General features: G+C 45.1%; 4 protein-coding genes across 7 annotated transcripts in view; 2 read left to right on the top strand and 2 right to left on the bottom strand.

Moving 5' to 3' along the window:
• Positions 1-21015, bottom strand: part of LOC121541165 (mitochondrial fission process protein 1-like) — a 37019-nt gene extending 16004 nt beyond the window's left edge. The window contains exon 1 of the mRNA XM_041850146.1: positions 20864-21015. Coding sequence (XP_041706080.1) covers positions 20864-20933 — 70 coding nt within the window. The 5' untranslated portion in view covers positions 20934-21015. The remainder of the gene's footprint in view (positions 1-20863) is intronic.
• A 5674-nt stretch (positions 21016-26689) lies between these two features.
• On the top strand, positions 26690-35858 carry LOC121541662 (VIP36-like protein). Of its 2 annotated transcripts, XM_041850857.1 has the most exons (9): positions 26690-26914; positions 27169-27287; positions 27604-27721; positions 27812-27894; positions 28289-28321; positions 28639-28800; positions 31686-31800; positions 32150-32272; positions 32790-35858. In XM_041850857.1, exons 1-9 carry the CDS (start codon positions 26716-26718, stop codon positions 32930-32932), a joined length of 1095 nt encoding a protein of 364 aa, XP_041706791.1. In that variant the 5' UTR covers positions 26690-26715; the 3' UTR covers positions 32933-35858. The 2 variants fall into 2 exon arrangements, with proteins under 2 accessions (XP_041706791.1, XP_041706792.1); XM_041850858.1 differs by lacking the exon at positions 28289-28321.
• A 2893-nt stretch (positions 35859-38751) lies between these two features.
• LOC121541663 (WW domain-binding protein 1-like) lies at positions 38752-47944 on the bottom strand. Its single transcript, XM_041850859.2, has 4 exons — positions 47656-47944; positions 43793-43895; positions 43397-43564; positions 38752-41735 (listed from the first exon to the last, which is right to left on the bottom strand). Exons 1-4 carry the CDS (start codon positions 47716-47718, stop codon positions 41242-41244), a joined length of 828 nt encoding a protein of 275 aa, XP_041706793.1. The 5' UTR covers positions 47719-47944; the 3' UTR covers positions 38752-41241.
• A 4351-nt stretch (positions 47945-52295) lies between these two features.
• On the top strand, positions 52296-57884 carry LOC121541164 (ADP-ribosylation factor-like protein 3). 3 transcript variants are annotated; one of them, XM_041850145.1, is made up of 6 exons: positions 52296-52829; positions 53997-54140; positions 54596-54712; positions 54830-54880; positions 55060-55176; positions 56967-57884. In XM_041850145.1, exons 1-6 carry the CDS (start codon positions 52827-52829, stop codon positions 57012-57014), a joined length of 480 nt encoding a protein of 159 aa, XP_041706079.1. In that variant the 5' UTR covers positions 52296-52826; the 3' UTR covers positions 57015-57884. The 3 variants fall into 3 exon arrangements, with proteins under 3 accessions (XP_041706079.1, XP_041706078.1, XP_041706077.1); XM_041850144.2 differs by having other exon boundaries at positions 54988-55176; XM_041850143.1 differs by lacking the exon at positions 52296-52829 and having other exon boundaries at positions 53964-54140; positions 54991-55176.
• Positions 57885-71585: the final 13701 nt, after the last annotated feature.

Here is a 71585-nt window from a genome sequence, read left to right as displayed (position 1 = left end):
ACACAGTAATATGTGTAAGATATGATAGAAAATCATATTCGCAACCTTTCCTCTGCCTGTCAAACGCCTCGTCAGCTCTGGGCGATACAGAAAGTGCCCCGAGGAGGCGGGTCTACGTAGCAGTTAAGCCAATTGCTAATTTAAGATAAGAATGTATGACATAAAATGTAGCTAATCAGCGATTTTAATTCGAATCCAAGGAGGGCGATTATTTTATCGCCCCAAGCTCGCCCCTGATAAAATAAGGACCGGGCTCCAGTGGCGCCATTTTTACTAGACGACAATGGCGAGCGCAAACGTTACTCCTCCAAGACCCAACCCTAACTCGGTGAAATCTCTCCTCCAAGATCCGTTTGAGAGGAGAACTTTGTCAGAGAAAGTTCGGGTGAAAGAGCTGGGCCCAGATCAACCTGACCTCTCAATCAGACAGCAGGCTAGCGAGAAAGGGAAGCAGTATATGCGCGGCTTCTCCCGTAGCTGGTACACCAGGAAGGCTTGGCTAGCTGGGTGCACTGATGCTAATGCTTTATTTTGCTTTCCGTGCTTGCTTTTTTAAAACGACGGGGTCAGATTCAGCATGGACAGGTACCGGAGTGAGGGATATGAAGCACCTGTCAGAGAAGGTAAAGAAACATGAGAACACCAGGGCACACATGGACAACTCTGTAAAGCTAGCTGTATTAGGAAGGGTGAACATTGCTACGCAGCTGGATGACGGCCACAGGATTGCGGTGAGGAAACACAATGAGGAGGTGGATAAAAACAGGCACATTCTATCCAAAATTATCGATTGTGTGAAGTTCTGTGGGGCTTTTGAGTTGGCCTTGCGTGGGCACGAGGAGACTGACTCCTCGGACAACCCCCGGCATTTTCCGGGGCTTAGTGGATTTTGTTGCCTCCCTCGACAGTGTGCTGGAGGAGCACCTGAAGACAGCTACCGTTTTTAAGGGCACGTCAAAGACGATACAGAACGAGCTGTTGGACTGTATGCTGTCAGTGCTTAAGGATTACATCCTGGAGGAAGTAAAGAGTGCTGATTTTATCGCCATTCAAGCTGACGAGACGACTGACGCTTTCCACCCACTGCCAGTTGGTGCTTGTGATACGCTACATCGATGCTAAAAGTAACGTCCAAGAGCGTTTTTCGAGTTCATTTTGATCGAGAACGCAACCGCCGACACCATCGCTACAGCGCTGCTGGAGAGGCTCAGCACCATACTCTCACATGGACAAAAGGCCAAACTTATTGCCCAGGCTTACGACGGAGCAAGTGTGATGAGGGGAGCCACCGGCGGAGTGCAGCGTAAAATAGTGGATGTGTACGAAAATGCGCACTACGTCCACTGCTATGCACATCAGCTGAACCTCATCATGCAGCAGGCTACTTCACGCATCCCCAGGATCGGCACTTTCTTTTCCGACCTTGCAGGATTTTCTGCTTTCTTCTCCAGGTCTCCCAAGCGAACCACCGTGCTTGACGAAGTGGTTGCGCATAGACTCCCAGAGCCTCTACAACACGGTGGAACTTCCACAGTCGCGCTGTAAACACTGTGTACGAGTACAGGGATGACCTCCTAACGTGTTTCCAGACCATCAGAGACTCTGGGAACTTTGATGCCCCGACTGTCAGAGAGGCGGGGGGCTTTGTGAGGATGCTCGAAGACGAGGCTTTCTGTTTTTTCCTGGCACTGTTCCACAAGATCATGCCAAATGTGGACATGCTTTTCAGCCAGCTGCAGAAGAGGAACATCGACCCTGTCTTCATTAAAGCACTTGTCCAGAGGTTCACAGACAGCATGCTAACAATCAGGTAAATAACTATATTTACTATTGGCTGATAAAGATGTTGTTAGAAAGATGAATAGTTCACTTACAACAGTTTAAAAGCCTAAATGTGTCTGGTCATCAAAGTGAGTGATTATCATAGAGCCGTCACAATTATATTTGTTTTAGTATTTTAAAAGGAAAGAGAAGACACAATCAGACGTTGATAATAATGCAGGAAAGTACTACACAGTTTGTAATAATTATTCAGGTGTCCACCAGGTCAATTTCTAGAAGAGGCCTAGTTGTTATTGAAGATTAACTTTATTGCTAAGTGCACAGCAGAACAAAATGATGTTGCATCCCTCTCACAAATGTAATAGAAAAAGGCTTTAAAACGTAATAACATCAGTTAATTATGTACATCACAGGTTAAAAGCAGTTACTAGACATAGTTTGTGTGTATATACACACTGTCTGTCTGTCTGTCTGTCTGTCTGTCATATATATATATATATATATATATATATATATATATATATATATATATATATATATAAAAGTCACTGGTTGTGTGTTGAGGGGGGAATTACAGTGAGTTAAGAAGTCTGATTGCAAGTTATCAAATTAAACTTTATTTTTTGGACCCAGGGCCTCAATTCCCTCTTTGTGTGGGGACAGCGCATCTGACGAGCAGCAACAGCCCATCAAGCGACGGAGGATGCTGGGACCAGGAGAACAACAGAGGTTGGCTATAGAGGTAAGTTGTGATGTAATTGTCAGTGTTTTCCCCCTAGAACTTTTTTCAGGCCTGGTAGTATGTAGCCAAAACCCTGAACAATCAGCACCTTGGTAATCATATACTTGAGTTGGACATAGGCATGTGTCAGTCAGGATCACTTGCATCAAAATAGCTTAATTGCAAATTAAAGCTGATGATGTATCTTTTACAGGTATGTGATACCATCCTGAGTCATGCCAAAGAGAGGTTCTCCTTCACCCAGCACCTCATCAGCGCAACACTATTGCACGGAGAGTTGTTCCCACAACACAGTGTGAAGTTCCCCGATACAGCGCTTGAAACAACCGTGGAGGCGTACCCCATGTTGAACAAGGCCAAGCTCAAAACCGAACTGTCCCTCATCTATGAGAACAGTGAGTTCAAGGCTTGTAGTGGTGCAGTGCCCCTGTACCAGTTCTTCATGGAGAACAACCTTCAGAGCACTTTCACAGAGACTGCCAGCCTCCTCAAGATCCTCATCACCACACCCATGACAACTGCTGAGTCAGAAAGGTGCTTCTCTACACTGAAAAGGATCAAGACCTTCCTGAGAAACAGCATGACACAGGATCGCCTGAACGCTCTGGCCATGCTCTCCATGGAGAAGAAACTTGTCAGGGACATTCCTGACTTTAATCAAAGGGTCATTGAGAGGTTTGCCACTCAGAAGGACAGACGGGCAAAATTCCTGTACAAATAAGATGACAGACACACACACACAGAGCAGCTCTGGCCGCATGTTTCTTTGTATATAGTTGACCTTAGCATAAAAAATCCAGTTATATATGGTACTCTAGAAAGTCTTAATAGTGTCTTTGCTAATATTACTGTATATATGTTGTTTTGTATCAATTAATTGTTGCAGTTCTGGAGCACATTAACAATTAGTCACATTTAGTATGATCATAAAATACTGTATGCTATTCTTCCAGTCAAAGGTTTGAGTTCATCCACTTGATATCCATTTCTATATTATACATCCTTTTATACAGTGTAAGATTTCCTATAAACTTTATAATAATTTCATGTTATTGTCCACTTTCCACTCTGTTCTGACAGCATGCCTGTTGCGTTGCCTGTTTACTACCAATGGTGAAAAGTTCACTTTAAATGCAAATGAAAGGCTTGGGTTTGTGTAATATGTTTTTGTGTAAGAATGCCTCAACTTTTTAATATTGGCATTAAATAATTACTGAATGTTTCACTGAGCACTGCTGTCCTGCAGTTTGTGTTAAAATATATCGCGATGGTTACAGGAAAAAAAAAGTATGGCACAGCCCCACCGAGAATATTTTTCACCAGCCGCCACTGCATTTAAACTCAGTTTTTCACAATTCCTGACATTTAATCCTAGGAAAAATTCCCTGTCTTAGGTCAGTTAGGATCACCACTTCATTTTAAGAATGTGAAATGTCAGAGTAATAGTAGAGAGAATGATTTCTTTCAGCTTTTATTTCTTTCATCACATTCCCAGTGGGTCAGAAGTTTACATACACTCAATTAGTATTTGGTAGCATTGCCTTTAAAATGTTTAACTTGGGTCAAACGTTTAGGGTAGCCTTCCACAAGCTTCCCACAATAAGTTGGGTGAATTTTGGCCCATTCCTCCTGACAGAGCTGGTGTAACGGAGTCAGGTTTGTAGGCCTCCTTGCTCGCACATGCTTTTTCAGTTCTGCCCACAAATTTCCTATAGGATTGGGGTCAGGGCTTTGTGATGGCCACTCCAATACCTTGACTTTGTTGTCCTTAAGCCATTTTGCCACAACTTTGGAAGTATGCTTGGTGTCATTGTCCATTTGGAAGAACCATTTGCGACCAAGCTTTAACTTCCTGACTGATGTCTTGAGATGTTGCTTCAATATATCCACATCATTTTCCTTACTCATGATGCCATCTATTTTGTGAAGTGCACAAGTCCCTCCTGCAGCAAAGCACCCCCACAGCATGATGCTGCCACTCCCGTGCTTCACGGTTGGGATGGTGTTCTTCGGCTTGCAAGCCCCCCCCTTTCCTCCAAACATAACAATGGTCATTATGGGCAAACAGTTATATTTTTGTTTCATCAGACCAGAGGACATTTCTCCAAAAAGTACAATCTTTGTCCCCATGTGCAGTTGCAAAATGTAGTCTGGCTTTTTTATGGTGGTTTTGGAGCAGTGGCTTCTTCCTTGCTGAGCGGCCTTTCAGGTTATGTCGATATAGGACTTGTTTTACTGTGGATATAAATACTTTTGTACCTGTTTCCTCCAGCATCTTCACAAGGTCCTTTGCTGTTGTTCCGGGAATTATTTGCACTTTTCGCACCAAAGTACGTTCATCTCTAGGAGACAGAACGCCTCTCCTTCCTGAGCGGTATGACGGCTGCGTGGTCCCATGGTGTTTATACTTGCGTACTATTGTTTGTACAGATGAACGTGGTACCTTCAGGCGTTTGGAAATTGCTCCCAAGGATGAACCAGACTTGTGGAGGTCTACAATTTTTTTTCTGAGGTCTTGGCTGATTTCTTTTGATTTTCCCATGATGTCAAGTAAAGAGGCCCTGAGTTTGAAGGTAGGCCTTGAAATACATCCACAGGTACACCTCCAATTGACTCAAATGATGTCAATTAGCCTATCAGAAGCTTCTAAAGCCATGACATCATTTTCTGGAATTTCCCAAGCTGTTTAAAGGCACAGTCAACTTAGTAAACTTCTGACCCACTGGAATTGTGATACAGTGAATTATAAGTGAAATAATCTGTCTGTAAGCAATTGTTGGACAAATTACTTGTGTCATGCACAAAGTAGATGTCCTAACCGACTTGCCAAAACTATAGTTTGTTAACAAGACATTTGTGGAGTGGTTGAAAATCTAGTTTTAATGAAGCTGACCTAAATGTATGTAAACTTCCGACTTCAACTGTATCTATTTGCAAAATCATATATGGGGGATAGGAAGTGACGCAGACAATTACATTGATGGAAGCTACAATCTATCTGCAATTTTAAAGGTTATCTACCCCCTTTAAAAAAAAATACAGTTACAAACGAGAGTTTCTATTGGACACATTCAGGTATGTTTATCCCCATTTCGTTCCGTTTGCTTCTGTTTAAGAAACGTTTTTCAACAGAATACACCCCTGGTCACGCGTAAACACAGTTCACATTCATAGCAGCCACGTTGTATTCCTTCTCGCATCTATGTGCTCTCTACCTCTCAACTTTTCCCTTCGTTTGTGGACTTCAATGCATAACAGCTGTATGTGACCAGGCAAAAAAAACTTTCCAAGCCAAACCAAATATCATAACTGCTACACACAGCCTACATCTTTATCACCATATTAGCTAAAGTACATCATAGTCAACATAGTTAATGAAACTAAGGTGTTAGTAAACCTGCTACAATTATGCAGTTACTTTAGTGTATAGTCATTTAGCAGTTTAGCAGTTACACCGGCGGCAATAAATTAGTAAAATCAAAAGCTTACCTTGACTTGGAAGAGTTCCAGTATTGTGTTGGATAGTCATAGCCAGCTAGCTAACATCCCTCTCTTTGAGCAGGGTGTTTGAGTAGGCTAAACTAGCTAGCTGCATTTGCTAGCTAAGTAAGTGAAACTGAAAGTAAAAAACAAATAATGGATTGCTTCTCCTTAATTTTTTAAAACTAATTTGTTAACTTTCTCTCTCTTTAAGTCAACTACTCACCAGATGTAATGCACTGCAGTGCTAGCTAGCTGTAGCTTATGCTTTCAGTACTAGATTCCTTCTCTGATCCTTTAATTGGGTGGACAACATGTCAGTTCATGCTGTAAGAGCTCTGACAGGTTGAGGACGTCCTCCGGAAGTTGTCATAATTACTGTGTATGTCTATGGAAGGGGGTGAGAACCATGAGCCTCCTAGGTTTTGTATTGAAGTCAATGTACCCAGAGGAGGACGGAAGCTAGCTGTCCTCCGGCTACACCATGGTGCTACCCTACAGAGTGCTGTCGAGGCTACTTCATTGCAAAACAGTGTGTTTTAATAAATTATTTTGTGACGTGAATATATTTAGTATAGTTTTTTCTAAAAAGGATAACTTTTTAAATGTTTGAATTGTATTTTTATGAAATTATCTGAGGAGGATGGTCCTCCCCTTCCTCCTCTGAGGAGCCTCCACTGCGTGGGCCGTTTTAAACTAGCCTCCTCGTGGGCCGCTAACTATTTGTTTACCTGGTACCTTGTCCAGTCATGTTACTTAGCTGGCTAACAACCTGGTAACGTGACCAATGGCCAATAGGCTATGGTTTAAGATGGTATTGGAAGAAAGGAAAGGGGCTGAATAGCTACTCCAGGAGATGTGCTTCAAAGTTTGGATAGGCCTAATCTCCCTCTGGTGCTCCTATACTGTTTGGTGCTGGGAGCTCCAGTGCTAGGCTGTAAATTGGGAGCACCAGTGCTAGAAGTTGGGAGCACCATCGCTATAGCCTGGGTACCCCAGTCTGTTTTTTCTAACATTATATTCCTTGTTGGTATCAAAAGGAGTTGGAATGATAGTGTAACAGAGTTAAGAATCTCACTAGTTTTAAATATCGCCAATGGAGCTAGCAAACTGGTTTGTACGTTGTCAAGGAGAGCGGTCACGTGTGTTTGCTATCAGAGGACCACTGGTTCGAGCCCGTTAAGGGGACAGGGACCGCTGGGACCGCTGGGACCAGGCTACCAGTGCTACGAAAGAAAATGTGCATTTAGAGCCTTGCTTGTAGCCTACTTCTACTAACACACTGGCAGCACTGAACAAAAAACATTAAATCCACACAGCAGCCCTTCGTTATCTCTCTTATCAGGTGAACAGTCCAATTCTGCCACTTCAGTTCATCAGTATCTGGAACAGGTTATGGTACTCATATGCCAGAACAGTATATTCTGAGCACAAATGACATCACATTCTGTAACACTCTGTATATGTAATTTCTCTTTTTCAACTACCACACAGGCTACTGAATGTGCTTTACAATACACTGATCGACAATTACAGTGAGGGAAAAAAGTATTTAGTCAGCCACCAATTGTGCAAGTTCTCCCACTTAAAAAGATGAGAGAGGCCTGTAATTTTCATCATAGGTCAACTATGACAGACAAATGGAGAAAAAAAATCCAGAAAATCACATTGTAGGATTTTTAATGAATTTATTTGCAAATTATGGTGGAAAATAAGTATTTGGTCACCTACAAACAAGCAAGATTTCTGGCTCTCACAGACCTGTAACTTCTTCTTTAAGAGGCTCCTCTGTCCTCCACTCGTTACCTGTATTTATGGCACCTGTTTGAACTTGTTATCTGTATAAAAGACACCTGTCCACAACCTCAAACAGTCACACTCCAAACTCCACTATGGCCAAGACCAAAGAGCTGTCAAAGGACACCAGAAACAAAATTGTAGACCTGCACCAGGCTGGGAAGACTGAATCTGCAAAAGGTAAGCAGCTTGGTTTGAAGAAATCAACTGTGGGAGCAATTATTAGGAAATGGAAGACATACAAGACCACTGATAATCTCCCTCGATCTGGGGCTCCACGCAAGATCTCACCCCGTGGGGTCAAAATGATCACAAGAACGGTGAGAAAAAATCCCAGAACCACAGTGAATGACCTGCAGAGAGCTGGGACCAAAGTAACAAAGCCTACCATCAGTAACACACTACGCCGCCAGGGACTCAAATCCTGCAGTGCCAGACGTGTCCCCCTGCTTAAGCCAGTACATGTCCAGGCCCGTCTGAAGTTTGCTAGAGTGCATTTGGATGATCCAGAAGAGGATTGGGAGAATGTCATATGGTCAGATGAAACCAAAATATAACTTTTTGGTAAAAACTCAACTCGTCGTGTTTAGAGGACAAAGAATGCTGAGTTGCATCCAAAGAACACCATACCTACTGTGAAGCATGGGGGTGGAACCATCATGCTTTGGGGCTGTTTTTCTGCAAAGGGACCAGGACGACTGATCCGTGTAAAGGAAATGTCACGGTTTCGGCCGAGGCTGCCTCTCTTCCTTGCTCGGGCAGGCTTCGGCGTTCGTCGTCTCCGGAATACTAGCTGCCACCGTTGCATGTTTCTATGTTCGTTTGCTTTTGTCTGATTGTTGTTACACCTGTTATCGTTTAGTGTAATTAGTGTCCTATAAGTTCTCGTTGTGTTTGTCTAGTGTTGTGTGTGATTGTTTTACTGTCGTGCCGGTAGGCTGGATTTCTACTGTTTGCTCGGTTGAGCTATATCTCCATTGTTTGGAGTGTTTTTGTCGCACCTGTTAGTGCGCCCGTTATTTTCGCCTACGTGCGGAGTTTCGCCTCAGGGCGTTTGTTTGTGATTGTTTTTCGTGTGCATCAACTAAAGTCTGTTGGACTAACGTTCTGCGTCCTGCGCCTGATTCCACCACCACACCCACCTACATCTACCTTGACAGAATCACACACCATACTCGATGGAGTCAGCAGGAGCCGCAGCAGCACAGGCGACGTTGGAGGACAGGATCCGCGAACAAAATGACCAGATCCTGCGGATGGGGTCCGCACTGCAGGAGGTGATCACCACCATCCGAGGCTGGGAGACCCGAGGGACTCCTCCACCGCCATCCTCCCTGCCCGCACCATCGGCAGGTCAGCCCATTCCCGCTCCGGAACCCAGAGGAGTTCGGCTCTCGCTCCCGAGGGCCTACGATGGGACCGCGGCCGGGTGTCAGGGATTCCTTCTCCAGGTGGCGCTTTACCTGGCCACCGTGCACCCGGCGCCCTCGGGACACGAGAGCGTGTCCGCCCTGATCTCCTGCCTTTCCGGGAAGGCGTTGGAATGGGCCAACGCAGAGTGGAGGAGAATCGACGCGAACACCATCACCTACGACGAGTTCTCCCGCCGCTTCAGGGCGGTGTTTGACCATCTCCCGGAGGGGAAAGCGGCGGGGGAGCGTCTGGTCTGCCTCCGGCAGGGGAAGAGGAGTGCCCAGGAGTTCGCCTTGGAATTCCGTACTCTAGCGGCGGATGCAGGGTGGAATGAGCGGGCTCTCATCGATCACTACCGATGTAGTCTATGCGAGGACGTCCGTAGGGAGCTGGCCTGTAGGGACACCAGCCTCTCGTTCGACCAGTTGGTCGTCCCGAGGGGGGTCCGTCCATTTCACCCTCCAGCGCTTCCGAGCCGTGCCCCATGGAGCTCGGGGGCGCTGGCGCTAGAGAGAGGAGGGGTCGGCTTACGAGGGGGTCCATCTCCTGCACCAACTGTGGTCGGGGAGGACACACCGCGGCTAGGTGCTGGGGATGGCCTCCTAGGGGAGAGGACGACAGGTCCCGCACTGGGGAGTCCTTCCAGGTGAGTAGGCGCCCCACTCACCCAGAGCTCTCTGTTGCACATTTCTGTATACCTGTGCGTTTTCCGCAGGTAGCACCTCATTCCCAGCATAAGGCGCTGGTAGATTCAGGCGCGGCTGGGAATTTTGTTGATAATAAGTTTTGCTTAGCCTTAGGGATTCCCCTTCTCCCAGTTGACGTTCCCTTCCCCGTTCATGCCCTATATAGCCGTCCGTTGGGGGCGGGCTTGATCAGGGAGGTCACTGCGCCACTTAGGATGTGTGCGCAGGGGGGTCATCAGGAGATGATCCAGCTATTTCTGATCGACTCGCCTGCGTATCCGGTGGTGCTGGGCATGCCCTGGTTGAGTACCCATAACCCATCTATTTCGTGGCAGGAGAGGGCTCTGATGGAGTGGTCTGCCCAGTGTGTGGGTCGATGTTTAGGCGTTTCCGTAGGGGCTACCTCGGTGGAGAGTCCAAACCAGGTGCCCGCATTGCACGTTCCCCCTGAGTATGGGGATTTGGCTATTGTGTTCAGTAAGTCGAGGGCGACGCAGTTGCCTCCCCATAGGCAGGGAGATTGTGCGATAGACCTCCAGGCAGGAGCTGCGCTCCCACGGAGCCATGTGTATCCTCTGTCTCAGGAGGAGAAGAGAGCTATGGAGACGTACATAGACGAATCTCTGAGACAAGGATACATACGGCCCTCCACTTCCCCTGCGTCCTCGAGTTTCTTTTTGTGAAGAAAAAGGATGGAGGATTACGCCCGTGCATTGATTACCGTGGTCTCAATCAGATCACGGTGAAGTACAGTTATCCACTCACGCTGATTGCGACCATGACGGAGTCATTGCACGGGGCGCGTTTCTTCACTAAATTAGATCTCAGGAGCGCGTACAACTTGGTGCGCATTAGGGGGGGCGATGAATGGAAGACAGCCTTTAGTACCACCTCGGGCCATTACGAGTATCTTGTCATGCCATACGGGTTGATGAACGCTCCTTCAGTTTTCCAATCCTTCGTGGATGAGATCTTCAGGGACATGCAGGGGCAGGGGGTGGTCGTGGTACATCGATGACATTCTCGTGTACTCACCTACCCGAGTCGAGCATGTGGCCCTGGTGCGCCGAGTGTTGCGGAGACTGTTGGAGCACGACCTGTATGTCAAGGCAGAGAAGTGTCTGTTCTTCCAGGAGTCGGTCTCCTTTTTGGGTTATCAGTTGTCTGCGCCAGGGGTGAAGATGGAGGTAGACCGGGTGTCAGCCGTGCGTAATTGGCAAACGCCAACCACTGTGAAGGAGGTGCAGCAGTTTTTGGGGTTTGCGAATTATTACCGGAGGTTTATCCGGGGTTTTGGACAGGTGGCAGCTCCCATAACGTCTCTTTTGAAGGGGGGGGTCCGGTGCGTCTGCAGTGGTCAGCCGAGGCGGACAGGGCGTTTGGGAGGCTGAAGGACCTGTTTACCTCGGCTCCGGTGCTGGCGCATCCGGATCCCTCTTTGCCATTTCAGGTAGAGGTGGACGCGTCAGAGGCCGGGTATAGGAGCCGTGCTGTCGCAACGGTCCGGCGCGCCACCCAAACTCCGCCCCTGTGCTTTTTATTCCAAGAAGCTCAGTCCCGGCGGAGCGAAACTATGACGTGGGGGACAGGGAGCTGTTAGCCGTGGTACAGGCCCTAAAGGTGTGGAGGCACTGGCTTGAGGGGGCTCAACACCCTTTCCTCATTTTGACGGACCACCGTAACCTGGAGTACATCCGGGCAGCGAGGAGGCTGAACCCTCGCCAGGCGAGGTGGAATATGTTTTTGACCCGGTTCACATTTAAGATCACGTACATCCCTGGGTCACAGAACGGTAAGGCAGACGCACTGTCTCGGCGGTATGACACGGAGGAGAGGTCCGTGGAGCCCACTCCCATACTGCCGGAGTCGTGTCTGGTGGCACCGGTAGTGTGGGAGGTCGATGCTGAGCTCGAGCGGGCGTTACGCACCGACCCTAGTCCACCTCAATGCCCGGAGGGTCGGAAGTACGTTCCGCTCGAGGTTCGGGATCGATTGATCTATTGGGCTCACACGTCACCCTCCTCTGGACACCCTGGTATCGGGCCGGACAGTGCACTGTCTTAGTGCCAAGTACTGGTGGCCCACGTTGGCGAGGGATGTGAGGGTTTATGTTTCCTCCTGCTCGGTGTGCGCCCAGTGTAAGGCGCCTAGACATCTGCCTAGGGGTAAGTTACTACCCCTGCCCGTTCCACAACGACCATGGTCTCACCTCTCGGTGGATTTCCTCACTGACCTTCCTCCTTCACAGGGGAATACCACTATACTGGTCGTTGTGGACCGGTTTTCTAAGGCCTGTCGTTTGCTCCCTATGCCGGGCCTTCCTACTGCCCTGCAAACCGCCGAAGCACTATTCACCCATGTGTTCCGGCACTACGGGGTACCCGAGGATATTGTGTCTGATCGAGGTCCCCAATTTACCTCCAGAGTCTGGAGAGCGTTTATGGAGCGGTTGGGGGTCTCGGTGAGCCTCACCTCGGGTTACCACCCGGAGAGTAATGGGCAGGTGGAACGCGTGAACCAGGATGTGGGTAGGTTTCTTAGAACATACTGCCAGGACCGGCCGGAGGAGTGGGCAGAGTACGTTCCCTGGGCCGAAATGGCCCAGAATTCCCTACGCCATTCCTCCACTAACCTAACCCCTTTCCAATGTGTGTTGGGTTACCAGCCGGTTCTGGCACCTTGGCAGCAGAGCCAGATCGAGGCTCCTGCGGTGGATGAGTGGGCGCGGCGCTCGGAGGAGACATGGAACGCTGCACACGTCCACCTGCAGCGGGCCCTCCGTCGTCATAAGGCGAGCGCCGATCTCCACCGCAGTGAGGGACCGGTGTACGCACCTGGTGATCGAGTCTGGCTCTCTACCAGAAACCTGCCCCTCCGCCTGCCCTGTCGGAAACTGGGTCGGCGGTTTGTAGGGCCATTTAAAGTCCTGAGAAGGTTGAACGAGGTGTGTTACAAATTACAACTACCTGTTGAGTATAAAAGTATTAACCCCTCGTTCCATGTGTCTCTTCTCAGGCCGGTGGTAGCTGGCCCACTCCAAGAAAGTGAGATCAGGGAGACTCCTCCGCCCCCATTGGACATCGAGGGGCACCGGCGTACTCCGTGCGGTCCATCTTGGATTCGAGACGTCGGATGGGGGGTCTCCAATATCTAGTGGAGTGGGAGGGGTACGGCCCGGAGGAACGGTGCTGGGTGCCGAGGAGAGACATTTTGGACCCGTCTCTCCTGACGGAATTCCATCGTGGGCACCCGACGCACCCTGCTCCGCGTCCTCCTGGTCGCCCCCGAGGCCGGAGTCGGCGCACGTCTGGAGCCGCGCGTCAAGGGGGGGTACTGTCACGGTTTCGGCCGAGGCTGCCTCTCTTCCTTGCTCGGGCAGGCTTCGGCGTTCGTCGTCTCCGGAATACTAGCTGCCACCGTTGCATGTTTCTATGTTCGTTTGCTTTTGTCTGATTGTTGTTACACCTGTTATCGTTTAGTGTAATTAGTGTCCTATAAGTTCTCGTTGTGTTTGTCTAGTGTTGTGTGTGATTATTTTACTGTCGTGCCGGTAGGCTGGATTTCTACTGTTTGCTCGGTTGAGCTATATCTCCATTGTTTGGAGTGTTTTTGTCGCACCTGTTAGTGCGCCCGTTATTTTCGCCTACGTGCGGAGTTTCGCCTCAGGGCGTTTGTTTGTGATTGTTTTTCGTGTGCATCAACTAAAGTCTGTTGGACTAACGTTCTGCGTCCTGCGCCTGATTCCACCACCACACCCACCTACATCTACCTTGACAGGAAAGAATGAATGGGGCCATGTATCGTGAGATTTTGAGTGAAAACCTTCTTCCATCAGCATGGGCATTGAAGATGAAACGTGGCTGGGTCTTTCAGCATGACAATGATCCCAAACACACCGCCCGGGCAACGAAGGAGTGGCTTCGTAAGAAGCATTTCAAGGTCCTGGAGTGGCCTAGCCAGTCTCCAGATCTCAACCCCATAGAAAATCTTTGGAGGGAGTTGAAAGTCTGTGTTGCCCAGCGACAGCCCCAAAACATCACTGCTCTAGAGGAGATCTGCATGGAGGAATGGGCCAAAATACCAGCAACAGTGTGTGAAAACCTTGTGAAGACTTACAGAAAACGTTTGACCTGTGTCATTGCCAACAAAGGGTATATAACAAAGTATTGAGAAACTTTTGTTATTGACCAAATACTTATTTTCCACCATAATTTGCAAATAAATTCATTAAAAATCCTACAATGTGATTTTCTGGATTTTTTTTTCTCATTTTGTCTGTCATAGTTGACGTGTACCTATGATGAAAATTACAGGCCTCTCTCATGTTTTTAAGTGGGAGAACTTGCACAATTGGTGCTGAAAGACCCAGCCACGTTTCATGGGCCAGACGGATTACCATGACGTGTACTCCGAGCATGTGCTGACCAACTGGCAAGTGTCTTCACTGACATTTTCAACATGTCCCTGACTGAGTCTGTAATACCAACATGTTTCAAGCAGACCACCATAGTCCCCGTGCCCAAGAACTCTAAGATAACCTGCCTAAATGACTACCGACCCGTAGCACTGACGTCTGTAGCCATGAAGTGCTTTGAAAGACTGGTCATGGCTCACATCAACAGCATAATCCCAGAAACCCTAGACCCACTCCAATTTGCATACCGCCCCAACAGATCCACAGATGATGCAATCTCTATCGCACTCCACACTGCCCTTTCCCACCTGGACAAGAGGAACACCTACGTGAGAATGCTATTCATTGACTACAGCTCAGCATTCAACACCATAGTGCCCTCTAAGCTCATCACTAAGCTAAGGATCCTGGGACTAAACACCTCCCTCTGCAACTGGATCCTGGACTTCCTGACGGGCCGCCCCCAGGTGGTAAGGGTAGGTAACAACACATCTGCCACACTGATCCTCAACACGGGGGCCCCTCAGGGGTGCGTGCTCAGTCCCCTCCTGTACTCTCTGTTCACCCATGACTGCATGGCCAGGCACGACTCCAACACCATCATTAAGTTTGCCGACGACACAACAGTGGTAGGCCTGATCACCGACAACGATGAGACAGCCTATAGGGAGGAGGTCAGAGATCTGGCCGTGTGGTGCCAGGACAACAACCTCTCCCTCAACGTGACCAAGACAAAGGAGATGATTGTGGACTACAGGAAAAAAAAGAGGACTGAGCACGCCCCCATTCTCATCGACGGGGCTGTAGTGGAACAGGTTGAGAGCTTCAAGTTCCTTGGTGTCCACATCACCAACGAACTATCATGGTCCAAACACACCAAGACAGTCGTGAAGAGGGCACGACAAAGCCTATTCCCCCTCAGGAGACTAAAAAGATTTGGCATGGGTCCTCAGATCCTCAAAAAAATTCTACAGCTGCACCATCGAGAGCATCCTGACTGGTTGCATCACCGCCTGGTATGGCAACTGCTTGGCCTCTGACCGCAAGGCACTACAGAGGGTAGTGCGTACGGCCCAGTACATCACTGGGGCAAAGCTCCCTGCCATCCAGGACCTCTATACCAGGCGGTGTCAGAGGAAGGCCCTCAAAATTGTCAAAGACTCCAGCCACCCTAGTCATAGACTGTTCTCTCTGCTACCGCACGGCAAGCGGTACCGGAGTGCCAAGTCTAGGTCCAAAAGACTTCTCAACAGCTTCTACCCCCAAGCCATAAGACTCCTGAACAGCTAATCATGGCTACCCGGACTATTTGCACTGCCCCCCACCCCATCCTTTTTACGCTGCTGCTACTCTGTTAAGTATTTATGCATAGTCACTTTAACTCTACCCACATGTACATATTACCTCAACTACCTCAACTAGCCGGTGCCCCCGCACATTGACTCTGCAACGGTACCCCCCTGTATATATAGCCTCCCTACTGTCACTTTATTTTACTGTATATATAGCCTCCCTACTGTCACTTTATTTTACTTCTGCTCTTTTTTTCTCAACACTTTTTTGTTGTTGTTGTTTTATTCTTACTTTTTTTGTTTAAAATAAATGCACTGTTGGTTAAGGGCTGTAAGTAAGCATTTCACTGCAATGTCTGCACCTGTTGTATTCGGCGCATGTGACCAATAAAATTTGATTTGATTTGATTTGATTTTTTGACTAAATACTTTTTTTCCCCACTGTAATTGGTGTTGTAATAATGTTATAAAGATGCTTCATTTGCTACACATAAAGCTCTAGTTATAGGCTAAATGTTTATGTGGCTACTTAAGGGGGCTCCAGAGCCATTTGTGCTTCTGAGATAATAAACCAACCAAATCAATGTGCTTTATTGGCACAATTAAACAACCTGCATGAAAACAACTAAGATAAGATCAAGTCTATGTCCCAGAGATGCATTCTTGATATCATCTGCTGTCTTTGTCAGTCTGTGCCTTGGTACAGTAAAACAGAGTTGTCTACTACTACTACTACTCCAGCACATCTACAGGAAAAGGTTTCAGATGTCCTGCTGTAACACACAACTTCAGCTCAGCAAAAGGGGAAGGTGTGTGTGTGTGTGTGTGTGAGAGAGAGTGAGAGAGTGAGAGAGTGAGTGAGTGAGTGAGTGAGTGAGTGAGTGAGTGAGTGAGAGAGCGAGCGAGCGAGTGACAGAGAGAGAGAGAAAGACACAGTTTTATTAGAATGGCGCTGGAGGAGATGGCTGCCATTTTACAGGCTCCTAACCAATTGTGCTATTTTGTGTGTTGTTTCGCGTTGTTTGTAACTTATTTTGTACATACTGTTTCTGCCACTGTCTCTTATGACCGAAAAGAGCTTCTGGATATCAGAACAGCGATTACTCACCTCAAACTGGACAAAGATGTTTTCTTTAACGAGTCGGACGCGAAGGATTCACTCGAGATACCAGACCAGGCCCAAATCCCTGTCATTCACATGAAGAGAAGACACCAATACAGGGGACGCAGGTCGGGGTGCCTTGTGAGAATTTGTCGGCGAGTGGGTAACCCGCTTCTACCATCCGTCCTATTGGCCAACGTGCAATCATTGGAGAATAAACTGGATGAGCTCCGTTCAAGACTATCCTACCAACGGGACATTAAAAATTGTAATATCTTATGTTTCACTGAGACGTGGCTACACGACGACATGGATAATATACAGTTGGCTGGTTTTTCCGTGCATCGGCTAGACAGAACAGCTGCCTCCGGTAAGACAAGGGGTGACGGTCTGTGTCTATTTGTCAATAACAGCTGGTGCGCAAAATCTAATATTAAGGAAGTCTTGGTTTTGCTCACCTGAGGTAGAGTATCTCATGATAAGATGGAGACCACACTATTTACCAAGAGAGTTTATTTATATTTTTTGTAGCTGTCTATTTACCACCACAAACCGATGCTGGCACTAAGACCGCACTCAACGAGCTCTATAAAGCCATAAGCAAACAAGAAATTGCTCATCTAGAGGCGGTGCTCCTAGTGGGGGACTTTAATGCAGGGAAACTTAAATCAGTTTTACCTAATTTCTACCAGCATATTACATGTGCAACAAGAGGGGGAAAAAACCTCTACACCACCTTTACTCCACACACAGAGACGCGTACAAAGCTCTCCCTCGCCCTCCATTTGGCAAATCTGACCATAATTCTATCTTCCTGATTCCTGCTTACAAGCAAAAACAAAAGCAGAAAGTACCAGTGACTAGCTCAATACAGAAGTGGTCAGATAACGCGGATGCTACGCTACAGGACTGTGGATGGCATTGAGGAGTATACCACCTCAGTCATTGGCTTCATCAATAAATGCATCGACAGCGTCGTCCCCACAGTGACCATACATACATATCCCAACCAGAAGCCATGGATTACAGGCAACATCCGCACTGAGCTAAAGGGTAGAGCTTCCGCTTTCAAGGAGTGGGACTCTAACCCGGACACTTATAAGAAATCCCGCTCTGCCCTTAGACTAACCATTAAACATGCAATGCGTAAATACAAGACTAAGATTGAATCCTACTACACCGGCTCCGAAGCTCGTTGGATGTGGCAGGGCTTACAAACTATTACGGACTACAAAGGGAAGCCCAGCCGCGAGCTGCCCAGTGACACAAGCCTACCAGATGAGCTAAATGACTTCTATGCGCACTTCGAGGCAAGCAACACTGAAGCATGCATGAGAGCACCAGCTGTTCCGGATGACTGTGTGATCATGCTCGCCGTAGCCGATGTGAGCAAGACCTTTAAACAGGTCAACATTCCCAAGGCCGCAGGGCCAGACAGATTACCAGGATGTGTACTCCGAGCATGTGCTGACCAACTGGCAAGTGTCTTCACTGACATTTTCAACCTGTCCCTGACCGAGTCTGTAATACCTACATGTTTCAAGTAGACCACCATAGTCTCTGTGCCCAAGAACACCAAGGTAACCTGCCTAAATGACTACCGACCCGTAGCACTCACGTCTGTAGCCATGAAGTGCTTTGAAAGGCTGGTCATGGCTCACATCAACACCATCATCCCAGAAACCCTAGACCCACTCCAATTTGCATACCGCCCCAACAGATCCACAGATGACACAACCTCTATTGCACTCAACACTGCCCTTTCCCACCTGGACAAAAGGAACACCTAGGTGAGAATGCTGTTCATGGACTACAGCTCAGCGTTCAACAACATAGTGCCCTCAAAGCTTATCACTAAGCTAAGGACCCTGGGACTAAACACCTCCCTCTGCAACTGGATCCTGGACTTCCTGACGGGCCGCCCCCAGGTGGTAAGGGTAGGCAACAACACATCAGCCACACTGATCCTCAACACGGGGGCCCCTCAGGGGTGTGTGCTTAGTCCCCTCCTGTACTCCCTGTTCACCCATGACTGCGTGGCAAGCACGACTCGAACACCATCATTAAGGTTGCCGACGACACAACGGTGGTAGGCCTGATCACCGATAACGATGAGACAGCCTATAGGGAGGAGGTCAGAGACCTGGAAGTGTGGTTCCAGGACAACAACCTCTCCCTCAACGTGATGAAGACAAAGGAGATGATCGTGGACTACAGGAAAAGTAGGGCCGAGCACGCCCCCATTCTCATCGACAGGGCTGTAGTGGAGCAGGTTGAGAGCGTCAAGGTCCTTGGTGTCCACATCACCAACAAACTATCATGGTCCAAACACACCAAGAGAGTCGTGAAGAGGGCACGACAACTCCTATTCCCCCTCAGGAGACTGAAAAGATTTGGCATGGGTGCTCAGATCCTCAAAAAGTTATACAGCTGCACCATCGAGAGCATCCTGACTGGTTGCATCACTGCTTGGTATGGCAACTGCTCAGCCTCCGACTGCAAGGCGCTACAGAGGGTAGTGCGTATTGCCCAGTACATCACTTGGGCCAAGCTTCCTGCCATCCAGGACCTCTATACCAGGCGGTGTCAGAGAAAGGCCCTAAAAATTGCCAAAACCTCCAGCCACCCTAGTCATAGACTGTTCTCTCTGCTACCACACGGCAAGCGGTACCGGAGCACCAAGTCTAGGTCCAAAACGCTTCTTAACAGCTTCTACCCCCAAGCCATAAGACTGCTGAACAGCTAATCAAATGGCTACCCGGACTATTTGCATTGACACCCCCCTTTTTTTAACGCTGCTGCTACTCGCTGTTTATTATCTATGCATAGACACTTTATCCCTACATATTACCTCAATTACCTCGACTAACCTGTAGCCCCGCACATTGACTCGGTACCGGTACCCCCTGTATATAGTCGTTATTAAACGTGTACATAACACTGCAACAACATTTCCCCATGGGGACAATAAAGTCAGTAAAGTATTGTTATTTTATTGTTGCTCATTTATTTGTTACTTAAGTTTATTTAGTAAATATTTTTCTTGACTCTTATTTTTCTTAAAACTGCTTTGTTAGTTAAGGGCTTGTAAGTAAGCATTTCACCGTAACGTCTACACCGGTTGTATTCAGCACATGTGACAAATAAAATGTGATTTGATTTGATTTGATTTGAAGACAGGGAGAGGGCAAGGAGAGAAGCAGTCAGAGACAGGTATATGAGAATGAGACAGAGAGCTGTGCATGCAGGCCTTAACAGTCACAGATCTGCAACTGGCCCTGGGGTTTATTTTAGTAACACAGCACATTTCAATGTCACCCCAGGCCAATAAGAACCCAGCAGAAAATGTCAATGCATAGCACACACCAGACAAATGTACTCTCTGCCAGTGTCAATGGCTAGTGTTATTGATCCCATAATGTAATAGGCCCATTTAGCTTGAAATACATTTCATTGCCTTGTGAGAAGGAAAGAAGAAGTCATTGCTATTCCCTGTACACTTTCAGTCATGATGTTGTAGAACTAAAGACAGAGTCAGAACAGCTGAGCACTAAGCCTGTTTATTCTCTCAATGATTACACAGTCAACAATTAACCTTATGGCGCTTAATACAAATGGGCAGAACATCACTATTATACTGATCAAATTAAGTGCAGCTCCCAAACAGATCAGTATGGATAAATATTATTGCAATGAAGGGGCAGGTATCCTAATGTAGTTATTATTAGATTCAGGACATGGTATAATTTCAATAGAACTGGTGCATATGTTATGGGCCTTTAATTATTTGTCAATAATGAGTCACTTGGAAGAACCATGGAATTTAACCCAATCCCAATAAACTAGCTAGTTAGTTATAGCTGTTTGAAATAACTAGCTATTTGACTACAGTATTATTTGATGGTTTTGCCAAGTTTTGAATTGGTCGAATGCAACAATAACAAAGCAATACCACGTATAGTACAGGGGAGCTATTTATAACTAAACCAAATTCATACTACACCAACTGGCTAGCTCGCAAGCTAGCAACCCAACTAGAGCTACATCTTGTTCCGATTAGTTTACCTAGCTACCTTCGCTTGGTCTGATGATAAGAGGGTTGAGACGCGGAAAGTCCCTCGTTCAAGACATCTAAAAACAACTATTATCGCATACCTAAGAAGCGGACCCATGTGTCACGATAAATGTCGACCTCCTTGCTCGGTTTTTCTTGAATGGGATCCATGCTTCTTCTTTACACAATGTATAGAATTTCGTCTTATGTATATAGACAGACAGTCCCACAACTAGCAGCTGTGCGAATCAAGTCTTGCGTTGCGCCACACCGAGGGAGTGTCTAAAATTGCAGGGTGCTATTCAGAAAGTGAAGAAAGTTAGTTGGTCTTTTAAACCTAACCTTAACCCTAACCTTAACCACACTACTAACCTTGTTTCTAACCCTAACCTTAAATTAAGACCAAAAAGCGAATCTTTGTTTTCATACATTTTTTACATATAGCCAATTTTGACTTTGTGGATGTGGTAACTAGTGACAACCAAAATGAACACATAATTTAAATTGTGATTTAGCGGAAAAGCGTTCACACCGTTCATATAGGCTACCTCAGTGGATCACACTGTAGCAAATATACTGGATCGCCTCTTCCTTTCTGACTGTAGCATCATAAACAGGCATCATACATAGTCCTAGATATTGATCTGATTTAGCCAATCTCTGCATGTTTCTATTGACAGTATGTCAATAGAATCTTGACTGGCTGCATCACCGCTTGGTATGGCAACTGCACCGCCCTTGACCGCAAAGCGCTACAAAGGGTGGTGCGGACAGCCCAGTACGTCACTGGGGCCGAGCTCCCTGCAATCCAGGACCTCCATATCAGGCGGTGTCAGAGGAAGGCCTGAAAAATTGCCAAAGACTCCAGCCACCCAAGCGATAGACTGTTCACTCTGCTACCGTCCGGTAAACGGTACCGGAGCATCGGCTCTCGGACCAACAGGCTCAGAGACAGCTTCTACCCCCAAGCCATAAGACTGCTAAATAGCCAGACTGCTAAATAGTCAGCATAATCAATACACAGGTGCATCTTGTGCTGGGGACAATAAAAGGCCACTCTAAAATGTGCAGTTATGTCACACAACACAATACCACAGATGTCTCAAGTTTTGAGTGAGCATGTAATTGGCATGCTTACTGCAGGAATGTCCACCAGAGCTGTTGCCAGATAATTTAATGTTCATTTCTCTACCATAAGCCGCCTCCAACGTCATTTGAGAGAATTTGGCAGTACGTCCAACCGGCCTCACAACAGCAGACCATGTGTAACCATGCCAGCCCAGGACCTCCACATCCGGCTTCTTCACCTGCGGGATCGTCTGAGACCAGCCACCCGGACAGCTGATTAAACAGTGGGTTTGCACAACCGAAGAATTTCAGCACAAATTGTCAGAAACCGTCTCAGGGAAGCACATCTGCGTACTCATTGTCCTCACCAGGGTCTTGGCCTGACTGCAGTTTGGCGTTGTAACCAACTTCAGTTGGAAAATGCTCACCTTCGATGGCCACTTGCAAGCTACAGAAGTGTGCTCTTCATGGATGATTCAAGGTTTCAACTGTACCGGGCAGATGGCAGACAGCTTGTATGGTGTCGTGTGGGTGAGCGGTTTGCTGATGTCAACGTTGTGAACAGAGTGCCTCATGGTGGTGGTGGGGATATGGTATGGGCAGGCATAAGCTATGGACAACGAACACAATTGCATTTTATCGATGGTAATTTGAATGCACAGAGATACCGTGACGAGATCCTGGAGGCCCATTGTCGTGCCATTAATCCGCCGCCATCACCTCATGTTTCAGAATGATAATGCACGGCCCCATTTCACAAGGATCTGTACACAATTCCTGGAAGCTGAAAATGTCCCAGTTTTTCCATGGCCTGCATACTCACCAGATATGTCACCCATGTTTGGGATGCTCTGGATTGACTTGTATGACAGCGCGTTCCAGTTCCCGCCAATACCCAGCAACTTCACACAGCCATTGAAGAGGAGTCAGACAACATTCCACAGGCCACAATCAACAGCCTGATCAACTCTATGCGAAGGAGATGTGTCGCACTACATGAGGTAAATGGTGGTCACACCAAATACTGATTGGTTTTCTGATCCACTCCCTACTTATTTTTAAGGTATCTGTGACTAACAGATGCATATCTGTATTCACAGTAATGTGAATTACATATATTTGGGCCTAATTAATTTATTTTAATTGATTGATTTCCTTAAATGAACTGTAACTCAGTAAGATCTTTGAAATTGTTGCATGTTGCGTTTATAATTTTGTTCATTGTACAAACTATATACACACTCACTCCCACACAAAACACACACACATTCACATAGACTACGTATGCACACACATTCACACACCCACACACACATACACACACACACAGACCGACACAACACAAACACACATACATATACACATTACACACATACATTCACACACACCTTTGCACTCATCATTTGCTGCTGCTGCTGCTCTGTTCTTTATTTTACTATCTTTATTATCTATCATTATGTCACTTTACCCTGCCTTCATGTACATACTGTATCTACACTCTTAGAAAAAAAGTTGCTATCTAGAACCTAAAAGGGTTCTTCGGCTGTCCACATATTATTATTTTTTAATTTTTTTACTCTGTCTTGTTGAGATAGGTTCGTAAGCAAGCATTTCACTGTAAAGTCTACACCAGTTATATTCGGCGCGTGATAAATAAACATCGATTTGATTTGATTTGATTTGGAAAGTGTATAATTTAATTGACAGCCGAGTGAACAAATAACCAGATGCCATGCAACCCTACAACCCAATCACAATCCACAGGACATTGTATGGTGTGGGGATTTTAATGCCCACAACACGCTTTGGGGGGGACGGATGGGGGACGGATGGATGGAAATGGCCAAGTGATGGAAAATCTGATAGAAAAGAAAGATCTGGTGTGCCTGAATGATGGCCGAGGGACCATGATTGATGTAGCCACAGGGAAAGAGTCTGCCTTGGACCTCACTCTGGTATCTAGTGTGATGGCAGGAATATGTGAGTGGGAGGTATGGGAGGAGTCGACAGTAGGGAGTGATCATTACCCCATAGTCTGCACAGTAGGCTGGAGGGAGGATGAGGTGTCAGTAGATGGAGTAGGCAGGTGGGTGTTTGGAAGGGCAAAGTGGGATCAATTTCAGGAGCTGAGTGAGCAGGTGATGGCTCGGGTGGATATGAGAGGGGATGTGGATAGTATGAATAACTGGGTGAGAACAGCGTTAGTGGGGGCAGCTACTGAGGCTATACCTAAGAGTTCAGGGAGGAGGAGGAGGAAAGCAGTCCCATGGTGGACGGAGGAATGTGGGGCAATGATGAGGAGTAGGAACAGGGCATTTAGAGCAATAGGTAATGCTGGGTTAACTTCACCTGGGAAAGATGAGGTGTGCTATGTTATGTTGGCCCATCTTAGTGATGAGGCACTGATTAAGGTATTGGTGTTGTACAACAGAGTGTGGGAGGAGGGGAAACTACCAGGCAGTTGGAAGGAGGCAGTAGTGGTACCAATCCGGAAGCCCGGGAAGGATCCAACGAGGCCAACAAGCAATCGGCCAATAGCTTTAACATCACATGTATGTAAGATTATGGAACGTATGATTATGGAGAGTCTAACTTACTTCCTGGAGAGCAGAGGGCTGGTATCGCCACATCAGAGTGGGTTCAGGAAGGGTAGGGGAACTATGGATCCAGTGCTCTGCTTAGAAGCAGAGGTCAGGAAGGCTCAGGTGAACAAGGAGCCTGTTGTAGCTGTCTTTTTTGATGTGGAGAAGGCATATGATATGATGTGGAAGGAGGGGTTGTTAATCAAGCTTGATATTATGGGGGTAGGAGGAAGAATGTACAACTGGATAAAGGATTTCCTGTTTGGAAGGTCTATCCAGGTGAGGGTGGGGAAGTCTTTATCAGGCAGCTACCTGGTAGATAACGGTACACCACAGGGGAGCGTGATTAGTCCTCTGTTGTTCTCAATCATGATCAATGATGTTTAATCTCGGGTACAGCCAGATATAGGGAGGTCGTTATTTGCAGATGATGGGGCCTTATGGAAGAGGGGAAGAAATGTGCCATACATAGTCAGGAAGGTACAGGAAGCAATTGATGGGGTAGAGCAGTGGGCATTAATGTGGGGATTCAGGTTCTCTGTAGAGAAAACTCAAACAGTGTTCTTTACCAGGAGGAAGGTGGGAGATGAGGTATGCTTGAGGTTATATGGGAGAAACTTGGAGAGGGTGCGGGCCTTCAGGTTCCTTGGGGTATACTTTGACACTAGAATGACCTGGGCAGAACACATTGAGAGAGTGATGGGAAAGTGTAAGAAGGTGCTAAATGTGATGCGCTGTCTGACGGTGAAGGAGTGGGAGCTGTGCGTTCCTCATTGAAGACCATGTATGTTGTATTGATCCGATCTGTAATAGACTATGGCAGCATAGCATATGGTTCGGCAGCCCGGACCTCATTGGAAAGATTAGATGTCATTCAGGGCAAGGACTCAGAATATGTAGTGGGGCGTTTCGGACGTCTCCAGCGGCTGCATTAAAGGGGGAGATGGGGGATATGCCATTGCAGATTAGGAGACAGCAGCTGGCAATTAATTATTGTGTCAACCTACAAGGACATGGGGTGTCTCATCCTGTGAAAGGGATTTTAAAGGCATGCTGGGAACATGAGCGAAGACAGAACACGAGCTTCGGGTGGGTGGGTAATACCCAGGTGAAGGAGATGGGACTGTACGGAAGGGAGTTTAGTCCAACAGTAGCTATTTCTGTAAATCCACCATGGCTACTCCCACCTCCAGTAGTTGATCTAGAAGTGTTGGAGAGACTACAGAAAGATAGGGAGAGTGTTGATCCATCTGATTTGTTTAAGAGACGTCTGGATACTGTGTATCAGGATTTTGTGGCCATTTACACAGATGGTTCAAAAGATCCAAGGAGAGGACGTACTGGGTCAGCATTTGTAGTGCAGGAATGTGGGGTGGAAGTCAGGAAACATATTACAGATAATCTGGCTGTATATACGGCGGAGCTGATGGCCATACTGTTGGCCTTGAAGTGGGTGGAGGAAGTCAAACAAGACAGAGTAGCTATTTGCTCTGATTCATTTGCAGTGTTAATGAGTCTCCAGTCCTTTAGCTCACGTAGCAGACAAGACCTGCTTTATGAGGTGCTACAAACCCATGGCAGGATTACAATGATGGATATACAGATAAGATTTACTTGGGTCCCAGCCAATGTGGAGGTGGAGGGGATAGTGGCAGTAGATGTACTGGCTAAACAAGCACTTAGTAGTGGAGATGTTGACGTTGAAGTTTCAATGAGCAAGGCAGAGGCAAAAAGACTGATACATACAGTGATGGTGCAGAGATAGCAGGAGCAGTGGAATAGAGATAATAAGGGCAGGCATTTATTTCAAGTACAAAGTCGGGGAGGGGAGGACGGCAGGAAGGGACAGAAAAGAGGAGGCTATTTTTACAAAATGAAGGGTGGGACACAGCCAGTTGAATAAGACAATAAATGTGATAGGAAAGCATCCAACAGGAAAGTGTGATTATTGTCAGGAAACAGAGACTACAGTGTGGGCAGTATCAGAGGGAAAGAGAAAGGATGAGATCTAGTATGAGGGAGAAGGGGATACAGGAAATTAGTTTAAAGAGTATATTGAGTAGACAGTCATTAGATATAGTCTGAAATATTTTGTTATCTTTTTTAAGAGCAACGGGGCTGGTAGGTAGGATTTAGATTCTCCCTGTCTCTGGCCCACACTCCAGTACAGTAGGTGGCGGTAATGCACCATAACGTTGGATGCCAATCGCCGATAAACCCAACAGAAGAAGAAGATGAAGAAGAAGAAGAAGAAGACGACGTTGTATGGTTGAATGGTTGAATGGGAGGAGTCTCAATCTAAAATGGCAGCCGCCACAAACAAGAACTGCAAGATATTGAATATTCTCTCCGATATTTCTCTTCGCCGGACCATGGCTTTAAGAACATATTGGACGTTTGTGTTTCTTCTTATTACAACAGGTCGATCTTTTGCCGAAGATGGTCATCATGAAATGGAGGAGTTTCTGAAAAGGGAGCATTCATTGTCAAAACCCTATCAAGGTAGCTCCGTTGTATCACCCTTTATTATAGTAGAATGTGAGAACACCGACAAGAATGCTGTATATTCGACATTGCAACAATGTTATACTGACTATTGAGTGTTGCTGGTCGTAAGATTGTTTTTTTCTCCCACTACATCAAGGGTCTCTCTCTCTCTCTCTCTGCTATGTACAACTTAAAATATGACAACTGTCCCTCAGTCTCTTCTGTTTTATGTGTGTTACAAACAAGATTGTCAAATAATGTGTACTCAGGTGTGGGGTCCTCCAGCTCATCCCATTGGGAATTGATGGGCGATGCCATGGTAACCACAGAGCAGGTGCGCCTCACAACAGACATGCAGAGCAAGCAGGGGGCAGTGTGGAGCCGCATTGTGAGTACAGAACACTGCACACTGTTATGTCTACATCACTGATACTGATTCTCTCTATCAGAGGAGGCTAGTGGGAGGAGCTAAAGGAGGAAGGGCTCATTGTAATGGCTGGAATGGAATAAATGGAACGGAGTCTAATGTGGTTTCCATATGTTTGATGTGTTTGATACCGTTCCATTGATTCCATTCCTGCCTATACAATGAGCCTGTCCTCCTGTAGCTCCTCCCACCAGCCTCCACTGCTCTCTATACAGTTCACATTTTGCATGGCTTTGCCAAAATGGTCATATCTATGTATGTATGTTTGCGTGTCCAGCCCTGTCACCTAAGGGACTGGGAGTTACAAGTGCACTTTAAGATTCATGGCCAAGGCAAGAAGAATCTGAATGGGGATGGACTGGGAATTTGGTACACCAAGGAGCGCATGCAGAAAGGTACGGTCCCACAATGTAGTTCCAACAGAAATATCAGAGCGCAGGTACAATGCAATGCAACTGTATAAATGCATTTCTGTCATTGTGTAGGTCCTGTGTTTGGGAATCAGGACCTCTTCACAGGGCTGGGTGTATTTGTGGACACGTACCCCAATGAGGAAAAACACCTTGAGGTACAGTATGTGCATATACCCGTCAGCCTCTTCTATGTGTTTCTGTGGAGGGAAGGAGTAGCTACAATACTGTTACATGTTATGTCACATATTATAGGACTTTCTCAACTACTTCCTTCCTTTTTTTTACTGTCTGGCAGCTGGGTTTATTTATGTGTCATATCCTGTCAAGTCTAGGTCAACATGTCCTGATCTTCCTGTGCTCTGAGAGGTGGCTTTAGCTAACTGACAACCAACACCTCCCACCTCAATACAGACCTGAGTCATACAAGCAAGCCAATACAGTGGAATATTTATGAGGTTTTGTTGGAGTGCTTGTTTGGGCAGGGCTCACAGACCTGTGTAATGGGTCTTGTGTTGTGATCCTCTGTTTTGTGCATCCCTATGGAGACAGGCGCAGAAGACGAGGTACACCACACGCACACAGGTACCCCATGTTTGGACCACCCATACCACCCCCATATCAAATGCCTCCCATACCCCTCTCCTAAGCTACTCCCATCAACCCCTAATGAACATGCTGCCCCATGTTAAATGTTGTTGTTGTTGTTTCCTACCTATTAACAATTGGTTACACCTTGAATATAATTTGCATTTTAATGAGTAGGGTAGAGAATGAGGTCACTCAGGCAAATATTACCAGCAGTATTGTATTGTTGTGGATGCTGCATCTTTTACCTGTTGTTCTGGTTCGGTCTCTCACTATTTTCGGTGCCTCCTTTCTTTTTTCACACCTTCCACCAGAGGATCTTCCCCTTTGTGTTGGCCATAGTGGGGAACGGAAGCATTAGTTACGACCACGAACGAGACGGGCGTCCCACTGAGCTGGGCGGCTGCAACGCCATGGTGCGCAACCTCAAACACGACACCTTCCTCTTCATCAGATATGTCCGCCGCAGGCTCACGGTGAGAGCACGCACATACACACACATTTTAACGGCTCTATGATGTTATCAATATCCAAGATATTGTGTAATAACTAACTAAATAATAATTATGTAATAACTAATTTCATCCAAGATGCATATTGGGTCACTCCTATAAAAACATACTAGAGTCTGAGAAAACCGTTGTGTTGAAGTGAATTGTTTCATTCACACCCGTTAACTCAACTTTGCAAGAAAATGTCAGAGAAATGATGCTTTGACTGTGCTAGGTAGTCCCTGGGCATACCCTGTTCAACTAGCTCTCACAGTCTCACGTCAGAATTAGATGTTCGTCCATGTTTCTCAAACGTCAAATTTCGAAGTGTTTAATGTTATGTTTAGGCATTAACTCAGACTTTTTGAGGTTAGGGTTAAGTTTGGGCATTAACTCCGAAATCTTAAGGTTAGGCATTAACGCCGAATGGTTAAAGTAAGGGTTAAGGTTTGGGATAGGCTTAAAACAAAAATCTCAAAAACAACATTCTATTTGTATTTGTATTTATTATGGATCCCCATTTTATTATGGATCCCCATTCCTGGAGTCCAGCAAAATTAAGTCAGTTCATACAATTTTAAAAACATTACAATACATTCACAGATTTCACAAAACACTGTGTGCCCTCAGGCCCCTACTCCACCACTACCACATATCTACAGTACAAAAATCCATGTGTACGTGTGTTTATAGTGCGTATGTTATCGTGTGTGTATGCATGTGTCTATGCCTATGTTTGTGTTGCTTCACAGTCCCCGCTGTTCCATAAGGTGTTTTTTTTTATCTGTTTTTTAAATCTAATTTTACTACTTGCATCTCTATTTAGTACTGTTCGCCTCCCATAGTCTGTTCTGGACTTGGAGACTGTGAAGAGACCTCTGGTGGCATGTCTTGTGGGGTATGCATGGGTGACCGAGCTGTGCGTCAGTAGCTCAAACAGACAGCTCGGTGCACCCAACTTGTCAACACCTCTCATAAACACAAGTAGTGATGAAGTCAATCTCTCCTCCACTTTGTGCCAGGAGAGATCGACATGCATATTATTAATATTAGCTCTCTGTGTACATCCAAGGGCCAGGCGTGCTGCCCTGTTCTGAGCCAACTGCAATTTTCCCAAGTCCCTCTGTGGCACCTGACCACACCACTGAACAGTAGTCTAGGTGCGACAAAACTAGGGCCTGTAGGACCTGCCTTGTTGATAGTGTTGTTAAGAAGGCAGAGCAGCGCTTAATTATGGACATACTTCTCCCCATCTTAGCTACTGTTGTATCAATATGCTTTGACCATGACAGTCTACAATCCAGGGTTACTCCAAGCAGTTTAGTCACCTCAACTTGCTCAATTTCCACATTATTCATTATGAGATGTAGTTGAGGGTTAGGGTTTAGTGAATGATTTTACCCAAATACAATGCTTTTAGTTTTGGAAATGTTCATGACTAACTTATTCCTTGCCACCCATTCTGAAACTAACTGCAACTCTTTGTTAAGTGTTGCAGTTATTTCAGTTGCTGTAGTAGCTGACGTGTATAGTGTTGAGTCATTCGCATACATAGACACACTGGCTTTACTCAAAGCCAGTGGCATGTCGTTAGTAAAGATGGAAAAAAGCAAGGGGCCTAGACAGCTGCCCTGGGGAATTCCTGATTCTACCTGGATTATGTTTGAGAGGCTTCCATTAAAGAACACACTCTGTGTTCTGTTAGACAAGTAACTCTTTATCCACATTATAGCAGGGGGTGTAAAGCCATAACGCATACGTTTTTCCAGCAGCAGACTATGATCGATAATGTCAAATGCCGCACTGAAGTCTAACAAAACAGCCCCCAATCTTTTTATCATCAATTTCTCTCAGCCAATTATCAGTCATTTGTGTAAGTGCTGTGCTTGTTCAATGTCCTTCTCTATAAGCATGCTGAAAGTTTGTTGTCAATTTGTTTACAGTAAAATAGCATTGTATCTGGTCAAACACAATTTTTTCCAATAGTTTACTAAGGGTTGGTAACAGGCTAATTGGTCGGCTGTTTGAGCCAGTAAAGGGGGCTGTACTATTCTTAGGTAGCGGAATGACTTTTGCTTCCCTCCAAGCCTGGGGGCACACACATTCTAGTAGGCTTAAATTGAAAATATGGCAAATAGGAGTGGCAATATCGTCCACTATTATCCTCAGCAATTTTCCATCCAAGTTGTCAGACCCCGTGGCTTGTCATTGTTAATAGACAACAATAATTTGTTCACCTCTTCCACACTCACTTTACGGAATTCAAAATTACAAGGCTTGTCTTTCATAATTTGGTCAGATTTGCAATTGTTGCTGGCATGTCATGCCTAAGTTTGCTAATCTTGCCAATGAAAAAAGTATTAAAGTAGTTGGCAATATCAGTTGGTTTTGTGATGAATGAGCCATCTGATTCAATGAATGATGGAGTTGAGTTTGCCTTTTTTCCCAAAATTTCATTTAAGGTACTCCAAAGCTTTTTACTATCATTCTTTGTCATTTATCCTTGTTTCATAGTGTTGGTTCTTCTTCTTTTTATTCAGTTTAGTCACATGATTTCTCAATTTGCAATACGTTTGCCAATCGGTTGTGCAGCCAGACTTATTTGCTGGATTCGAACATGCAACCTTTGGCACCAGAGGCAGATGCTTACTGGCTTGCTTGTATGACATCCCGTCCACAGCGCCCTAGCAAAACCAAAACCTACACTGTACTTGAAGGTAACAGTGCTCGCTGTTGCCCCTGGTGGCTGGTTTCCATGTCATCTCCCGGCATCCTCAGACATGGATGGACGTCGAATACTGACTTGTATCACGGGTGACCTGGCTGACCCTGTCAACCATACTCCCAATCTCTGTCTCTGTCTCTAATAGATTATGATTGACATTGATGGGCAGCATGAATGGAGGGACTGCCTGGACATACCGGGGGTGCGGCTGCCCCAGGGCTACTACTTTGGAGCCTCGGCCGTCACTGGAGATCTCTCTGGTAGTACTCCCCTCTACTGTGTTTTACATAGTAGCATTAATGAAATGGCATTTACATCAACTGTTTAATTGCCATGAATTAGCACCTAGTTTTCCATTTACTTAATCTACTTGGTGTTTCATTGATGTATCTAATTTCCAGTGAGATGTGGCCATCCCAGATTATTATCACTATCATTTATTTTGATGTACTCATTGTGACTACACTGCCCAGAATGAAATTCATGTGACACAAGTCAAATTCAGAGGGCACGGGGTCTAATAGGGAACTAAGGTATTGTATTTTGGTCCAGTGAAGTTGTTTTTGCTGCAGTTTGCTTTGAATGACTGAAACGTTCTGTTCCTCACAGACAATCACGATGTGATCTCCCTGAAACTGTACCAGCTGACTGTGTTACGCAGTGAGACAGAGGAAAAGGAGGAGGAAGAGGAGATCACTCTACCCAGTGTAGATAACATGGACCTACTAAAGAGTAAGGCTTGCTACCTCTCACACAAACAGAAGAACATACACATTCATTAATGTTACTCGGATAACATAGTTATTCTTGATAAAAAGCTCAACTACAAATACTATCAAATTATGTTATACTATTAGGGCTCTTTAACCAACTCAGTGGCATGTAGAGTGCTCCTTAACCAACTCAGTAGAGTGTCTGCCCCAAGACTGGGAGAAGGTTGGGGGTTCGATCTCAGGTCATACCAGAGACACAAAAAATGGGACCTGATGCCTTTCTGCTTGTCACTCAGCGTTAAGGAGATGGATTGGGGGTAAGGCCATGTGATAAACTAGCTTCCTGTCCAGGGGGTGTACTTGTACATCAAGCTGCCTCACGCTACAGAAACAGGAGATGGGCTACTTCCCCTATGGGCCGTTCTGGCTCGGACAAGGCGTACTTGTCTAAGGCCTACTTATTAGGGCTCTTTGACACTTCCTCTATTTTTCACTTTTTCTATCCATACTAAAATCTCTCTCTCTCTCTGTGTCAGTGGGTGAGAATGAAGAAGGGTGGAGTAGTATTGCTATGTTCTTCACCATCCTCTTCTCCATGCTGGGCTGTTTCCTGCTCATCGTAGTCGGCCTCATCGTCTACAGCCACTGGAACGAGAACAGACGCAAACGCTTCTACTGAGACGGAGAGAGGGTTAAAAGAAAGAGAGCGGGAGGGAGGGAGGCCTCCATCATAACCACTACTACTGTAGTCTGAGGACAAAACTGCACTGAGACACTGAAATGACAAGATGGAGACACTGTAACTGATCACCCAATGTAGACCAATGTGCTTGACAGACAGAGGTACCCTTGGGACAACACTAGTGAATCCTGGGAAAGACTGAGCAGCGGATGGATGCATTTCAACAACTACAGTAGAAAACCACACTGACCCATGCCATGAGTAGACACACAGAAATGTTTACTCCCTGTCCCCACCCCCACCAACCAGGCCTTACTCTACACACAAATATAGAGAACATATTATTATGTACTTGGTGTGAAATGACCTCAGTGTTGTCAGTAGACGGTGCCATTGCTGGTTAAGTTTGGTTGTCTTTTTAAGGGGCTTGGGAGATGGATTTATACTCACAGATTTATACTCAGTTGTTTTAGTCTTTTGAATGTCAAAGGGACAAAGTAACCGATTTGTTCTAACTCTACAAACCACATGACCAGCTCCCATCAGCAGTACGCTTCAGTGCTTGAACTGTCACACCAAAGATGTTATCAATGGCCTATCTGGCAATTGATCCGTCGCTTTTCTGCTTTGCTCTAGAAACAGCATCCTAGCATTGGGATAGGTATGTCATATTTGCTTCTATGGTGCTTGCAATCAATGTAAGTCTTTGTGCATTTTAATTGATTGACTTTCAATGAATTCTCATACTCAATTTTATTAGTTTGAAAGATATGGTTGCAGAGAATTGATGCTTTGTGTTGTCAAACTGCATCTACAGTAGAATGCATGAAGGTGCTAGATTAGTAATTTTTTACCACTATTTATGTCAAGATTGATTAGGTCGTTTTTAAATGTTTATTCTGTATATGACCATAAGAAATGAAAAGGTGACCAATCCCTCTCCTTTTGTTTTTTTTCAATGAGTTGCCTGTTACATTGAATTGATCTTACACTATCCAGTCTTAACTTAATCTACTTTGTCTAATATTTGTGTGATATACTTACATTTGTAAGCTAAATGACATGGTTCACATTCTTCCACATGCTATCTAGATTTATATATGAAAGGGATGTGTCTGAGGTTGGGACATCGCACAGATAAGAATAGGGTTGATTGATACTGCGGAACAGAGCACAAGTGAGGCTTTGCTGCATCTCATGGTCTCTTCCTGTGGTCTAAATGTATTTTCAAGCCTCAGACTTTTTGTTCACTAGAAATCATCCCAAACACTAAATGTACCCTTTCATCAAGTTAGGGTGTGCTCCTTTTGCTTTTCTGCACCCACCCAAACTGTTTTGGTTTTGTGTCATAATACCAGAGAGCCCTAGCCAGTGGTATGGATTCCAAAACAATGTGTATGTTGCCGTTTCTCCCAGACCTGACCTCAGAATTTCAACCAGTAACATTTCAAAGGAATTTCAATAAATTATAGAATCCCTCTGAAAGGGATAGTTTGGAAATGGAATACTGCAGACACAATCCATTTTAATTTCACGTTCGGAGAAAAACAAGACAATCCACTGAGCCTCACACTGCATCTGAACCATGTCTTGTCTCCTCATCAGCAGTTTGAAGACAGTGAATTGCACTCAATTGCTCATGCTGCCTTTTCCACACCGTCTTCACTGTATGACTGCCTTTTACTCCTGTTAAGCCACTGTCAGTGGAAAGATGAGCCACAGACTAACTGTAAAATACGGGAGCTTGTTTATTATGTTGATGGTATGCTTGTGTTGTCGTCATTAAAGAACAATCCTTAGTGATGTCATAGTTTCCTCACTCCTTACACTTTGGCTCAGGATAATAAAAATGGTTATTGACCATTCAGAGATGTACCGTAGATAAGTGTATTTTCTGGATAGAGTCCCATCATATCTTTGGCCTAGTTTCAACCAAATAGGTGTCTTAAAGTAGGAATGATAGCAGGTACTGTTGTATTACCCTCACTGAAGGTTGTCTAATAATGCTGCAGTGGAAATATTCTACTCAAGTCATGCGATTGTATATCATGAAACCATACATGGTTAAGTCTGATGCTCCTCATGATTAATATCTCAACTGGTTCAGATATCTGCGCGTGGAACCGCTCACTGTGTGGAGTACGTTATGCTGTCAGCTAGTCTATCAAACGTTAACACTATAGTTGAATGCTGCGTTGTTTCTCAAGCCTAGTCAGAGCCAAAATGACAGTATAACTTCAAGAGTGCAAATGTTCGTTTTATTATAAAAAAGAAAATGCAAATGACCCGAGAGTACACAGTAGACCCCCCACTAAACTAAAGCATTCAAATGTACAACACATTCCAGTGCTTTCCCCCTATGTTTTTGGCTTGATCTAGGTGATAGCGAAAGGGGTATGCGCTTGTGGTCAACCACTTCCTTTTCAAGCGTGGGTATTTTCATTTTTTTGGCAAAGTCTTTCCACACGAATCAACCACAACATCCGATTGACATTATCAAACTATGGTTGAGGGAGAAATGCAAGAAACATCTGGGTTACAAGTGGGTAACAGAGCATCCTTGATCATTGGATTATGGCGCGAGTACATTGTTGCCTTGGTGATATATAATTCAAGTGCAACCCACCCCTAAGTGAGAGACCATCTAAAGAAAACTTCTGGACTAGCTGAGGTGTCTCCACTCCGCTATCTAGCATTGGGTTTAAATTGGTTTCCATACTTGATACAGATCGCAGTCGCTATCTTCTATATCAAAGGTTGGGGAAATCGAGGAGAAAAGGCAACGATTCACCATTACTATTTAGTCATTGAAAATTCCTCAAAAACTATGACAGACATGTTGCTGTTTACAAAGACACCCAATGCGCCATGACAGCGCAACACACAAGGGGTGGACCAGTGGCAAAAGTACCCACAGGGCAAACAGAATAATATTAGTCTGAGGAAAGATTAAATAGCATTAATCGCACAAAAAGCATTCTAAAACACTAATTTAGCTTGCACAACCAAACAGATGTATTTTCTCCCCAATAATAATAATAATAATAAGTAACCAGGAGTAATATTCTTAGCAGATTAGAATGAGAGCAGACTGTACTTTTATCCACCATGTCACTAAAGATTAACAGAAACAAAAGTGAAACATGTACTAGAATGGCTTTTCATCTTCACTCCCCACCAAGAGGTAACATGTAGATATACACATTTACTTTTAAAGCATACACACAAAACACAGTAGCAATAAAAATATTCATTTTTTATATTATTTTGTTTTTTTAAACAAAGACATTACACATACCAACTGAGGTACAGTGTGACGTACTGAGAGTAATATTGCTTGTACTAGCAACCACAGACAGAAGAGAGTTATTGCAGCATACATCAGTGGGTTTATGTTTTTGCATAGCCTAGTCAGGTACAGTACAGTATATTACAGAGGCGTGTGTAGTTGAAATGAAGAGGAACACTTCGGGTGAAAGGAGGAATACAGGTATTCTACAATGACAGGGCTTTGGCCAAGTGAGCAACGTAAATGAAACTTGAGCTGACAACTGATGGCACTGGTGCGCCAATGGTAGATTTCAGATCAATGTCAAATACTAACTAAGTCGCTTTGGATAAGAGCGTCTGCTAAATGACTAAAATGTAAATGTAAATACAGATGTCCATAAAAAACAGCATGTTTTCTATTCATGACAATAAGACGGTATGCATATGTAAGTGTGAGAGTATAGGGTTGAGTACAGTACTTGTTTGGTACTGGCAAACAAATCTAAAAATTATAACAATTGTGCACTGCCTGCAGTACATGCAGGGGCAAAAACCCTGCCTCAGAAAGACAAACGTCGTTGAGGGTTGCCACGCACTTTCTGTTACCATGTTCGGTATGGTCGGGCCCCCTGGAGAGGGGGGGGGCCTCATGATCCAGAGGGATGCAATGAGCCATGACTAACCCCCCCCCCAGGGCTAGTTACCTCACCAGGGACCACATACCCAACCTGCCACTGAACCTAGCTTGTGCTCTCTTTGCTGGTATACCTGAGAGGCCATGGGGACTGGGTGGGGGGCTTGAGAGATGGATAAGAGCTTCTGGACATTGAAACCAAAACGGAAAAAGATAAAGCCTATCAATTGAAAATGTACAAGTCGCCTATTATTCACTACAGAAAAGCTATCCAAACATCTACGTTCAGATATCGCCGTGTCTGCAACTGTAGGCAAAGAAGAAAAGTACAGAGCAGATGAATGGATGGATGTTTGTCCATGACTGACTGATAGCCCTTTATCTAGGTAAACATGTGAAAGCCAAAGGAGAGTTTGTTTGGCAATAATCTTGCCCAGTAAGCAGAGTGAGCAACGGGACTGAAAAACTATGAGTCCCATTATCCTAATTTCAAAAACAAGAAACACCTTTTCAATTTCCATTATCTTCATTTGTCTATACTGTACTGCATCAAAATGAATGCACTTTAGCCTCTACATTTGTCATTGGGAGATTTTCCTCAACCATTCAAAAAACAAACATATCTCATATGAAATCACAAGAAAACAAAACAAAACCAGCATTCCTTTACATTGATTTTTTCAGTTACTAATTCAACACGCTTTCGAATGTCAAACTAATCTCGATCATATCCTTGAACAACAAAAAAACAAAAGAAAAGGAGTAAAAATAAAAAAGATCAACAAGACCACAGATAACAAGGGAACATTTTTATATTTCATATACATTGACAAAATAAATGTTGCCTATTCTACAGGCCAGTTTTCTGCCATGTAGGAGTAATGATCTCTTGTCTTGTGGTTTCACTCTTAAGTTTACTGCAACTCATAACCACATCCTAGAATAACAATTTGAGCTGACCAATACATGTCAGACAGACACTTGACTCAGTTTGTATAAAAGGACTCCTCTGGACTACTAGAAAAAAACAAAAAACATGCTGAAACATTTTTGCTGTCTTCAAAAGCATAAGTCTGAAATATAACCGCCTACTTATCAAATACAGAAGCCTAAAACACATCTAGTCTACCTGTCCCCAACTACAATTGACCACCATAGTAAGGCATTTCCCTATGCCTCAGAAGGATCATTTAAACTGAGTCTGTTCATAGGCCTTCTGCAACTCGACCCTCATGTCATGTCTGTTCCCTAGCAACCTACGAAGGCAGCTTATGGTGTCTTATCAAAAACATGTTATTGTCCTAATGTGAGAATGCGAGCATTACTATGCTCTACGACTTTCAAAACGTTACTTTTACAGTATCAAGGCTTCACACGGTTGAAGACAGACAACTTAGATGTAGGATCTTAAATTTGAGCCAGTTTGCTACAGCAGGAAAATAATCATGCAGTAACAGGAAATGTGAAACTATAATTAATGGAAATGTATATAGGGGTTGATACATTTTTCATAAGGGAAAATCAAGTCTGAAATTTCAAAGTGAAAATTACAAACTGCAGAAGCCTTCTTAAATCTCAAATACATGAGAGGAAAGAAGCCTGCACACTAATCTTGCTAGTATCACTGCTCTTTATTAAGCTTTACGCATCGGCCTCAAGGCCTTCGTCAGAGCTTCTGTGAGTATTTTTAATTTGCACCCTTATGTAGACATTGCTCCACCCACATCCGTTCAATGCATCGAATGGGGTTGGAGTCGAGGGAAAATAAACGTGTTACCAAATATAACAATGTGCATTTCAATAAAGTGTGTACATAAAACGTATTAAGAAAAAACGTCAGCCTACTCTGACGTTTTTTCTTGCACTGTACCCAATGATTTATGAAAACTTAGTTGATAGGTCGATGTCCTCATTGTGGTTTTACAGACGTGTTTAATACGTTTTATGTACACACTATTAGAATACCTATGAAATGCATAGTTATATTTCCCTCGACTCCAACCCCATTAGATGCGTTGAATGGATGTGGGTGGAGCAATGTCTACATAAGGGTGCAAATAAAAAATACTCACAAAAGCCTTGAGGCCGATGCGTAAAGCTTAATAATGAGCAGTGATACAAGCAAGAGCAGTGTGCGGGCTTCTTCTTTTACCATGCACCTGCAACAAAGGTAGGTCAGATGTGCGAATCTCAAATACACTAAATGTTTTACATTTTCTGAATTGCAGGAAAGTTCTCCTGCAACGGGGTGATCAAATATTTCTTGATTGATAGTCAGAATAAATCTGAGTCCATTTCCTTTTTCATTAGAAGTGAATAATAAACAGTGCATCAGTCCATAACCTAATTGACCAGTATGTGCTGCATGAAAACAAATCAATACAACTATCATATATCACTGCCATTTAAAACACACGCCCCCCCAAAGCAGCTGGACTTTTGTTGTGCTTCTTCTTCTAGGTGGAACTGCACAGTAAGATCACATGCACTCCACACCCGATTCTACAACTACGCTTCGACACACATGCTTAGGCAAGCAACGCACAACACCGAGGAACATGCTGTTTATCAGTGTGCAGCTACGCTAACCCTACACACACAGCAAAGCCATCCCCACAATGGAAAATAACACCATAAATCGCTAGCATTGCTCCTACAGGGTTCACACCACTGCAAGCCAAGGGAGTACGCAACAGCACACTGCAGGCCCGGTGCAGTCATAACAACATGATGAAACTAGATACAGGGAGGTTATACTTAAAACCTTGGTTCACTCCGTCCGAGCCCCACACGACCAGGGGACTCATGTGGTGAAGGTGCGTCACCATCAGGCTCCAGCTGCTTCTGGGTCGAAACAGCAGCCGATTCGTCACTGTCAGCTAGGGGCCAATGGCCTGGGAGTGTTTCCCTATATGAAACAGGCGCTGAAAACACACCGTTACTGACACGACGAATCAGAACATACATCTACCTACACACACACACTAATTACTCATGCCCTCTATGCAAGATCCCAGTGCATTGTTTATAAAAGTGGTCTAAAGCCTGGTGAGTTGAGTGCACTACACCAGGGGCCAGGGCACTTTGTGGATACGCCAAATAAGACTACACCCCTCCTATACACACACAATACACCCACAGCAGCACCTTGGTAAGCGCTGTGTTGCCATTAATGTGGGTTATAGTGGCCTCAGCCAAAGCTGGTTTTTAGAAAAAAGTAATACAATGACAAGAAAATGATAGAGGAGCAAAGTACTATAGAGCTGAACCTTCAGTATTCCACGTAACATCACCGGCGGTCTGGGACGCACACGGTCGACCCTGCAAGGCTTTTTATAGACACCAAGTTGCAGGCACAGCGATGGGATAATGTCACAGCTTAGTCTTCAGTTCACTTGGCCACAGTCAGGCCAGATAGCACGCACATCAAAAAATCTGTTCCAGTCCATTCAATACATTTCAGTCTGGCCAAGTGTTGACCGGAGTACTGGTGGAGTCATGTGGGATGGGAAGCGGGGGCTTTAGGGGGAGGAGTCTGGTGTTATTGGGACACAGTCCAGAGAGGGAGAGCCTATAAGAGACAGGCACATCTTCACTTCCCCTTCCAAGCCTCTTCTCTGGATGCAAATAGCCCTGCTGTCACTCCGCGAGGAAACCAGACGCAGGCTAAAATGACTCCGGGGTGACATCACTTTGCAGCTGTGCCCTAGATTACACAATACACACACCCTTACAAAAACAGTTCAATTTCTCAGTTTGTACCCCTTGTTCAGTCCCTTCAGGTCAGTTCTGTCTTGTAGCATTATCTTCTGTTTTGGCTCTTATGTGCTGGGGCCTAGAGGCCTGTGGGTTGGTGACCGTTGTGGTATGCTGTCCTGTCCGCACGTAGGTGAAATGTTAGAAGGACCAGAAGAAAATGTCCAGGCCAGACAGTGGGGTGGGAAAATGAGGGACATAGGTGGGGGGTGGGTGGGTAGATGTAGTCAATTCTGTGCCAGCGTCAACACCTCTTCTTACCACTTGGTGGTCTCTCTAGAAGTGTTAGCCCCTCCCCATCCATGAATACTTGGCATTTTCCTCATCCCCATGTTAAGAATTAAACAAAGCAGAGGGACCTTCCATGGGTATTAAAGAATGAAACCATTAGCCACACGAAAATTCTTTCTCAAATAAGAGCTTTTCTTTGTCATCATCATCATCATCATCATCATTTTATGGATCATAACTGAGAAGCATGTCAAACAGGACAACCTGGTTCATTTGGTGAGTTGTGGGGCATTTCATTTGCTGGTGGTATCTGGGTTATTGTTATGATGACAATGACAAGAGCTCTCTTGGGTCTCCCTCTTTAAAGCGCAGATCCAGCAGCAACAGCAGCCTCTGGGATGGTAGGTGGTGGAGCTCAGACCAGGCGATCTCCGGTGCTGGTCTGGGGCTGAGGTTGGGGCTCAGGGGTTCTCTCTTTGTGTCTGAGGGTGTGATCAGAGGCAGAGCAGCAGTCCCCCGTAGCCCCCAGACACACCTGCTCCTCGTCCTCCTCCGGCCCAGAGCCCTCATCTAGTTGGCACACACACACCTCAATCCCTGAGTCGCCCGTCACGTGCCTGCGCCGGGTCAGCAGCTCCTCCAATGGGCCTTCACGGTCCACCTCCACCGGTCTCTCTGATTGGCTGGGCACAGACGCGGCTTCCTGGTCTGCTGACGAATTGGCGGCCTGCTCCTCTCTTGGCGCGTCCTCTGTTGGGGGCTCCAGCACCACGACCGCTTCTGATTGGATGGGGGGCAGCAGGGTGGCAGGGGTGGTCTCTGGGGGGATCTCGGAGTAAGGCGGAGGGGGAGTCGGGGGATGACCCACCACCTCTTCATAGTCAGGAAGCTTGCAGTCTGTCCAGAACCCTGGGCGTAAATAAACAAACACACAGGAGTCAACCATCTTAACCCTTTACACTCGTACCTGTATACGGTTTGAAAATAGCAGATTTGGGCACCGATAGCGCCTGAATTGGAATGCAGTGTCTGTACAGTAACATGCTATAATGACGTCAGAGCTCAGGCTCTGCGCTTCACTGCCCTGTATGGGTTTTGACTGACAGCCATCCTGAAACTTGAGCACAGCACACAAGTTGCCGCCCCCATCCCTCCCGCAAATTGGGCAACTTTTGCTAAATGTATTGTCCGAGGGAAAAGCTGTAAATTAAGAGGACTATGTATTTTTAAAGATGAGACGTTGATTATTATAATAAATACTGTTGATGTCATACAAGCAAGCCAAACAGCTGTGAGTCCAAATGTGCACTTCACATTTCCATATCATAAAACTCATCTCATATACCGTGTCAACGTTTCTGATCACTATGTTTGATGTACAGTTACAAGATGACATGGCGTCATACCCTGGGTTGTTCTGAACAGAATGAGCCTGTTTGTCTATTGTGAAGAAAATTTGAAGCGGAACACGCACCTGAATGCACATGACTCCTTTCTATGCGTATCAAAATTACGATCCGTTTCTCTGAATTGCCCAGTCAAAGCCTGACACTAAGATCGTATTTTATAACTTAGCTTGTAGTGTTGCACGGTATACCAAAACTTCTGTACTTTTTCGATACTGGAACGTGAAAAACGTTTCGGTACTAGAATTTGTTTTATTTTCGGTACTTCTGTCAAATGTGTCTCCCGGATCAAGCCTGTCTATCAGCCAACCCCTTATTATAGTGCGCATCCTGCCTGCTCCACTTCACTGTTAGCCTGCACTGGGAGTACGTGCTGCATCATGTTAGCTCCCCACTCATGCTGCACAGAAGTTAACACACTTGAATAATGTAGAAACTGTTAATTACTGTTCGCAAAACAATGTCCATACAGGCTACAACCCTTTACAAATGGAAGAAGATAACGGTAGCTTCCAGCTTTGTAGGCTAACTTTCCTTGCTAGCTGACAGCCAAAATAAATTCACTACCCTAGTACTTTGTTTGGTCATAATATGCAAACCATAACCCTAAATATGCTGATTTCAAAGCCGATTACCACCAAAAACTTTATTCATTCATTTATTTCAATTGCTACCATGCATATGCTGTTCATATTTCTTCTGTAAGAAACATTTAAATTTAGCCCCAACCATTTAGGCCAATTCCCACTATTAATTAATTAATTATTAATTAATAATTAATAATCATATTAATTAATATGCCATTTAGCAGACGCTTTTATCCAAAGCGACTTAGTCATGCGTGCATACATTTTTTTTTGTGTATGGGTGGTCCCGGGGATCGAACCCACTACCTTGGCGTTACAAGCGCCGTGCTCTACCAGCTGAGCCAAGGTAAAGCCAAGGTAAAGGGTTAACAGTCTAGATAGGGTTAGCTCGTGTTTAACTAAATAACTCATGGTCAGGTGTGGTTCTGAATCTGCAAAGAACCATCTCCAAGCCACCAGGCCTAATTACTCTAAACAGTTAACTCAGAGGGACAAGTGGTGAAGTCATTTCAGGGATGTAGCGAGTGCAGATGTAAGAGTTGTGCAATAAGTGTCCAGTGGGGGCTGAGAGACTCACTCAGGTTGAGGGGTGGAGGGGAGATGAAGGAGCTAGAAGCTCCCTGGTAGGCCATAAGGCTGATTTCACGCTGGCGCTGCTCCTGCTGCAGCCGCATCTTGACCCGACGGTGTCGGTAGGCACAGCAGCAACTCAGCATTATAATGAGGGTCCACACCAGCCAGAACCCTGCACAAAATCACAGTTACATTCTCAGTCAACTCATTTTGGCCAATGCTAATTTGTTTCATCGCTATTTGTTTCAACGTGATTAACTGTCAAATTGGAGTGACTCAATGAAAGTGACAAATTCTGAGATTCCCATAATGAAGAATAAGTCATGTAAATAGATGTTGGGAAGAAGGACAGAGTGGTGTCAGAAAGGCAAGGAGAGAATAGAGGACACTCAGAACATACACCACAGCTCGTAGTAGTAGGTGCAGCACTCTGTCTCCCCGCAGCAGTACCCCATCTCACACCGGTATTGCTCATTGTTCACTCCAAAACAGAACTCCTTACCCTAAACACAAACAGGCATGCTATTCAGTGACATCACACACACAACTGGGATAAAATCTCTGGATTATGCATACATGCACAGCTGTTTGACAAAGTTACATTGGCATTTACTGCACAAAACACTAACACAAGCAAGCCTGCAAAGGCACAGACCCACTTTCATTGTGGATGAACATTCAAATAGCATTCAATACTTTGAAAATCAAATTACAAAATACAGTGCATTCAGAAAGTACACAGACCCATTCCCTTTTTCCGCATTTTGTTACATTACAGCCTTATTCTAAAATGGATTAAATAAATAAAAATCCTCATCAATCTACACACAATACCCCATAATGACAAAGTGAAAACAGGTTTAGAACTGTTTGTAAATTTATAAAAAATAAAACACAGAAATACCTTATTTACTTAAGTATTCAGACCCTTTGCTATGAGACTCAAAATTGAGCTCAGGTGCATCCTGTTTCCATTGATCATCCTTGAGGTGTTTCTACAACTTCATTGGAGTCCACCTGTGGTAAATTCAATTGATTGAACATGATTTGGAAAGGCACACACGTCTATACAAGGTCCCACAGTTGACAGTGCATGTCAGAGCAAAAACCAAGCCATGAGGTTGAAGGAATTGTCCACAGCGCGCCGAGACAGGATTGTGTCGAGGCACAGATCTGGGGAAGGGTACCAAAAAAATGTCTGCAGCATTGAAGGTCCCCAAGAACACTGTCCCTCCATCATTCTTAAATGGAAGAAGTATGGAACCACTAAGACTCTTCCTAGAGCTGGCCGCCTGGCCAAACTGAGCAATCGGGGGAGAAGGGCCTTGGTCAGGGAGGTGACCAAGAACCCGATGATCACTCTGACAGAGCTCATCTGTGGAGATGGGAGAACCTTCCACAAGAACAATCTCTGCAGCACTCCACCAATCAGGCCTTTATGGTAGAGTGGCCAGACGGAAGCCACTCCTCAGTAAAAGGCACATGACAGCCCGCTTGGAGTTTGCCAAAAGGCACCTAAAGACTCTCAGACCATGAGAAACAAAATATTCTCTGGTCTGATGAAACCAAGATTGAACTATTTGGCCTGAATGCCAAGCGTCACATCCGGAGGAAACCTGGCACCATCCCTACGGTGAGACATGGTGGTGGCAGCGTCATGCTGTGGGGATGTTTTTCAGCGGCAGGGACTGGGAGACTAGTCAGGATTGAGGGAAAGATGAACGGAGCAAAGTACTGAGAGATCCTTGATGAAAACCTGCTCCAGAGCGCTCAGGACCTCAGACTGGGACGAAGGTTCACCTTCCAACAGGACAACGATCCTAAGCACACAGCCAAGACAACGCAGGAGTGGTTTCGGGACAAGTCTCTGAATGTCCTTGAGTGGCCCAGCCAGAGCCCGGACTTGAACCCGATCTAACATTTCTGGAGAGAGCTGAAGATAGCTCGGCCAAGAAGACTCGAGGCTGTAATCGCTGCCAAATGTGCTTCAACAAAGTACTGAGTAAAGGTTCTGAATACTTATGTAAATGTGATATTTTGATAAATTAGCAAACATTTCTAAACCTGTTTTTGCTTTGTCATTATGGGGTATTGTGTGTAGATTGAGGGGGGAAAAACAATTTTATCAATTTTAGAATAAGGCTGTAACGTAAGAAAATGTGGAAAAAGTGAAGGGGTCTGAATACTTTACGAATGCACTGTAGGTGTTGCATTGACAGGTAAGTGACATCTCCCGATTATACAAACATGTCATAGAAGCTGCCAAATGCAGTTTTAAATAAGTTTAGCAGAGTAGGATTTTAACCAGGTACTGTGGTAGGCTAAAACAACAGGTTTGTGGCCAGTAGCTAGCTAACAATTACAGCAAGCTATATGCATCACTACCAACAAATACATAACAGGAAAAACGCAGTTACTTAGCTAGAACACCAACTAGCCTGCCAGCTAACCGGTAATTTAGCATGCTATGTTTACTGGTGGTAACTAACAGCCAGCTATCGAAGTGACTTGTTGTATACTTCAAAATAGTAATTGGCCATTAGCTGCAGACAACAGATAAAATAGATCGGTGTATGTCTACAAAATATATTATGCTTGCAAACATTAGCTAGCTTAGCGGACCACCGCAGTAAATGTGTTTTCAGTTTGGATATTCGAAGTGTGCTCGTCAATACCTCGCCCACTGAAGGTCCTAGGAAGATGAGTGATATAAGTAGATTCAGATGACGGTCAAGAGCAAGGGTAAAACCTTTTTTCAAATCTGTCCCGTTTTCAAAAAGTGACTTTATGTTGGTTTAAATGGGGGATTGTGAATTCGCGGCTAAGGGACTGTCTTAGTGTTTACAGGATTTAATCAATTAAAGCTGCAATATGTAACTTTTTGGACAACTGAAAAATCTAATAGAAATGTGAGTTATAGATCTGTCATTCTCATTGAAACAAGTCTATGAAGCAGTATATCTGTTCTATGTGTGCTATTTCTATGCTTCCCATTTTGTTTCGTTTGAGTCTTTCACTTTTGTACACCAACTTCAAACCGCTGTAAATACAATATTTTTGGTTATGGAAAATATATTTCACAGCGGATTAGATGGTACAATTATTTTTTACATTAGTCATTTAGCAGACACTCTTATCCAGAGCGACTTACAGTTAGTGAGTGCATACATTATTTTTTTATTTTTCATACTGGCCCCCCGTGGGAATCGAACCCACAACCCTGGCGTTGCAAAATGTTCTACACTATACTTGCTTGTTTTGTTAAACTGAAATTTGGCAAACTATTAGATTTCTGCATAGTGCATCCTAGATGATCTAGAGATCTTAAACCAACTTTTCCCCCACAATTACATTTTGAAATTTGACAGTACTTTGTGTGTTTTATCTAAAAATGACAAGGTCATAAAGCATGAATAGGCCTATGAACTTCATTGATTCCCTTAGGATTTTTTTCAGCAGCGGTGGGTTTTTATAGAACAACTGTGACAAGGTCACTTCTGGTGACTTAAAAAAAAATACATTACTCTAAAAATGTCATTATGGATGAGGGGGGGTTAGTGACTTCACATTGTGGTTTTACGTCTCAATTTTACCTGGATAGAAAGCTTCTTTGTAAATGGGTTAAATATAACACTCGTAGTAACTAGAGGTAACCCCCCAAAAAAAAAAAATATGTGGGCCTCTATGCAGTGTGTGTAATCTTTATATAGGTCTAACTCTCCTGAATGGGAATGCAACAATGTATTTATTTTTTACTTTCACGCAATCACCGGTATTGCACTTTTACGACGGTCCCCTACACCACCAGAGCGCAAGAAAACAGCATATGGTCTCCTTTTTGCCTCTGTTAAGGGAAAACTCCGACTCTCAGTAAAAACAAAGTGTGTACCTTCCTCTTTACCATCATCTGATTCTAGCTCTATGATCATCCTAGGAACTTCCTTCCGAAAGCTATTGAAGACAAAGTAACTAAACGTTAGGTAGCTAGCGGCTGGTTTATCAACTCAGTCTTGGAAGTCTTGGTAAGATTTCGGATAATAGCGTATAAGTATTTCAAGCTATAAACATTGTAGCTATAAATATATCAACAAACACACGATTTGCCAAAACTGACGTCACTCAAAGTTGGAGTTGCTGGCGAGCCATTCCCAAGTTCCCTTTGTGGTGAAACAAAGACGCACAATAGAAGGCCTAGGATCCAGCTGCGATCCACGGGCTTGGTTAAAAGCGCCTACCGCGCTATGAACGCAAACTGCAACTTACCTGTACCAAACAGGTCCCGGTGCAAAGCAGACCTACAATGGATCCCAGTGTTCTCTGTGGCATCTTTCTGGGTTGTTGGCCGAGAACACGACGAGAATCATATAGCAGTTGATCCAGAATTTGTGAAATGAACAGCTAATTCAAACCATTACGTACGTGACATGTTTAGTCCCTGTCGGAAAGCGTTCAGTGATTCTCAAATCTCAACCAGAAAGAGATTTTGCACCAGCCACTGGAGGGCGGTGTTGTCATACTATAACTGGATAAGTATTTTTATGCAACTGATAAAGAGGCACTCCAGTCGCCTTTTCACCTGATTTACTTAACAAAAGGAACATTTCAATAGATGGTCCAGGTAAGTCATGACATGGGATGGGGGGGGCTGGCTTTCCTATTGTTCTCCTCTATTGTGCCTCAAGCAAGGGGGAGGCCAATGACATCACGACTGCCCATCAAACCAACTCCTTGAATGCCCTACTCCATGTGTCCAACTCATTCCATGGCGGGCCAAGTGTGCAGTTTCTTTCTCCCCCCCTTGTACTTGATTGATGAATTAAGGTCACTAATTAGTAAGGAACTCCCCTCACCTGGTTTTCTAGGCCTTCATTGAAAGGAAAAACCAAAAACCTGCAGACACTCTGCCCTCGTAAAATGAGTTCGACACCCCTGCCCAACTCCTTGAAGTTTGCAATTGTAAAAAAAAATAAAAAAAACTATTTTGCTCAAAACATATTTGTTTACCCTTTAGTGTGTGTACTTTACTGGAATATCAGTTTTCAACGTGAAAAGTAAAATAAATACAAATCTTATGAACTGGTAGTAAAGTTCATGATTTTCAGACAAGCAAAATAATAGCAAATCCTATGGAAGAAAAAAAAATTCCCACAATTATAGTTACCTGTAAGCAACCCTGGTCCTGGAGTGCCGCAGGGACTTCATATTTTTGATTTAGCCAACTTGGAAGACCAGGTGTGTTGAATTTAGTCAATCACTGAACGGATCAATTAACTCAGTTTATCAGGTGTGGTGCCTAGTTGGAACAAATCCGAGAAGGGGGTAGCAGCCACTCAATATGGCGACTGGAGTATGGGCAAGTGGGTGTGTCGAAAGGATTAGTAGTGGGCATGTGGAAAGGAGTTGTTTAGCAACAAAACCGACGCGTGTGCAACTATGGGGAAAAACAAACGGGGTTGGCTTAGATTGTTGTCAACATGTGAACTATATTTTGTATCCAATGTTTATTGAAAACATATACATTTGCACAATGAGCATTTGTAGTCTCTGGGAAATCTCAGACTTCCAACTTTAGTGCGTTCAAAACAACTGGGAACTCGTAAAACAACGAGCTCCGACTGGGAAAATTTGATTAAACTCAACTCCACAATACGATGGAGTTGCGCGGCAACTAGTATGGGCGGACTGAAGCTCCGACGTCACATCAAATTACGTATCGTCAGCACCCAAAAGAATAGCCAGCAATTACACAGGACGTTGTTCTGTGTAATGCCGCGTTCATAACAACTGGGAACTGGGAAATCAAATCAAATTTTATTGGTCACATACACATATTTAGCAGATGTTATTGCGGGTGTAACGAAATGCTTGTGTTCCTAGCTCCAACAGTGCAGTAGTATCTAACAATTCACAACAATACACATAAATCTAAAAGTAAAATAATGGAATTAAGAAATATATCAATATTAGGACGAGCAATGTCGGAGTGGCATTGACTAAAATACAGTAGAATACAGTATATACATATGAAATGAGTAAAGCGGTATGTAAACATTATTAAAGTGACCAGTGATTCCATGTCTATGTACATAGGACAGCAGCCTCTAAGGTGCAGGGTTGAGTAACCGGGTGGAAGCCGGCTAGTGATGGCTATTTAACGGTCTGATGGCCTTGTGATAGAAGCTGTTTTTCAGTCTCTCAGTCCCAGCTTTGATGCACCTGTACTGACCTCGCCTTCTGGATGATAGCGTGTTGAACAGGCTGTGGCTCGGGTGGTTGATGTCCTTGATTATCTTTTTGGCCTTCCTGTGACATTGGATGCTGTAGGTGTCCTGGAGGGCAGGCAGTGTGCCCCCGGTGATGCGTTGGGCAGACCGCACCACCCTCTGGAGAGCCCTGTGATTGCGGGCGGTGCAGTTGCCGTACCAGGCGGTGATACAGCCCGACAGGATGCTCTCAATTGTGTATCTGTAAAGGTTTGTGAGGGTCTTAGGGGCCAAGCCGAATTTCTTCAGCCTCCTGAGGTTGAAGAGGCACTGTTGCGCCTTCTTCACCACACTGTTTGGTGGACCATTTCAGATTGTAAGAAGATTTTCACCTTTTCCACTGCAGTCCCGTCGATGTGGATAGGGGCGTGCTCCCTCTGCTGTTTCCTGAAGTCCACAATCAGCTCCTTTGTTTTGTTGATGTTGAGGGAGAGGTTAATCTCCAACTTCTGAGCTTTCAAAACAACTGGGAACTGAAAACAAAAGCTCAGACTGGGAAAAATCGTTTTGAACGGTCTTCCAACTCGGAATTCCAACTCAGGAGCTCTGGCCTCTTTCTAGAGCTCCGACTTTCCGACCTGAAGATCACTGACGTCATGATTTGACCTCGTATTTTTCAGAGTTCCCAGTTGTTTTGAATGCACTAAAGTCGGAAGTTAGAGATATGCGAGTTCCAAGTTCCGAGCTCCCAGTTGTTTTGAATGTGGCAATAATATCCATAAAACCTAGCGGTTAGACGGTTTTGATTGAGCAGGGTTTTTTTCTTTTCCGTTTCTTACCACGCAACTTCTGTACATTGAGCTACCATACCGCGAGAGTTAGGACTTCTGTTTTGAAGCAAGAGTATGAGTCTGAGTCATATTTCACTGTTAGTTTTAATTGTACATTTTCAGTTATAAAACTGACGATTGTTAATTTTTTCTTAAAAGTACTGTTGGGTGAGACTGTTGCTTCATGCGGCGTTGTATGCGTGTGCTTACTGTGACTGTCAATCTGATACTAGGTAGCTACTTCCCATGCCATTGCCAGACAATAGTGCTTGTCAAGCGGGAGCGAAGGGCACTGTGTCCCGGTGTTGTTGCTGTTCATACCCTCCTCATTGAGTAGACGATGTGCATGTATCAAGGTGACATCTGTAATATTCATGTGTCAGCATACTGAATTGTAATTGGATACATTCTACTGTCATATCATACTGTGCTATGATTGGTTTAGACCACCCAGGTGGTAAGGGCATTCTAAAGATGATCATGGCCAGAGACACATGAACGTGCCAGTTATAGCTAGTTAATAAAGAGCTAACGTTAGCGTTATCCACCCAGCCACCTAGCTAATGTTAGCCACAAGAAATTGGAATTTCGTAACATATCACACATTTAGTAAATATGAAACAGATACCACATTTCGCAAATTCATAACATATTGTACGTTTTGCTAATTCGGAACATTTACTAATTGTAATTTGAACTCTGTGAGTAAGACTCCTAAATTGATAGTGCAGTTTGTGCTGATACTGAGTTTGGTATTATTAGTAGCTATGTTTTCTAACTAGCTAGCTAGCCAGCCAGCCCAGAAAGGGAGAGCATTGCATTTGTTGTAGACTTGAGCTGCAACAGATTTCCAAAAACGATTTTCACATGTTTCTACCAACCTTGTTATAACGACTAAATGAAAAATTATTATTTAACACAATTGAACACTGTTAATGATAGGAATTAGTGGTGTGGGGTGGATTATCCCTTTAAGTAACCTTCTGTTTTATGTAACCATACCAAGGGTAAGATATCATACAAATTGACTTTCCCGGATTTACATTGACTATGTTACGTCTAGTGTGTGAGACCAGGCTGCTCAGATGGTCTCAGAGCATTTCATATTATTATTTACATAAATTAGAGACAATCCATTTAGTAAGATATGTTACGCTTCATATGGTATGTATTAATTTGTGGATGTCCATCATCCATTTCGTATGATATGTTAGAAATTACAATTGGTATGATATGGTACGTATTAGAAAAACGTACAATATGTTACGAATTTCTAAATGTATAATATGTTACGCATTCCAATTTCTTGTGGCTATCCTTAGCTAGGTGGATAGCGCTAACGTTAGCTAGCTGGCTGGCTAAAGTTAGCTAGGCTAGGGGTTAAGGTTAGGTGTTAGGTTAAACGGTTAGGGTTAGGGGAAGGGTTAGCTAAAAGGTTAGGGGGAGGGTTAGATAACATGCTAAGTAGTTGCAAAGCAGCTAAAAAGTAGTAAGTAGTTGAAAAGTTACAAATTAGCTAAAAATACTAAAGTTGTCGGTGATGAGATGCTAGACATTTCCTCCATCCCAACCAACCACCCTCCTTTCATTTTTGCGGTAAGTAACTTTCTGTCTTATGTAACCAAATGTAATATACAGTATCATAGGATACTGAAAAAAATTATAAACGCAACATGCAACAATTTCAAAGATTTTACTGAGTTACAGTTCATATAAGGTAATCTGTCAATTGAAATAAATAAATTAGGCCCTAATCTATGGATTTCACATGACTGGGCAGGGGTGCAGCGGCCATGGGTGGGCCTGGAGGGCATATGCAGGACCGGCCGAATTGCGGGCTGCAGTTGCACACTATTGGTCAGGTCTCAGGTCAGCAGGATGTCCATACAACACCCGTGCACTGGTTGCCGGCTTATCGACTCGTCGTGCAGCCCAATCAGCCACGCAAAACGGTCTTGAGTGCAACAAATCTGCCCAATTACCTGATTCGCTTTCCATACACCCACTCGTTTCGACACACCCACTCGCCTATACACCGGGCCGCATCTAGACATATTTGCAAAATCCTGCATCCAGGAACAGTGCCTACACCTGCTGTAGACGATTTGTATGAGTGAGTCACAAGCACTGGAAATGAAGATAATTTATTAAGATAGGCAATTCCTAATCAGAAAAACTGAAATAATTCCAGATATTAATGTCTTGTACACAATTAATTTGGGTGATGGGGTCTCGTGCAGGGACAAAGAATGGCCGATGTCGTTGTTTATGTTGACGTCACGGCTACCATAGCTACGGAGAGCTTTAACGGCTGTTCGAATGATGAATACACTCAAATGCTACTAGCTAGCTAGCTAATCCACTCACTCAGCCTGAACAGGAGCCACTAGCTGAGCAAACCATGGTAAGTACCCTGCAATATTATAAACATAGAGTTGTAATTGAGCTGTATGGCTAAATGCAATATCGTATGGGTGAGAGAATAGCGTTAGTCAGTTATCCATAAGTGTGACGCAACTAACTTTAACGTAGCTTTCTAACAGTTAGCTAGCTAGGGTTAGTAACGTTAGCTACAGTACAGCCTGTACGTGCCAATTAGGTCTGTACCTGGCAGGGCATGCTTATTGTCATTCATGCAAATCATTAATAACTGTGTTGTTACTGTCAGAACAGAACATCATAACAAATAATACCATGTCATATCTGTCAAGTAAGGTTAAGCATAGGCAAGCTATAGCTAGCTAACAACAGTGACAATGTTTCAAATGTTATGGACACATTTTTATCTTGTGATTGGCAATCAGCTATCTAAACTAACAAGTATGGCTTGATACCTTATTACTGATTCCTGCAGTAATAAGGTACCCCAAACCTTTGAAAAGACATTCACCCTCCAAGCTGACTACAGAGTCACCCGTGACACGTGTAGTCTCAATTTACTTAGCTAATCCTAATTATTGTTGCCTACTCAGCTGGCATGCAATCTACAGTGATTGTGACATTAACTATATCACAAGGATGTGGCTAGAGAATCTGTTGTCTATTTAGTTGGCTGGCTCAAAAATTACAGTGACAGCAGTGAATAAGAAGACCTCATAAGCCTCCCTCAACACTGGAAGAGTCTTCTTCTTGCTGTGCACATGTCTCACCCTACCTGTCCAATCAAAGGTGCTGTGAATGTAGGCCATGGCAAGAGGCTAACAGTTAAATCTGTGCTCTTAGAGCTTCTTGTCTCCTGCACGCGGAGCTCGGGCTCTTCTGGATTAATCTGTGCCTTGCCAATCCCAATCCCAATCACACCAGGGTGTTTCGTGATTGGCCGAGGTTGCCCGTGGCCCCTGGCCTCGCATTATTTCTGCACTGGTGTGTTGGCTCTGTTATGCAATAATGTGCTTTCAGGTAACCCTGTTAACAGAACAGAAGTTGTTTGGAGCTGGACCACCTGCTGTTAATTATGTTTGAACATAATGCCTTGTTGCCTAGGTTCTTATTATCTCATTACATAACTATAACCTAAGTACCAACTTGTGTTGTTTGTCATGATGTGACCTGGATGTGTGATGCACTGCAGGGCTTGCTGTCGATTCTGCGAAGACTGAAGCACTCTCCAGACCAGGAGGTGCGGTTACTGTTGCTAGGCCTGGACAATGCTGGCAAGACCACCCTGCTTAAACAGCTGGCCTCAGAGGATGTCAGCCACATCACCCCTACACAGGTAAATGAACTGATATACACAGGATTGGGGAGTAACTGATTACATGTTATCGGATTACAAAAAACGGTAATACTTTTAAATTCAGAAAGGATGTGTCCAATATATTTTTTTTTAAAAGGCAGAGACCAATATGATGACGCACCAAATGCATTTGTGGATCCTTTTTGTGATCTTCTAATGCCTCTTAAGGGGAAAGTAATCCAAAAGTAACAGAAAGTAAACAGATTACGTTACTGAGTTTGGGTAATCCAACATTTATATTACTGAATATACATTTTGGACAGGTAACTAGTAACGGTAATGGATTACATTTAGAAAGTAACCTACCCAACCCTGGATATAGACAATAGCATGTACACAGCTCAGACACTCATGACAGCATAGTTACGCATGCTCACAGTGATCAAACTGTCCAAAGCATTACATCAATTGGTACTGGCCTCCTCCGTCCACAGGGATTCAACATAAAGAGCATGCAGTCCCAGGGATTTAAGCTAAACGTTTGGGACATTGGAGGCCAGCGCAAGATCCGCCCATACTGGAGGAACTACTTTGAGAACACTGACGTACTGGTAGGTCCTATTGGCAACTCCAAAAAGTATTCTGACCACAAATAAATGGAGACAGAATGCTTGAGACAGTTGAACCTATCTGTCACTAATACTCTCCTCTGTCCATCTTCGTCACAGATCTATGTGATTGACAGTTCAGACAGGAAACGATTTGAAGAAACGGGTCAGGTAACAAAACACCAGTCTGTAAAAATGCACAATATTCTATTCAGCTGTCTTCTGATATCCCTATTTTGATGCAGTTATTGACCCCCCCTCACCCACACACACACAAGCAGGAGCTAGCTGAGTTGATGGAAGAAGAGAAGTTGAGCATGGTGCCACTGTTGATATTTGCCAACAAGCAGGACCTGATGACTGCAGCTCCTGCATCAGAGCTAGCTGAGGGCCTCAACCTGCACACCATCAGAGACCGGGTATGGCAGATCCAGGCCTGCTCTGCAATCACCGCAGAGGGAGTACAGGTATAAAACACATCTACAGTGCATTCGGAAAATATTCAGACCCCTTGACTTTTTCCACATTTTATTACGTTACAGCCTTATTCTAAAATTGATTAAATTGTTTTTTCCCCCCCCATCAATCTACACACAATACCCCATAATGACAAAGCAAAAACAGTTTTTTAGACATTTCTGCCAAAAAAAAAAAAAAAGGAAATATCACATTTACATATGTATTCAGACCCTTTACTCAGTACTTTGTTGAAGCACCTTTGGCAGCGATTACAGCCTCAAGTCTTCTTGGGTATGACGCTACAAGCTTGGCACACCTGTATTTGAAAGTATGAAAAAATATAAATAAATGTATGCACTCACTAACTGTAAGTCGCTCTGGATAAGAGCGTCTGCTAAATGACTGAAATGTAAAATATAAATGTATTTGGGGAGTTTCTCCCATTCTTCTCTGCAGATCCTCTCAAGCTCTGTCAGGTTGGATGGGGAGCGTCGCTGCACAGCTATTTTCAGGTCTCTCCAGAGATGTTAGATCGGGTTCAAGTCCGGGCTCTGTCTGGGCCACTCAAGGACATTCAGAGACTTGTCCCGAAGCCACTCCTGCGTTGTCTTGGCTGTGTGCTTAGGGTTGTTGTCCTGTTGGAAGGTGAACCTTCGCCCCAGTCTGAGGTCCTGAGCGCTCTGGAGGAGGTTTTCATGAAGGATCGCTCTGTACTTTTCTCCGTTCATCTTTCCCTCGATCCTGACTAGTCTCCCAGTCCCTGCCGCTGAAAAACATCCCCACAGCATGATGCTGCCATCACCATGCTTCACCGTAGGGATGATACTAGGTTTCCTCCAGACCTGACGCTTGGCATTCAGGCCAAAGAGTTCAATCTTGGTTTCATCAGACCAGAGAATCTTGTTTCTCATGGTCTGAGAGTCCTTTAGGTGCCTTTTGACAAACTCCAAGCGGGCTGTCATGTGCCTTTTACTGAGGAGTGGCTTCTGTCTGGCCACTCTACTATACATGCCTGATTGGTGGAGTGCTGCAGAGATGGTTGTCCTTCTGGAAGGTTCTCCCATCTCCACAGAGGAACTCTGCAGCTCTATCAGAGTGACCATCGAGTTCTTGGTCACCTCCCTGACCAAGGCCCTTCTCTCCCGATTGCTCAGTTTGGCCAGGCGGCCAGCTCTAGGAAGAGTCTTTGTGGTTCCAAACTTTTTCCATTTAAGAATGATGAGGCGACTGTGTTCTTGGGGACCTTCAATGCTGCAGACATGTTTTGGGACCCTTCCCTAGATCTGTGCCTCAAAAACAATCCTGTCTCAGAGCTCTACGGACAATTCCTTCACCCTTGTGGCTTGGTTTTTGCTCTGACATGCACTGTGTCAACTGTGGGACCTTATATAGACAGGTTGTAGAAACAGCTCAAGGATGATCAATGGAAACAGGATGCACCTGAGCTCAATTTCGAGTCTCATAGCAAAGGATCTGAATACTTATGTAAATACGTTTTTTTTCTGTTTTACATGTAAAAAATAAATTTTCGCTTTGTCATAATGGGGTATTGTGTGTAGATTGGTGAGGAAAAATATTAATTTAATCCATTTTAGAATGAGGCTGTAACAAAATGTGGAAAAAGTAAAGGGGTCTGAATACTTTCCGAATGCACTGTACACACAAACTGCCCATACACTACATTTGCACACAACGCACACGTACTGTACGTACATTTAGAGAGCCTCATAGACACTGATTGCACACTAATGTTTAATACTGTACCGCTATAATATGAGTCTGTTTACTTACTTTATAGGATGGCATGACATGGGTGTGCAAGAACATAGCAGTTCCTAAGAAGTGACGCCAGGGGCATACTTATTCCCAAAGACTCAAACGAAGGGTAGGAGGTGAAAGGTGGAGTGGTGTTCATTATCAAAGCTTTTGATTTGCTGTCATAATATGTTTTAACAGTATTGTGATATATATTTTTATAGATCAGGAGCCAGTTGCAATAGAGTAAATACTTTAAAGAGAAACATTCTATAATGTTGACATCACCAGCATTGTATTAATGCTTCTCGAGTTGTATATACTGTATATATGTTATTATTTAAAAATGGGAATTATTCAGATATTACTCAACTGTCATTTCTGTGTGCTGACTTTTGCCACCTTTTTGTAATAGTCAGGAGGCTTATTATGAAGATGTCGACGTTCTGAATTGTGTTTTTTTAAGAATAAACAGCTGAATAGACACTACCCACTTGGCACAGAGGTCAGTTCCAACATCTAGTGTTGATTTAAATTTGTTGAGTTGTCAACTAACATGAATTCAACGTGATATCAACAACAAAAAATTAACCATGTCATTGGATTTAGGTTAAAAGTTGGGTGAAAAAAACACAAAATGCCCTTACATTGATGACAATTCGTTTTCCACGTTGATTTAACTCATCACATAGATTTTTGGGGGTTGAAATGACGTGGAAACAACGTTGATTCAACCAGTTTTTGCCCAGTGGGTACTTTGTTGCGTGTATGTGATTGAAACTCTGTCCATAGTACCAGTGGGGCAGGGAAATAGGGAAATATCCTGCTGTGAATCAGTAACCAGGTTTCCATCCAACCATTTCATGCCGATTAATTACCTGAAGCATGAAAAAATAAAATGTGTTTGTTCAAAATGGTCGGATCTTTTTGTGTCAGTAAAATTAATTATGCGAGAAATGGCGGTTGAAACGCCTTTATGCGCAAATATTGATATAATAACCATCATATCGAAGTAAACTTGGAGTCACGCAATGATGGTGTGTGGTCCTCCCACTACGACTCGGGAAAGCATGCCGTTTATTAGACTACAGATTAAATCAATTACGATGAATTTTAAAGGGGGGTGAAAGTGCACGGTGATGAGCTTGATGCACCTTTCCAATAAATATCGAGTGTCTTATTCTGGTGACATGATGATCGATGCTTGGCTGCCATTGACAAACACATTTTATCGCTCTTATCCATAATAATCTCATCATGTAGGTAGCCTACCCGCACTGAGTGGGGCAAATTAGCTATTTAGGCCAACGCGTCAGTTTTTGTGACAAAAACATATTTTGTCTTCGGTACATGGGAATTTAACCGCTAAAGTGATGTTATGTGCACTACGTTATCACGCACAGCCTTTTGTCCGCAATAAGTCCGTTTGATGGGAACACACAGGTGTGAAAATGCGCATATTGTTTTAAGCAGAATATTTTTAGAATATTCACATGAAAATCTGTTTTAAATTGGATGGAAACCTAGCTACTAATGCCCAAGCACTGGACGTCAGAAAGGACTGCCTGCGCTTCTCCTAGAAAATAACTAGAGGGCACCCTTTCTCTACTATTGATCTCCATGACAACGCTTGCTCACAGCACTCACAGATCCCCTCTTGTTGTATAGAACTTGTACTGTTTTTCAACAACATACATTTTAACATGTTTATGTTATGGGCTTAATTAATCAATTTATATTGGTTGTTATTTTACAGGGTAAAATAAAGTCATTATTCAGTATTCTGTAGGACACAAACAAGCAAAGCAACGAATGATTTAGCCTGTTGAAACTTTCCCTTGTTTCTCACTACTACAATAAAAGCCCCAAATTACTACGATACATAACTTTGATGATCTCTGGATTTCATACCTTAGAATTGGAACACGATCACATTTTACGCATGAGAGTTAATTCCTTAGTAAAGCAAATACTATGAACTGCACCCAACAATCTCTGACACTGGCGCATTTACAACAATCTCTCTTCAATACATCTCTCTTGCATATACAATAAATCACATAGAATACCTCAACCATTCACTGAAGTTCTCACCTTGTTCACCATGATTTACCACAAGGCAATTGCATTTTTTTATTTCTATTTTGTCTTTTATCGCAGCCCATACTAATCTGCCTGGGCTGAGTGCTCAACTGTGGTCTTATAGACATTTACATACAACCCTTTTCCAGGACTCTAATAGATCTCCAATACAATTTGCATTTATATAGCCCTCTTCATACCAACATGATTTGGGTGCTTTGCCATGATAAAAACAAACCTCCTCCTCTGGCCTTGAGTCACAATATTCTGCCGTGTGCCCTGCTCTCCATGTAAGCTTGGCTGACTTTAATAACCCAGAGTCCGTTGATCCTCCATCTGAGGCAAAACGAGAGCAGGAGTATTCAACTGGACCTCAAGGTGATTCAACAGTCAGCATAGAGTATGGAGGGTTTTGTAGACCATGCAAAAGTCTAAGATCACCATGCGCAATGCCAGTGTGATCCATCCATAATCACAGTGGTTTGCTGCTTTGGTACACTTGAAAGCAATAGTGGTCATTACTCTACCTAAGCAGAGAAACATGTAATGTAAAGATGAATGTATTAATGAAATTGATCCTAAAAAAGTCTGTAATATATTTATATTGAATGAGGAAATCTAGAAAGTGTTGCATTTAAGTTCTGAGGAAATAAAATAAAGAATCACAAGTTTAGCTCTTGGGTTTGTCCAGTGTATAAATAGGCATTTATAGTTTTATGAGGATCTATGTAACGCTCTCTTCTATAGGTGAAACAAATATAACAGGGAAATGAAAGTCTACCATGTGAGACAGGTGATAAAATCTCCATAACCTCTCTCTCTCTCTCTGCATTGCTTAATTATTAACATCTGGTCCACACAATGTAATAATCAAACTAATAAAATGCACTCAAAGTTTTTTCCCTTTCCCAAAAAGGATGTTAATCAGATCGCAAAGTGGAAAGGATGTGAGTGACAATAAATCCCAATGAACAATATAGGATTTCCCAAATAAGAGAATAGAGCGAAGCAATCAACCCTTGTTACCCTCACTGCTAACCTCACTGAGGCGAGAGGCAGTCAGGCCTGCAGTAGGCCATAAATCATGGGACTTTCCCAGCTTCTCACCCCAGCACACCGGCCTCCCACACAGGGGAAACGAAGGACAGAAAGACAGATTGACCAGAGGGGTAAAGAGAGAGATATCCTCTGACTTAATTAAAGTGTTGTGTGTCACACAGTCTCTGTCTGTAACTATACTACAGGCAGGGGCGTAAGAGAGTATAACATTGATTGGGGCTATCAGCTGGAGGTCCTCCTGTGAACAGATGAGGAGGGTGCCCCCCCCCCCCGGGAAGATTATTTTGAAAAACACCTTTTAAATGCTAATTTCTTGTGACTTTTGAGAAAAGAATACAGACAAATCTTAACTTACAAATACACATTTACAAGGCTAAGGGTGGCCTTGCAGAGGGGCACTTACTCTGGTACACTCCAATCAGTGACTGTCAATGTGGATATATTCATTTAAACAATCATTTTGTAGTCTTTCTCTGCTACTGTATGATTCATTTCCTAGTATTTTTCTTACTTCCCCTATAGCAGGTTGTTACTACAGCTGCTCTCTAAAAAATAATATTTCAACTTATAATACAGTTATTATACTGTAACAATAACCAGCAACATCATTTAAAAAAAGGTAGGCATGAAAGGTCAAACTGAAATGAATCAATCTCCACTCTACTAAACTACACTATATATACAAAAGTATGTGGACACCCCTTCAAATGAGTGGATTCGGCTAATTCAGCCACACCTGTTGCTGACATGTGTATAAAATCGAGCACACTGCCGTGCAATATCCATAGACAAACGTTGGCAGTAGAATGGCCTTACTGAAGAGCTCATTGACTTTCAATGTGGCACCGTCATAGGATGCCACCTTTCCAACAAGTCAGTTCATAAAATTTCTGCCCTGCTAGAGCTGCCCCGGTCAACTGTAAGTGCTGTTATTGTGAAGTGGAAACCTCTAGGAGCAACAACGGCTAAGCCACGAAGTGGTAGGTCACACAAGCTCACAGAACGGGGCCGCCAAGTGCTGAAACGCGTAGCGTGTAAAAATCGTCTGTCCTCGCTTGCAACACTCACTACCGAGTTCCAAACTGCCTCTGGAAGCAACATCAGCACAATAAGTGTTCGTCGCAGGCTTCATGAAATGGGTTTACATGGCCGAGCAGCAGCATACAAGCCTAAGATCACCATGCGCAATGCCAAGCGTTGGCTGGAGTGGTGTAAAGCGCACCGCCATTGGACTCTGGAGCAGTGGAAATGCATTCTCTGGAGTGATGAATCGTGCTTCACCATCTGGCAATCCGACGGACAAATCTGGGTTTGGCGGATGCCAGGAGAACGCTACCTGCACCAATGCATAGTGCCAACTGTAAAGTTTGGTGGAGGATGAATAATGGTCTGGGGCTGTTTTTCATGGTTCGGGCTAGGCCCCTTAGTTCCAGTGAAGGGAAATCTTAACGCTACAGCATACAATGAGATTCTACATGCTTCTGTGCTTCCAACTTTGTGGCAACAGTTTGGGGAAGGACCTTTCCTGTTTCAGCATGACAATGCCCCCGTCCACAAAGCGAGGTCCATACAGAAATGGTTTGTCGAGATCGGTGGGGAAGAACTAGACTGGCCTGCACAGAGCCTTGACCTCAACCCAATCAAACACCTTTGGGATGAATTGGAACGCCAACTGCGAGCCAGACCTAATTGCCCAACGTCAGTGCCCGACCTCACTAATGCTCTTCTGGCTGAATGGAAGCAAGTCCCAGCAGCAATGTTCCAACATCTAGTGGAAAGCCTTCCCAGAAGAGTAGAGGCCGTTATAGCAGCAAAGAGGGGACCAACTCCATATTAATGCCCATGATTTTGGAATGAGATGTTCGACGAGCAGGTGTTCACATAATGTAGTTCATGTAGTGTATATATTTATTTATTTATTAAAAATGCCTTTACGGGCATCACAATTCCGGGAATCAACATTGATCAAAGAAGGCAACGGGCGGAAGTAAGGGTGTGTAAAAGCAGTAACGGGCAGAGCAGCCCTCTCTCTGGAGACGGTCTTCTCCCAAGATTCAGCTAGAGCCGTTTGATATATCAATTCACTTGATTCTGATTGGCTACATCCAGCCCTTCCCCTCTCACACTAACACACACAGTTTCTCAGTCTGTTCTGAGATCTGAAGCGAGATTATATTACGTAATGCCTAAAATAAATGGTGAAAGTGTCAAGAATTTAGAGTCCAATGGTATGTTATGATGCGATCATGCACTGCAGGATTGTGCAGGAAAGAAAGACCTAAGGAAATGTGTTTTGCATTCTTAACAGTAGTTTTTATTTTATTTATGTTACCGAGGTCTGGACCTCGGTGTCCTCATATGTAGCTATGGCTCTGTTCTCCACCTCAGACTGGTTTCTTCATGCCCCGTGGAGGGACCTAGCCGTAGCCCAGCGAGACGTGGGCAGAGAGCAGGGGCAGAAGGTCCGCAGGCCCTTCCAGAAGTGAGAGCAGCCTTTTTTGTGACGCGTCATCGTAGCAACACGGGGGCACTCAACACACAGCCATGTCTGTCTCTGTTGCTTGTCTGTCTGCGAGCCCGGACCTTCCCCTACAGTATATTGGAAAAGGTGATTAAAAAAATATATATATATTATTTAAATTTTGGGGGTACTTTTTGCTCCTTTTTTTCCCCAATTGGTAGTTACAGTCTTGTCCCATCGCTGCAACTCCCGTACAGACTCGGGAGAGGCATCTTGACACACTGCTTGCTTAAACCGGAAGCCAGCTGCACCAGTGTGTCAGAGGAAACACCGTACAACTGGCGACCGAAGTCAGGGTGCATGCGCCCGGAGTCACTAGAGCGCGATGGGACAAGGACATCCCGGCTGGCCAAACCCTCTCCTAACCTGGACGCAGTGCTTGAGGTGCGCCACCTCATGGGTCTCCCAGTCGTGGCTGGCTGGCTGCGACACAGCCTGGGATCAAACCCGGGTCTGTAGTGACACCTCATGCACTGCGATGCAGTGCCTTAGACCGCTGCGCCACTCAGGAGGCCCCACAAGGTGCAATTTTGATACTTGGTTGTGCACCAGCAGTTTTCCACTTGTTACGTGTCACCTACTGACATGCAGTCACTCAATTAGCCCATGTCAGTTAAACATTTTTAGATTGGTAAATTAGTCTAGTTAGTCTAGCCAGCTTTTTAAACTTTACCGTCCGGGAACGCAGGGCACGTGCCCAGTAGCCCTGACCTCCAGGGGACCCCCATTGATTTTGTTAGTCACTCTCACTCAGATATCATATTAACATGGCATAAGTCATGGCAAAATGTGAAGAAATTTGCTGTAAAACTGCAACAACAATGGAAGGTTCTGTAAAGCAAGCGTATTTGTTCACCTTTTGTTAATAAAATATTTTTTCTGCTAACAGATCCCTCTGTATGTATTAAATTATAGTTTTTAATCCCTGTACTGAGTTAATGTGAGTGTAGCAGCTAATTTGATAGGTAATAGGCTATTTGTATGTAGATCGACTGAAGTGAATGAAGCTATGGCAACCAATGTGATAATGGTTGGGGTAATTTTTGCTAGTTTTTTTGTTCTCCAAATAGCATTTCAGAGTTTTTAAATTGTATAGAAATGCAGTAAATGAGCTTGAACTTTCTTAAAATGTCCCTCCAGACCTCACTAAATCAGACCCTGGCTACAGCCCTGGTGGAGGAGGGGTTGAAAGGTCCACTGGGTCATGAAAAACTAGTCAGTGCAGTCTATTGAGTCGGGAAAGTCTGGATGCGCACTCAGGACTTGATTTCTGAGAACAATAACATGTTTTTAGAAAATGCTGCTAATTTATTGAAAATTAAATACAGAAATATCTCATTTACATAAGTTATCACACCCCTGAAGCACTGTTGGCGGCGATTACAGATTTGAGTCGTCTTGGGTATGCCTGTATCAGCTTTGCAAATCTGAATTTGAGGATTTTCTCTCATTCTTCCTTGCAGATTTTCTCAAGCTCTGTTAAATTAGATGGGGAGCGTCAGTGAACTACAATCTTCAAGTCTTTCCACAGATTTTCAATGGGATTCAAGTCTGGGCTTTGGCTGGGCTGTCTCGGTTTCGGCCGAGGCTGCCTCTCTTCCTTGCTCGGGCAGGCTTCGGCGGTCGTCGTCCCCGGAGTACTAGCTGCCACCGTTGTATGTTTCGATGTTCGTTTGGTTTTGTCTTTATGTTGTACACCTGTTATCGTTTAGCGTTCATTATTGTGTCCTATAAGTTCTCGTTGTGTTTGTCATGTGTTGTGTATGATTGCGCCTTCTGTCGTTTAGACTGTGCTTCATTTTTCCTCCTCTGTTGTTGGAGAGGGTTTTCGCACGTGTTGTGCGCATTTGTTATTTACTGTTGATTGACGCCTGTGTGCGTAATCACTCGTCTCCGGGCTTTTTTGGCTCGTATTAGAGTTGTGGATTACTAAAGTCTGTTGGACTAAGTTTCTGCGTCCTGCGCTTGATTCCTGCACCACACCCACCTACAGCACCTACTGACAGAATCATACACCAAGATGGAATCAGCAGGAGCCGCAGCAGCACCTGAGTCTCTGGAGGAGCGCGTCCGTGAGCAGAACGACCAGATCCTCCGTATTGGGACCGCCCTTCAGGACGTTATAAACACCCTGCAACGATGGGAGAACAGAGGGACACCCACAGCTCCACCTTCCTTGCCATCACCATCGGCCAGTCAGCCCATTCAAGCTCCGGAACCCAGGGGAATTCGGCTCTCGCTCCCGAGGGCGTATGATGGCACCGCTGCCGGGTGTCAGGGGTTCCTCCTGCAGGTAGAACTATACCTGGCCACCGTACACCCGGCGCCCTCGGGACACGAGAGCGTTTCCGCCCTCATCTCTTGTCTTACCGGCAAGGCGTTGGAATGGGCCAACGCCGAGTGGAGGAGGATAGACGCCTCCACGATCACATACTCGGAGTTCTCCCGCCGCTTCAGGGCTGTGTTTGACCATCCACCTGAGGGGAAAGCGGCAGGGGAGCGTCTATTCTACCTCTGGCAGGGGAGGAGGAGCGCCCAGGAGTTCGCTTTGGAATTCCGAACTCTAGCGGCGGATGCAGGGTGGAATGAGCGGGCCCTCATAGATCACTACCGTTGTAGTCTACGGGAGGACGTCCGTCGTGAGCTGGCCTGCAGAGATACCAGCCTCACTTTCGACCATTTGGTGGACATGTCCATCAGGCTGGACACCCTGCTGGCTACCCGCGGACGTTCCGAGTGGGGTCTGTCCATTGCATCCTCCAGCACCTCCGAGCCGAGCCCGATGGAGCTCGGGGGTGCTGGCGCTAGAGAGAGGAGGGGTCGGAGCACGAGGGGGGCCGTCCCCTGCACCAACTGTGGTCGTGGAGGACACACCGCGGCCAGGTGCTGGGGAGGGTCTCCTAGGGGAGAAGACGGCAGGCCCCGCACTGGGGAGTCCTTCCAGGTGAGTAGGCGCCCCACTTACCCAGAGCTCTCTGTTGTGCACTTCTGTATACCTGTGCGATTTCCACAGGTTGCACCTCATTCCCAGCATAAGGCGCTAGTAGATTCAGGCGCGGCTGGGAATTTTGTTGATCGTACATTTTGTTTAGAATTAGGGATTCCCCTTCTCCCTGTTGACGTCCCATTTCCCGTTCATGCCCTAGATAGCCGTCCGTTGGGATCGGGTTTGATCAGGGAGGTCACAGCACCACTTAGGATGTGTACGCAGGGGGGTCATGAGGAGACTATCCAGCTATATCTGATCGACTCTCCTGCGTATCCGGTGGTGCTGGGAATTCCCTGGTTGAGTATCCATAATCCGTCTATTTCATGGCAAGAGAGGGCTCTTATGGAGTGGTCTGCCCAGTGTGTGGGGCGATGTCTAGGTGTTTCCGTGGGGGCGACCTCGGTGGAGAGTCCAAACCAGGTTCCCGCATTGCACATTCCCCCCGAGTATGAGGATTTGGCTATCGTGTTCAGTAAATCGAGGGCGACGCAGTTGCCTCCTCATAGGCAGGGAGATTGTGAGATAGACCTCCAGGCAGGAGCAGCGCTCACACGGAGCCATGTGTATCCTCTGTCTCAAGAGGAGAAGAGAGCTATGGAGACTTACATAGACGAATCTCTGAGACAAGGATACATACGGCCATCCACTTCCCCTGCGTCCTCAAGCTTCTTTTTTGTGAAGAAGAAGGATGGAGGGTTACGCCCGTGCATTGATTACCGTAGTCTCAATCAGATCACGGTGAAATACAGTTATCCACTCCCTCTGATTGCGACTATGACGGAGTCATTGCACGGGGCGCGTTTCTTCACAAAATTAGATCTCAGGAGCGCTTACAACTTGGTACGCATTAGAGAGGGTGATGAATGGAAGACAGCGTTTAGTACCACCTCGGGTCATTACGAGTATCTCGTCATGCCATACGGGTTGATGAACGCTCCTTCAGTCTTCCAATCATTCGTGGATGAGATCTTCAGGGACATGCAGGGGCAGGGGGTGGTCGTGTACATTGATGACATTCTTGTGTACTCTTCTACCCGAGTCGAGCATGTGGCCCTGGTGCGCCGAGTGTTGAGGAGGCTGTTGGAGCACGACCTGTATGTCAAGGCAGAGAAATGTCTGTTTTTCCAGGAGTCGATCTCCTTTTGGGGTTATCAGTTGTCTGCGTCAGGGGTGAAGATGGAGGTTGACCGGGTGTCAGCCGTGTGTAATTGGCAAACTCCAACCACTGTTAAAGAGGTGCAGCAGTTTTTGGGGTTTGCAAATTACTACCGGAGGTTTATCCGGGGTTTTGGACAGGTGGCAGCTCCCATAACGTCTCTGTTGAAGGGGGGTCCGGTGCGTTTGCAGTGGTCAGCCGAGGCGGACAGGGCTTTTGGGAGACTGAAGGACCTGTTTACTTCGGCTCCGGTGCTGGCGCATCCGGATCCCGCTTTACCATTTCAGGTAGAGGTTGACGCGTCCGAGGCCGGTATCGGGGCCGTACTTTCGCAACGGTCCGGCACGCCACCTAAACTCCGCCCCTGTGCCTTTTATTCCAAAAAGCTCAGTCCGGCGGAGCGAAATTATGACGTAGGGGACAGGGAGCTGTTAGCCGTGGTACAGGCCCTAAAGGTGTGGAGGCATTGGCTTGAGGGGGCTCAACACCCTTTTCTCATTTTGACTGACCACCGTAACCTGGAGTACATCCGGGCAGCTAGGAGACTGAACCCTCGCCAGGCGCGGTGGAACATGTTTTTAGCCCGGTTCGTATTTAAGATCATGTACATCCCTGGGTCCCAGAACGGTAAGGCAGACGCACTGTCTCGGCGGTATGACACGGAGGAGAGGTCCGTTGAGCCCACTCCCATACTGCCGGAGTCTTGTCTGGTGGCACCGGTAGTGTGGGAGGTCGATGCTGAAATCGAGCGGGCGTTGCGTACCGACCCTAGTCCTCCACAATGCCCGGAGGGTCGGATGTACGTTCCGCTTGAGGTTCGGGATCGATTGATATTTTGGGCTCACACGTCACCCTCCTCTGGACATCCTGGTATTGGCCGGACAGTGCACTGCCTTAGCGCTAAGTACTGGTGGCCAACGTTAGCCAGGGATGTGAGGGTTTATGTCTCCTCCTGCTCGGTGTGCGCCCAGTGTAAGGCGCCTAGACATCTGCCTAGGGGTAAGTTACAACCCCTGCCCGTTCCACAACGACCATGGTCTCACCTCTCGGTGGACTTCGTCACAGACCTTCCCCCCTCGCAGGGGAATACTACTATACTGGTCGTTGTGGACCGGTTCTCTAAGGCCTGTCGTTTGCTCCCTATGCCGGGTCTTCCTACTGCCCTACAGACCGCCAAAGCTATATTCACCCACGTTTTTCGGCACTACGGGGTACCCGAGGATATTGTGTCTGATCGAGGTCCCCAGTTCACCTCCAGAGTCTGGAGAGCGTTTATGGAGTGTTTGGGGGTCTCGGTGAGCCTGACCTCGGGTTACCATCCGGAGAGTAATGGGCAGGTGGAACGTGTGAACCAGGATGTGGGTAGGTTTCTTAGATCGTACTGCCAGGGCCGGCCGGAGGAGTGGGCGAGGTATGTTCCCTGGGCAGAAATGGCCCAGAACTCTCTACGCCACTCCTCAACCAATCTAACCCCTTTCCAATGTGTGTTAGGTTACCAGCCGGTTCTGGCACCGTGGCAGCAGAGCCAGATCGAGGCTCCTGCGGTGGATGAGTGGGTGCGGCGCTCGGTGGAGACGTGGAACGCTGCACACGTCCACCTGCAGCGGGCCATCCGTCGTCAGAAGGCGAGCGCCGATCTCCACCGCAGTGAGGGGCCGGTGTACGCACCTGGTGATCGAGTCTGGCTCTCTACCAGAAACCTACCCCTCCGCCTGCCCTGCCGGAAACTGGGTCGGCGGTTTGTGGGGCCTTTTAAAGTCCTGAGAAGATTGAACGAGGTGTGTTACAGATTACAACTGCCTAGTGATTATCGTATTAACCCCTCGTTCCATGTGTCTCTTCTCAGACCGGTGGTAGCTTGTCCACTCCAGGACGATGAGACATCGAGGGGGCTCCGGCGTACACAGTTCGGTCCATCTTGGATTCGAGACGTCGGATGGGGGGTCTCCAATATCTCGTGGAGTGGGAGGGGTACGGCCCGGAGGAACGGTGCTGGGTGCCGAGGAGGGACATTTTAGACCCGTCTCTCCTGACAGAATTCCACCGTAGTCACCCGACGCTCCCTGCTCCGCGTCCTCCTGGTCGTCCCCGAGGCCGGGGTCGGCGCATGGCTGGGGCCGCGCGTCAAGGGGGGGGTACTGTCACGGTTTCGGCCGAGGCTGCCTCTCTTCCTTGCTCGGGCAGGCTTCGGCGGTCGTCGTCCCCGGAGTACTAGCTGCCACCGTTGTATCTAGCTGCCACCGTTGGGCGGCAGGTGCTTAGTGGTTAAGAGCGTTGTGCCAGTAACCGAAAGGTCGCTGGTTCTAATCCCCGAGCCAACTAGGTGGAAAATCTGTCGATGTGCCCTTAAGCAAGGCACTTAACCCTAATTGCTCATGTAAGTCGCTCTGGATAAGAGCGTCTGCTAAATGAATGAAATGTAAATGTAAATGTATGTTTCGATGTTCGTTTGGTTTTGTCTTTATGTTGTACACCTGTTATCGTTTAGCGTTCATTATTGTGTCCTATAAGTTCTCGTTGTGTTTGTAATGTGTTGTGTATGATTGTGCCTTCTGTCGTTTAGACTGTGCTTCGTTTTTCCTCCTCTGTTGTTGGAGAGGGTTTTCGCACGTGTTGTTCGCATTTGTTATTTACTGTTGATTGACGCCTGTGTGCGTAATCACTCGTCTCCGGGCTTTTTTGGCTCGTATTAGAGTTGTGGATTACTAAAGTCTGTTGGACTAAGTTTCTGCGTCCTGCGCTTGATTCCTGCACCACACCCACCTACAGCACCTACTGACATGGGCTACTCAAGGACTTTCACATTCTTGTTCTGAAGCCATTCCAGCGTTGCTTTGGCTGTATGCTTGGAGTCATTGTCCTGTTCGAACGTAAATCTTCGCCGCAATCTAAGGTCGTTTGCACTCTGAAGCAGGTTCTCATCAAGGATTTGCCTGTATTTGGCTCCATTCATTGTTCCCTCTAACCTTACCAGTGTCCCAGTTCCTGCCACTGGAAAGCATCCCCATAGCATGATGCTGCCACCACCATGTTTTACGGTGGGGATGGGGTTAGTCGGGTGATGAGCTGTGCCTGGTTTTCTCCAGACATACCGCTTTGCACTCAGGCCAAAGAGTTACATTTTTGTCTCATCAGACCACCAAATATGTTGCCTTGTGATCTCAGACTCTTTCACATGCTTTTTTGCAAACTCCAGGCGTGCTGTGATGTGCCTTTTTCTCAGGAGTGGCTTCCATCTGGCCACTCTCCCATAAAGCCCAAATTGGTGAAGTGCTGTAGAGAGTGTTGTCTTTCTGGCAGGTTCTCCCATCTCAGCCAAGGAACTTTGTAGTTCTGTCAGAGTGGTCATTGGGTTCTTGGTCACCTAACTGACCAAGGTCCTTCTTACCATGTTGCTCAGTTTGGTCAGACAGCCAGCTCTAGGCAGTCTGGGTTGTTCCCTATTTTTTCAAATTCCCAATGAAGGAGACCACTGTGCTCTTGGAAACTTTTAAACCCTTCCCCGGATAAACACTACCAGTCAAAAGTTTGGACACACCTACTCATTCAAGGGTTTTTCTTTATTTTTACAATTTTTTACATTGTATAACAATAGTGAAGACATCAAAACTATGAAATAACACATATGAAATCATGTAGTAACCAAAAAAGTGTTAAACAAATCCAAATATATTTTAGATTTTAGATTTCTTCAAAGTAGTGTTGTATCTAAATAATATGATGCTAATTATGCTGTGAGACCAAGGAGTCCGCTTACACTGTACTTTGATTATAAAGGTTTATTTATATCACAAGATTTCAGCGTAAGTTTTACAGACATCTGCAGGCATCTGGAGAACAACGACCCAAAATAATATTTTGTTCTGTCCTCCTTTGTTTTAACCGTGGTATTTATATCCTATGCCCTATGTAATATAATATGGGTGTTTTCCCATAAACCAATCCCAGGACTCCACCTAACAGACTTCCTCGGCTTTAGGGTGCCCCTATAGAACTACTCCCCATATGCTCCCTTAAGCTGAGTCAACATCCTCTAAAACCATTTGCAACCATTAGCAAAGTCATAAATTGTTTAAACACTACATATTTCCCCCCTTCGAGACTAATTAAGTCTCGAAAACAAAAAGAATAGGATTATGACAAATAACAATTTCTCTTATTGAGTATCTTTAACAATAAACCAAAAACACATTTTCTATGGAGTGCAAATACATTTCTATGAAATATGAACAAATCTTTATGGAGTGTGAGAGCGAAAAACCTGTCTGGCAGCTTTCTTTCCAAATATCCATCAATCAATCAAGACAGTAAAATTATCTCACGGCCCCTCTGCCCCAGGCAACCACCTAAGTACTCCAGATCAATTCATAAATCTTTATCAATGCATTTTAAACTATGATGCAATTTGAATACACATGAAAGCCTCAGCAAACAAAATACAATCAAAAATGTCCACATTCAGGCTGGTCGACCCATCGGACCCTCCTGTGGATTCTCTCTATCTCTGCCTAGACCCAATATCTAGATTTGGCATGGGTCCTCAGATCCTCAAAAAATTCTACAGCTGCACCATCGAGAGCATCCTGACTGGTTGCATCACCGCCTGGTATGGCAACTGCTTGGCCTCCGACCGCAAGGCACTACAGAGGGTAGTGCGTACGGCCCAGTACATCACTGGGGCCAAGCTTCCTGCCATCCAGGACCTCTATACCAGGCGGTGTCAGAGGAAGGCCCTCAAAATTGTCAAAGACTCCAGCCACCCTAGTCATAGACTGTTCTCCCTGCTACCGCACGGCAAGCGGTACCGGAGTGCCAAGACTTCTCAACAGCTTCCACCCCCAAGCCATAAGACTCC

Source organism: Coregonus clupeaformis, chromosome 27 (assembly GCF_020615455.1).
Source record: "Coregonus clupeaformis isolate EN_2021a chromosome 27, ASM2061545v1, whole genome shotgun sequence".
In the NCBI taxonomy this organism is placed as follows: Eukaryota; Metazoa; Chordata; class Actinopteri; order Salmoniformes; family Salmonidae; genus Coregonus; species Coregonus clupeaformis.
This window is presented reverse-complemented; position numbering and strand designations above follow the sequence as displayed.

Bases quoted from the DNA above. Each gene is read 5' to 3' on its own strand.
- LOC121541663 (XM_041850859.2), bottom strand. From the start codon at position 47,718: ATGCCACAGAGAACACTGGGATCCATTGTAGGTCTGCTTTGCACCGGG. The intron at 43,896-47,655 runs GTAAGTTGCAGT...GTTTGTGTTTAG, and splicing joins CCGGGACCTGTTTGGTACAG to GGTAAGGAGTTCTGTTTTGG. The intron at 41,736-43,396 runs GTGAGTCTCTCA...ATTTACGCCCAG, and splicing joins CCCTCCACCCCTCAACCTGA to GGTTCTGGACAGACTGCAAG.
- LOC121541662 (XM_041850857.1), top strand. From the start codon at position 26,716: ATGGCAGCCGCCACAAACAAGAACTGCAAGATATTGAATATTCTCTCC. The intron at 28,801-31,685 runs GTGAGAGCACGC...TGTCTCTAATAG, and splicing joins ATGTCCGCCGCAGGCTCACG to ATTATGATTGACATTGATGG. The intron at 32,273-32,789 runs GTAAGGCTTGCT...TCTCTGTGTCAG, and splicing joins TAACATGGACCTACTAAAGA to TGGGTGAGAATGAAGAAGGG.
- LOC121541164 (XM_041850143.1), top strand. From the start codon at position 53,979: ATGTGTGATGCACTGCAGGGCTTGCTGTCGATTCTGCGAAGACTGAAG. The intron at 54,713-54,829 runs GTAGGTCCTATT...TCTTCGTCACAG, and splicing joins TTGAGAACACTGACGTACTG to ATCTATGTGATTGACAGTTC. The intron at 55,177-56,966 runs GTATAAAACACA...CTTACTTTATAG, and splicing joins TCACCGCAGAGGGAGTACAG to GATGGCATGACATGGGTGTG.